Source organism: Gossypium arboreum, chromosome 10 (genome assembly GCF_025698485.1).
Source record: "Gossypium arboreum isolate Shixiya-1 chromosome 10, ASM2569848v2, whole genome shotgun sequence".
Lineage (NCBI taxonomy): Eukaryota > Viridiplantae > Streptophyta > Magnoliopsida > Malvales > Malvaceae > Gossypium > Gossypium arboreum.
Genome location: NC_069079.1, coordinates 114,135,646 through 114,204,306, shown reverse-complemented (window position 1 = coordinate 114,204,306; position 68,661 = coordinate 114,135,646). Strand labels below are relative to the sequence as shown.

Here is a 68,661-nt window from a genome sequence, read left to right as displayed (position 1 = left end):
CTGGTGCAAAGATGAGGGCACCAATCTTGCCGAATGTATCCAAGGCCTCCCTAACAAGCAATTATAAGAGGGCTTGATGTCCATTACTAGAAAATCTACCTCATACGTGTTTGGCCCGATCATCAAAGGGATATCAATTCTTCCCATGACCTTTCTCTCTGTACCATCGAATGCTCTCACTACATTATGGCATGTTTTAATGTGAGAACTATCTATGGGCAATTTGTTCAATGTGGACAATGGCAAGATATTTAAGGCTAACCCATTATCAATAAGCACACTCGGCAATGTATATCCTTTGCATCGAGTGGTGATGTGCAAAGCTTTAGCTGATCCCATGCCACCAGGTGGGATTTCATCATTATTGAAATAAATAAAGTTGTCAGCGCTTATGTTATTAACCAATCGATCCAACTTGTTGACGAATATATCATTAGTAACGTAAGTTTCATTGAGCACTTTCATTAATGCCTCACGATGTACCTCTGAACTGAGAAGCAAAGCCAACACTGATATGCGAGATGGTTGTTTGAGCAATTGTTTAACCACGCTGTACTCACTGTGTTTCAGAAATTTTAGAAACTCTTTAGCTTCTTCTTCCTTCACTGGCTCATTAACAAGTACCTCAGCCCCTTCTCTTTCTCAATGTTAAAGGTTTTCACTTTCATGGGCTCAACTCTAATGTCTCCTGTATCATAACGCTTCCCACTACGTCTGTAGGAACCTTCAACTTGAGCATCCTTAGAAGTACTAGCTATATCTTCTTTTTGTGGCATTGTCACATTGCAGTCATAATTCCAAGGTACCCTCTTGTTGCCCTTATAAGGAAAGGAAGCGGGTTTGTGAATAATGACTTTCGGCGCTGTTTGTGTCTCAACTTCATTATTCCTTGGTAGAGAAATAATGATCCTTGGCCGGTTGATTCTTTGATTCTTTAATTCATCTTCCAATGCACATACGTGTCCATCTGAACTAGCTTCATAAAATTCCAGCTCCTTATTATCCATAAGACTTTGTACCAAAGCCTTAAATTCGTCACATTCCTAGATCTCATGTCCCTTTTCTGCATGAAACTCGTAGTAATCCCTCACTCCTTTATTTCCCTCTTCAGAGATTATGATCTCTCTTTTCATCATTTCTTCCCAGATTACTTTCATCGACATTCTTATCTCAGTCACCTCCTCCTTAATCCTTCTCATACTAGTTTTCCCAATTATGTTTACCCCTTGATCCCTATGGTTTGGCAATGGGTTCTCTGTACTAGGGGTGTCGTCAAACTTTACAACCCCCATCTTGATAAGTCTTTCCACTGCTTTTTTAAAGCCAGTGCAATTTTCAATCGAATGCCCCGATATCCCTGCACGGTATTCACATTTGGTGTTTGCATCGTACCATTTGGGATATGAGGGTTGCAGTGGTTTAAAATGAAAAGGAGCTATTACATGCGCATCAAATAAACTTTGATAAAGCTCCCGGTACATCACCGGGATAGGCGTAAATGGGACTTTTTCAGAATTTTGTCTCGTACTAGATCCCTGCTTTTGGGAATCCTGTTGCCCAACTGTAGTTGCTCTAGGTTGACTAACCGTAATCGATTTTGAGTTATAACTACTCGTATTGTTCACCTCATTATCTTTCCTTCTTGGGGCCAATCTTCTAACAGTTTCCCCCTCTATCTTACCACCCCTTATGGCGTTCTCAATCATTTCTCCTGCCATAACTATATCAGCAAAGCTCTTGGTGGTACTTCCAATCATATGAGTAATGAATGGGGCCTTCAAGGTGTTAATGAACAGCATGGTAGTTTCTTTCTCCAAGAGCGGTGGTTGAACTTGCATGGCAACCTCCCTCCACCTCTGTGCATATTGCCTAAAGCTCTCATTAGGCTTCTTTTCCATGTTCTGTAGAGTGATTCTATAAGGAGTCATGTCAGTCACATGATTATATTGCTGCATGAAGGCTTGCGCTAAGTCTCTCTAAGAACCGATCCTATCGCTGCTTAATTGATTGTATCACCTAGCCGCTGCCCTAACCAAACTATCCTGGAAACAATGGATCAATAGTTGATCATTGTTTACATTGCCGGTCATTCGCCTACAGAACATGGTGATATGGGCTTCAGGGCAAGTAGTCCCATTGTACTTCTCAAATTCTGGCATCTTGAACTTATGAGGAAGCACCAAATCTGGGACCATACTCAAGTCCTTGGCATCAATTCCCTGACGATTATCAGTGTTTTCCAATGCCTTAAATTTCTCCTCTAACCATTTGCAACGTTCCTCTAATTGCCTTGATGATTCGAGTCTCATCTCTTCCTTCACCGCTATATCTAAATCAGGGATGACTAGATTGGTAGGGTTATCTCTCAGGTTGGATCCTGAGCCAGTTTGGAAATTCATGGGTGTTCCAGCATCAACTTGCCCATGTTGAGGCCTTATTGTGACGGACGGCCTTCGGGGATATGCCTCAGGTTGAGTTTGCACATGAGGTGGGGTAAAATCCAGAGGATGATCCTCATTATCCTCTTCAGTGATAGTCATAGGGGCCTTTCCTTTATCTGTTGCCCCATTCAGCAGTTGAGCCATCTCAGCCATCATATTCCTTTAGGCCTCCAACATTTGATCCTTCATCTCCTGTTGGATTTTTGCCAATTTTTCCTGCAATTGCTCTTGCATTTCTTTCTGGATCTTCTCAAGTCTTTAATCCATATTCTTTGTCTTAGCGCGTGTACCGTAAAGATGTGCTGCTTTCAGGTTTTATCTTTCTCTTACTCTTTTTTTCTCTCTCTCTCTCTCTCTGTTAATTTTAACTAATTAGGGTCCTTCTAAAAAAAATGGAATGCATATGATGCGATGAGATGTCAATGCATGAATGCAAAAAGATATCGATTCTGATTCAGTTTCTTTTAGAAAATGTTATTCAAGAAACAAAAATCTTTACACAAAATGGATTACAAATACGCCTTCGCCCTCAGGCCCAAAGTTTTAACCCTATCCAATAACAAAGCTAACTCTAGACCTCTATCTGACACTAACTCATACTTTGTACTCAATACATTAGCTTGCGCTGCCAGGTCTTGCAAATGATCAGTAACCTCTCGAATTTGGACTATGGCTTCTCCGATGAGGTAGTCTTATCTTTGACCTGATCCTGAAAATGGTGAAGCTCTCCCTTCCAATGTCCTTCTCTTGCCTCAAGCTGCTCAATCCGGAGTTCACAGTTCCGCAGTGCTACTTCCAACCCTCCAATGTTGTGCCTTATTTCCTCGATCTTGTTCAGACTTGCCTTTAAGTCGACCGTGGAGTTACAACTTTGGTGATGACAAAGAGATCGCCCAAGCTCAGTCACTTTAGCTTTTAATCCTTGATTCTCCTTCTCTAGGGCCTGATTCTGCACCTGCATCTCTTGGAACTTCTTCTCCTAATACTCGACTTTGGCATTTTCTTCTTGAACCTCTTGTTGCCACTGCTCTGAAGACTTCCCCAATCCAGCTCTCCTCATTGATAGCTGTATCCTCTTATATTGCGTCTTCAAGTCATCTCGGTCTTCCTCAATCTTCCTCTTTTTTTTTCTCACTTTTTTAACCTCAATTTTCTGAACATCCACATCTAAGCTTAGGTAAATCTTCTCTTCTTTCAGCTTCTCTATCTTTTTCCCGAGTTGCAAACTCTTTCTTTCGAACTCTTGCTTTATGACTTCTAACTCTGATGGGACCACTCGTAAATTCTCCTCTATTGATCGAGCAGCCCCCAAACTTGGCCTAGGAATGTTATCATTAATCCTCTTACTAAATCACCCTTTGTACTCAAGAGTTGTCGTCGGACCTTCAGTTAGAATCTTCACACAGCAAATCTTCTTCCAAGCCTCGGAAATCTCTCATATCTTCTTCTTATAATGATCCCGCTTATATGAGAAATCACTCTGAGCTAACCCTTGTGTTGCCGGTATAAACTGCCTTGCTTTGTACTGCCTTAGGACGAGTAATGGTACATAACCAACAACTCCCCAAATTCCAGGAAGAGGTACCAATCAAAGCTTTCGCAACGATAAATGACTTCATTAGGAGCCATCCAAGGGGCTTTCCACATAACATCTTCTTCTCAGAGATTCTGAAGTATTTCCATCCACCTTTCCTCTGTAATGTCGTCCCTCCTCGGAGTAGCTGCTGCTTCTTTTAAGGGAGAATAATCCTCAAAGAACACTCGGCAAGGAACCTTATCAACCTTCCAAAAGTGATTGTGGAACCATACTATCAACAACTATGCGCATCCAATGAATCTACCTTCACCAGCTCTCCGACATGCACTCAAGGATCTGAACGTCTCGGCTAGGATTGCAGGCACAGGTGTGTTCTGTTTACCAAGTCTATCAAATAAATCCTCAACTGCCTCATCTATGTGTCCCATAGCTTTGGGGAAAATCACCAAACCCTAAATACTTTAGGCCAAAACATCAACCCTCTTCTTCACATCTGGGTGCACCAATATCAGATCCCTCAAACTTTCCCACGGAATTCATTTACCACCACATTTTTATTGGATTCGAGCTGCGGCCCACTATTCACTCATCCCTGTGATCATCATTAATTTTTTCACGAAAGTTGGGAGATTAGCAACCCTAACATAAGCTTTATTACCTTGAATTTTTGGACAGCAAAGCAAGGTCGTGTACTCCTCCAAAGTGGGTACTAAGTCTACCTCTCCAAATGTAAAACAACTATAAGCAGGGTTCTAAAACTGTACCATAGCTCGAAACAGATGCTTATCCACCTTGATGTCTAGCAAATAGGGAAGATCTCCATAATTCTGGTAGAACAGCTGCTTAATCTCGTCCTCCCATTGGACCCAAATGTCCTTCAAGTCCTAAAACTCATTCTGTGTCGAACTGATACGAGTAAAGTCCCACAACTCTGACGTATACCCCTCGGTAACACTATTTCCTTTCTCTAACTGGGTTTTCTCTGATCATGCACAGACTGAGGCGTTGTCCTCCACTTTATCAGGATATTCATTCCTCATCACAAAACTTTCTAATCTAGAAATTGAACCGTGAATCGGCACCTCTAAATGTTAAGTGACATGCAATGATAGCAAAAAATAAAAATAAAATAGGTCAGTGTCATATATAAAAGGTATAATAAACAGACACTTATAAGGGTAACTTGCTAAAGGCTATCACTATACTCCCTATGGTAAGCCCTTAAAGTTCACTACATGTGTTTCAGTTTTAAAGCGAGGGTACCTGAACCAGCAGATTCCTCAATCCTCACCCATTATAGGCTCATATGGACCAAGTTCAGTTCAGGGGGACACATTTCCCTATGGCCATGCGGAGATGAAAATCTCACGAAGACATAGGTACAGATGTATCTCGAAAGCAATCCACTAGCCCGTGCAGAGGTGAAAACCTCACGAAAGCATAGCTTTTCACTCCCACTTAAGGGTGCGACCACAGCAGTCATGCAAATGCAATGTGTTCGAAAACAAAATAACAAACATATGCAGCAAACACATGTAAAAAGATCGATATTCTTTTAAAAAATTTTCAAAACTTTTGACACTATGACAGAAAATAATCAATTTTTGGCTTGACTCTCTTATTAGTCCCTAGTGGAGTCGTCAAGCTGTCGAAACCATTTTTTTAAGGGGGTATTTCGAAAACGGGAGTCGCCACCAACCTTTTTAGGTGTGATTGGATCACCCTATAAAATATTTTGGTCTACGAAATTATGAGAAAACAAGTTTGGGAGTCGGTTACGTACGAGGAAGGATTAGCACCCTCACAACACCTAAAATTGGTACCAAATTGAATAGTTTTCTGTCTTAATGTCAAAAGTTTGAAGGAATTTAGAAATAAGATCTCTTTTTAAAACCGTAATAATTTGAGTTGAAAATCAAGATTTTTTGCTCCAAAAGAGTACAAACATCACATCCAGCATGATTGGACATGATATTCTTAAACTTTCGTAACCGAAATCATATCGTGATTTACAAAATCTATTTAGAAGGATATGTTTTAGACATTTAGACAAACGGGAAATTGCAACTCAGCATGTTAGGGCACTACTTCCCGAATTCCTAAATACCAAAAACATTGCCTTATTTTTAAAATTCTTTTAGGTTAAAATATAAATTTTTATAACAATGATGCATTTAACATATTACAAGATATCAATACTAAACAATATAAACTATATGATACATACTTTAACATTTCGTGCAAATATAATATAGAAAATGATAAATAACGACATAAATTATATAATATACATTAACATTTCATGCAGATATAATCATAAATAACATAAACATACATGCATTAACATTTTATGCAAAATACAACATAGAAAACAATGGATATAACAATATAAATTACATAATATATATAATAATATTTCATGCAAATATAACAACATAAATTTCAAGCAAATATAAAAAAATAACATAAAAATAACAAGTAATTCATAAGATAAAATTAACATATTAAAACAATACTAAATAAATGTAAAATGATACAAAAATAAATAAACAAATTATGAACATATAACAAAAGTCAAAAGAAAAGAAAAAGATAAGACTAAATACAAATTTTAAAACAATATATAAATAATAAAGGAGAACCTTTTTTTAAAAAATATACTATATGATATAGTAATTTAATAGACATTTATAAAAATAATAATATGTTAAATATGAAAAAAATTTATAATAAATTTTAGAATATTACATATTAAATACTAAATATTTAATAATGATATATGTATTATTTAAAAAATTTTAAAAATTATACATAATAATAAAAATAAATAATAATATAATATAATATATAATGAATAATATATATAATAAAATGATATAATATATTATAAAGCATATAAATAAAATGTAAAATAATATATGAAAAAATAATATATATATATATATAATAATTTTTATATGTAAACAATGTTTATAGCAAAAATAAATAATATATAAAATATTTAAAATAAATAAATTGTATAAAAAATTTAAAAAGGACTAAAATGAAATAAAAATAAAACTCTAGGGTTAATTTTAAAATAATAAAATGAATTTTAGACCCAATTGAAACTCGTGCTAAAAGCCGAGGAACTCACTAGGCAATTTGACCCTAATCCCAAAACGGCGTCATTCCCAAAATAGGCCTTATTATAGCAGCTAGGACTAAATTAAAACAAGAATAAAAGGTCAGGGTCAAATTATAATAAAAATAAAATAAAATTATAAATATTAAAAATGCGGAAGGACCAATTGGGCTATTTGCCCATTCACCAAAAACGCGTGGATCCTTTCCGAGTCACGGGTCAACGCGCGGATCCTTAGCCTTGAAACGACACCGTTTTGAAGCTTATTATTTTAAGCCAAAACGACGCCGTTCCTATGAGGCTATATAAGCCAAATTTTGGCCACAAAAAATCATTTTAAACCTGTTAAAAAAAACTAAAAAACCCTCTAGAAAGAGGATTGAGAGCAGTCCCTCAGAGCTCCGTCGAGCCTCCGTCATCGGGCTCCCACGTGCCGCTCTCGACTCCGCCATGTACAGCGGTCGGGATTCTAAAATCCTCCCTTTTCACAGCGAATCGAGAGATAACCTTTTTTTACCCCTTTTCTAGTACTTTATATGTATGGAATGCAGGTATCCAAGAAGAAAATAAAAAGAAAATAAAATGAAAAGAATCACCTCTGTTTTCTGGCAAAGCTTAAAATCTATAATGTTTCTCTGTGTTTTTATATCTTATCCGTCCTCTGTTACAGATTAAAAAAAAGAGGCTTTTATAGCCTTCTGTAAATTGTTACATTTTGGAAAAGAAATTTTTGATTTCTTTCCATGTTTGCTTCTCTTTTCTGCTGTGGTTCTTTCCTTTTTGCAGGTACCAGCGAGAATATCATGGTGGTGAGTGCACTGGCATTTGATTCGTGTGCCGATTACGGCACGATACGGAGCTAGAGTCACGGCGCCAATGGAAGCATTGATGAAAGGTCACAGGAACGGCGCGAGACGAAGGGGCGTGACGATTGGAATGCTTGTGGCGCGAAGCTTCCGGAAACCCTAGGGTTTCCTAACCTGCTAACTGATTTGGGCCTTTTGGGCCCCGTATATTTGGGTTGAGGGTGTAATGGGCTACTGGGTAGTTTAGGTATTTGGGCTACGGTAGAGGCTTGGGTGTAATTGGGTTTAAGTGTTTGTAGGCCTTGTAAAATGGACTTGTTTAAAAAAACTTTATTTTTTATTTTATTTAGTTTATTTTGTTTTTTAAACTTTTAATAGCCCGGGCAAATTGGGCCTATTACAATATGCACATTCCACCCGTTATAAAATATCTTTATCTTATCCCAGTGTTGAAATCCATGCATCGAACATTTTTTAATTAAGTCTTTAAATCATTCCCAAGCTTCATATAATGTTTCATCCTCTAATTTTCAAAAAGATGTGATGTCATTTCTAAGCTTGACATTCATATTTGGGGGATTATACAGTAGCAAAAACCTCTGACAAAGATCATTCCATAATGCCACTATTCCTGACGATAAAGCATTCAGCCATGCTCTCTCATGATCTCTCAAAGAATATGGAAATAGTTTAAGTCGCAGGGCGTCTTCAGGAACACCTTCTTGTCTAAGTGAGTCACAAACCTCTAAAAAAGTCTTAAATACAGTCTTAGATCTTCAGTGGGTAATCTACAAAATTATTCTACTATTTGCAACATCTGGAATATTACCGGTTTTAACTCGAGTTGCTGAGCTTGTATTTGTGGCCTGACTATCCTTGGATTCAAATAATCAAAAATTGGAACAATATGCTCTCGAATTGGTCTGTCTCGATCATCTATCAACTAACGAATAGGAGGATTAACATCTTGACCATTTGGATTATTATTGAGACTGGGATCATTCCCATTTCTATCCATTTTTCTCAATTCTTTTTGCCTTCATCGCAAAGTTCTTTCAATCTCTAAGTTAGAAGGATACTCTTTGTTAGCAGGAATGCCTCTTCTCATACACTGCTGGCAAACCTATAGAAATTAAATAAAACTAATAGAATTAAGTAAAATAACCAAATTGAATTTCACCAAATTGTTGATCCCCAACGACGATACCAAAAACTTGTCGCCTGTGAAATGACCTGCGATTTGTGAAAGTATACACGTCGAACCAAGTAATAAAGTGATGAGTGAGTATCGTTCCCTCAATGATCGAATTGAGGCACAAAAGTGATCAATTTATTATAATAAAATGTGATTAATATTATGGCAAAGTCAATGATAAATATGCAGTGGCAATTAGTGGAGTAATAATGTAAGCAACACATGGAATTAATGAAAATCTGTAAATGTTATGGCAAAATAAGAGTAAAAATACAATGGCAATTACGAAAATAATTATATGAATAATATGTAATTAAACAAAGTAAACAACTAAGGATACGATGACAAAGATACTACAGCAAGGGATAAGGGATATACGATGTTGATATGGAAGGTTGGAATTACTAAAAATCTACCCTTACTGTCAGAAATGCCTCTGTAAAATCGTAATTAATCTACTGCTCAGAAGAGGTCTAAAGTGGTCTACTTCTTTCCAGAGCAAAAACCTCAAGTTACCTTGCTCGTGTCTATAGGCCTTAATACGGTACCTTGTATTGTTTTCCTTCTATATGAACGTTGCACTATGTCTAGAATCTATTGCAAGTATCGATTGATTACTTACACATATAATTCAATATCGATCCAACTAACCAACCTTTTCAAAATTAGATTTCAGTGATAGCCATGCTGAACAGTCATCTATGACTAGAGATTGTACACATACAATTTAGAAATAAAAACATTGAATGAAACAATAAATTGATTTGGATCTATGCTTCAACCATTAAAGAAAATAAAAGGTTCATCATGTAATCCCAACTCGATGAGATTTAGCTTATGGGTTGGCACATAAAATTCAAAACCAAAATAACAAAGTAAGAAATACGGAAGACTTTGGGAAGACAACTTTCGCGTGTCCAGTTCACATCCAGTAGCACAGTGTCCTGGGATGGTTGAGAGGGACTGCTTTTGTCTTCCTCTTTTCGTCTCTTCTCAGCAGCTACCCTCTATTTTCCTAAAGATCTCTTCCTTCTTTTTGTTCGTCATTTAGGATTTCCTCATTTGGCTTTTTATAGCTTTTTCCATAGGGTAATCCAACAACCCATGTTTATCTTTTCCTCCTTTTAAATTCTTTTTTCAACAACCTAAGATTATCTTCTTCTTAAATTCTTTTTTTCTAGGATAAAAACTAATAAACTGAGATTATCTTCTCCATTTTTTAGACAGATTTTTCTGGTACAAGTATAGTTGGGCTAAAACTGGTATGCGTTGAGTGTTGACTTGGTCTTCCTGTAATTGCCACAGCATTTGTATTGACAAAATGTCCAACCTTTTTTGCTGCCAACCTTTTACTCCCTTATTTCTTGTTCCTCAACCTGCACCTACCAAACCACCAAACACATCCCTACCATAAGCAATTAAAAGTACCTAATATTTAAACACAATCCAAGCTCCTCATGCAATGATAAAAATAATAGTAAAATCTCCTAAAATGCTACTACATGTACCTAAGTACAAGTAATTGACTAGGTCTAAAGGCATGAAATATAACTCTTTTCAAGATTTATCAGGTAGATGAAAAACTTATGTGCGATCTATGTGCTGGTAACTCTGAACGTGTAAAAACATGTATGACACCTCTATGTGGAATAATTGTTAATATAAATTCTATGATATGTTATGATATGTAAGACATGGTTAGATATGCATGCCGTACCATTCATGTGATATATATGTATGTTATTGTGTTTATACATGTGCATTGGGGTGGGTTTTAACATGAGGAGGAAGTGTATTCTAGCAGTATTACTGCAACTCTGGTGGTTAAACCAAAATATATGTCTTGCAGCTTAGCTGGACCATTATGAGTGGGATACCACCATAACCCGATGTGATTGGATGGATGGACTCTTGTAGTCCTATTTTGTGTGAGTGGTTGGAAGGAAATGGTGTATAGCAGAAGGGGCTAAGATTTTTTCTGATCTGATATGACATTCTGATATGATATATGTTTCTAAACATTGACATTATGGTTTGATATATGTTTCTGGTAATGTGTTATTATGAACTGATATTCGTAAATGTGAACATTATAAGTAAAATTCTGTGTTAGTATTTACATTTGTGAATGTTATAAGAAAATTATTTTTGTGGGTCGAGTCATACACCGGGCTTCTAGCTCACTCGTTTGTTTAATACGTTTCAAATGATCTCCGGACTTAGGACCGAACAGCATGTGAGAGCTCTGATTATTTTCTTAGCTAATTAAATATGGTGATTTACATTAGTAATTTATCTGGACTTTTGGGACTGTAATCCATTTTTGGGCTTTGATTTGGTTTTTGTTTTATTCGTCAGTATTTGATATTTTTAAACATAAAAACTAAAAAAAGTCACACGGGTTAACAAACTAAGATTCAAATTTCAAAATTGAAACTTTGGAATTTTTCCGCTACATAACAAAGTAATCACCTAAGTGTTTTTCTATAAATAAATAAATAGTTTTTAACAAAAGTTAGCGTTAATTGGAAATTATTTTCCCAAAATTGATACCTTGAAATTCTGGGTTTGAAATAAGGGTTTCTAGACTTAAGTTTTTCCTAAACATTTGTGAGGTTTTTGCTAAATTTTATGCTTTCGAAATAAATAATTAAGTTGATTAAGTCAAAAGTTTTTAAACAAGTTAATGTAATTCCTCAAGATCTGGTCATAACGTCTAGGTTGGGTTTGAGGTATTATAGTTTTTATTTTAATTTTGAGACTTATATGCACTATTATTTTTACTATTTTGTGGTTGTTGTTTCTAGTTTGTTATCTTTGTATCTTATTTATTTTTATCTATTTTCTTATTATTTTTCTCGGAAACATGTACTTCATTAGAATCTCCGACAATTTTGGTTTTCACTATTCTAGCAAATTCATCCATATTCAAGTACTTATTCTGTTCATATATGTTTGTACATTAAGGACAATGTACATCTTAAGTGTAGGGAGGTTGTTTATATTTTTTACACAATACAATCTCTGAATTGTTGTTTGTGCTTGGGTAATTTTTTCACACCTATCATTGAAGTTAATATTTTTTTAATTTAGAGTTTGTATTAATTCTATTTTGGGATCTATTTGTGGATTTTTTTTTTTGTGAATTGTGTGATTTTTACTTTAAGACACGAGAGATTCAAGCATGATAAGCTATTTTTCAAAAATATTATTTTAAGTTGTCTCCCTGAATTGAAGTATTATCTTGAAATTTTAAATTTGCAAGCTTGACATCAAATTCATAATTTTTTGTGAGTTTTTGAGCCTATAGAGCATTTATCTACTTCGTGCTTATTTTATTTTTGGTCGTAAGTATGTCGACTTGATTTGTTTTTCTAGAACTTGTTTTGGTTATACATGTCAAGACCATATTATTGATTTCATATACTGAGATGATAGAGGCACTTAGGATTTAACCCACCTAACCTATAATCAGTTTACCTGTTGTATTATCCCTTAGTAAACTCTATTGATCCTAACACATTTTTTTCTTCTAACCCGTTATTGTTGACCCTTAACCCATATATATGTTTTAAAATTGTCCTTTTAATTGACTCTCTTTTTGTCGAGATTTTATTTGGTTAGTTGCCTGACTATGTTTCATCATTTGCGCTACTGAATTCTACTTTGTTCTAAATAAAAAATAGAAGATGAAAAAAAAATTGATTGAGCTTGAATTGTTAGCTTCATACTGTGTTGAAAAGCTCATTTCTATTATTTATTTCTTATTGATGTGAATTATTTTAATTCAATAACTAGTTTTTTTTTCTAGTTTGATAACTTATCAACTCGACTCTCGATTATAACCAACTTTTCTGACATTTTTCATACTTGTAACCTAAACCCCATTACAACTTTATAAAGACCTCTTGATTGGCGTGTCATCTCATTTATAATAGTGGAGATTTGATTTTCAAGCAAGCTATGGTAATAACATTTCTTGTTTGACTATTGAGTGCACATTATTTGAACCTTAAACACTTTGAGTGCTTTGAGTGAGTCTTTAGTGAGGATTTATTTCTTATTGAGTTTGAATTTCAAGTAATTTTGAGATAGTGAAGATGCCTAATGTTTTTAAAGCTTTAAATTCTTTGCTTTTAGTATGAATTTCCAATGCATGATTATCTATAAATTATCCTAAGACATTATTAGTGGAAACAATAAATTTAGAGAAGTTAACTTGATTGTGAGTTGAGGATTTTGCTTGAGGACAAGCAAGCGCTTAAATGTGGGAATATTTGATAAGTGCTAAAAGCAACATGCTTTAATCACATTATTAATGCATTTCTGGGTGATTATTTAATTTTAATGGTTAATTTTATGCTCCTAATCCTTTGAATTCATTTTTTTATACTTAGGAGAGCATTTGGGAGAAAAAGGAGCAAAAAACGAGTGAAAATCGAAAAATTAGAGTGAGTTACAGGAGACACATGGGATGGACCATTCCACACGGCCTGGACACATGGTCATGTAAGCCAAATGGGCTTCCACACGGCCATGTGCCAGGCTGTGTTGATTTCACAAATTGCACTCCAAGCATAAAAACATGATTTTTAGGGTTTTTCAGGCATTCTAAGAGCTATATATGACAAAAATAAGAAGATAGGAGTAAGCCGTCATAAAATATTCAAGAAAACAACTTGAAAAATACCATTGAAACCAATTTTGAAGCAGATTTCTTTGAAGATTTCCATCAAGCCATCATAAACTGTATTTTGGATGTTTTTATTTGCTAGAATGAACTAATTTTCTAAATACCTAGGGAGATGAACCCTATGATGGATTATGTCTTTGATTTTTATTTTACGCAATAAAGACTTAGATCTTGTTCTCAATTATGTGTGTCGAGACCATTTTTTTAAATCGAGTTTGAAATAAAACGGGGTTCGACTTTGAAAAACGAAAACAGGAGTCGCCACCAATCTTTTTAGGTGTGATTGGATCACCTTTTAAAACATTTTGTTTAAAAATCATTAGTTTCGGTTTACAAAATCAGAAAACGGGTTCGGAAGTCGGTTACGTAGAGGAAGGATTAGCACCCTCGTAATGCCCAAAAATTGGTACCTAATTGATTATCAAAATGTCTTTAATGTCGGAAATTTAAAAAAAAATTAAGATGTAATCCTTTTTTAAATATTTTTGACTTTGAAAATTAAGGTTCACTTGTATCAAGTGAATCAAAATATTACATCTAATAAGTTAGGACACAATATTTTTAAGACATTTGACACTAAGTTAGTCCTTTTGGAAATCCCTATCTCGAAACAACGAAACGTCATATCCAGTAAGTTAGGACACAACACTTTGAAATTTCAAGACAGTTGCTTGCATTTTGAAAACCTTAAAAACATAGAAGGGTGCTTGATTATTTGAACTCAATGAGGAAAGTTGCAACCCAGTAAGTTAGGGCACTACTTTTCTCAAAACTTCCAAACACCAAGCATTGCCTTTATTTTTTGAAAACTTTAGAGTCTTGTTTTTAAAATCGATGCATGAAGGAGCATATACGAGATAACATGTTATAATAAGAGGTAAATAAAAGCACAATAGCATAAATATCATACATTAACTAACATATATATATAAGAAATAAAACATGGCAAATTTTAAATAAGTAAAATATAAAAAAAACAATATATATTTAAGAAGAATAGGTAAAACACATAAACATGTAATTCAACATATATTTAAACATATTAATAAAAATGATGCATGATATAGAATTTGACACATAATAATATGCCAAACACTCAACATTTAATTATGAGACCAACATTTAATATATTTATAAAAAAAGGTTGTGTATATATATTAAAATATGAATAAAGTGAGTAATTTTTTAAAAATGTGTGAATTAAAATCAATTTTTGGCAATGTAATGCTAATATAGTATACATAATAACTTTAGTTTTAAGATTATAATAAAATAATAAAATATAAATACTATGATATTGTACTATGTAAAATATAAAATAATAAACATATTTAATAATACATGAAAACATAGTAATTAATAATGAATTTTGAAATAGTATAATAATATATAAAATGCTAATTTTATAGTTTTGGATAAAAATATACATAGGTTTTTGAAAATATAAAGGAAATAATTAATAAAATATTTAATATCAATTTAATATGAAAATAATAATGTGAATAATAATATACCTGAAAATATATATAATAGATAATAATAATGTGAAATAATATATTGTTAAAATGTAAAATAATATATAAATATATAAATATTATGTGATAAAAATATAATATAATAAATAATAAGTAATGATATATGTTAAAATATATATTAATATGATAATAGAAAAATATGAAGTAATATAATATAATAAAATATAAGTAAATAATAATATAAAATATATAATACATATATATATATATATATTAAAATAAAATAATATATATACAATTTAAAATAAATAAGTTATAAATAATTTTAAAAGGGATAAAGGGACTAAAATTAAATGTAAATAAAAATCAGTGGTTAATTTGATAATAAAAGAAACGGATTGGGACTTAATTGAAATGCCCATTAAAATCTTACGAACTCATCAGGAAATTTTCCCTTGTCCCAGAACGGTACAGTTTTGAAAGGGCTATATAAGCCCGATATTAGGCCAAAAAAAATCATTTCGGTCCCCCTTTTTTAAAAAAAATCTGAGAATTCTCTCTGAGCCTTCTTGGCTCTCCTGAGCTCCGGCCCTTAGCCGGTGGTCCTCCGTTCATCGGACCACTGTGTTTCCCCTCACGCGCCGTCACCGACTCTGCCGTGTATGACGGTCGGGACCTAAAAGGTTCGTCTTTCTGAGGTGAAACAGAAGGTACTATTCTCCTTTTCTTTATTTCTTTCCTTTGTATTTTTTAAAAAAAAAAAAACTTAAATATGTTATGCATGCAAAAGAAGTAAACCAGTAAAACCGAAAACAAAATAAAAGAGACGATTTATTACCCTTTCAAAAAGATCTGCTTTATTTCTCTGCCTTTTGATCGAATACAAAAATTTTTATGACGTTTTCTGTGTATATTTGTCTATCTATGCTTCTTGTTTTCTCTCTGTATATCTATGTGTGCGTACAAGCCTCTCTCTCTTTTTTACAAGTGAAAGGGAAGGCTTCATAGCCTTAGTCCCTTATATATTCTGGGAAAGAAATCTACGATTTCTTTCCATTTCGTGTCTTCTGTATCTTTGACTGATATGCTGTGATTTTCTTGCCATTTCCTGCTCTGCTTTTTCGCGTATCTGCTGTTTGTTTCCTTTTCTTGCAGGTAACTCGCGAAGATCTTTGTGGCTGGGCTTGCTGTCATGGATTCGAATCTCGTCAGATGCCCATTTGTGCACTAATGACCAGAAGACAGTCTCTTTTGCGGAGATCTCGACGTCAAAGGAGGTACCAAGGTCGGAGGTGAAGCCTAGTATTACGGTGCACCGACGGTGGTGACGTTCGGAGTACCCCAGTGTTTCTGGACGGCTCATTGATTAGGCCCGGCTGGGGTGACGTGAGGGGACAGGGCCATTGATGGCTCTTGCTTCGGGAGTTGGAACGGCCCTGATGACGTGGCGCATCTTCTGGATCCTATTATAGCGCTGAGGGAAAAGGCAGAAACCCTAGGGTTCCCTGCCTTAAAAAAAATTTGGGCCCACTGGGCCACCTTGTAATTGGGTTAGGGTATTAGGGTCTGGTAGGTATTGGGTTTAGATTGTATTTGGGTGTAACCAGGTACACGGGTAGTGCTTCTGTATTGAACCAAAAACACTTGGGTTTTGTAATTGGACTTTTAAATAGACATTTTAAATAAATAAATACTTATTTATTTAATTCTTTTATTTTATTTTCAGCCCGGTCAAATTTGGGCTACTACAACTGCCCCTCTTTGCTTATTGCTGTGTGACGAGAATCGAGCAAAGATTTAGAAAGACCAAATTTGACCGGTCTTATCAAATCATGGTTTTCAATCTGCTTCTTGTAAACTTATGACTGTCATGTTGATATCTTCGATCTGCTCTCCGCCGAACACAGAGACTCCAAATCTGCTTCTTCAATTTGTTCTCTGACAATACAGAGATGCCAAATCATCTTAGATTTGCTTCAGCATAAGCACGCGAAAACCAAATCAGCTATGTCTTCGATTTACTCCTTGTAAGCACAAGGATACCAAACCATCTTGGATCTGCTTCAGTTTAATCATCTGAAGGTTAGATCTGCTATGTGTCTGCCTTCCGTCGAATATGGAGACGCCAAACTTCGATTTGTTCTTTGACAATACAGAGATGCCAAATTATCTTAGACTTGCTTCAGCGTAAGCACATGAAAGCTAAATCAGCTATGATTTCGATTTGTTCCTTGTAAACACAAGGATACCAAATCATCTTGGATCTGCTTTAGTATAAACGTCTGAAGGCCAGATCTGCTATGTATCTGCTCTCCGTCGAATATGGAGACGCCAAACTTTGATTTGTTCTCTGACAATACAGAGATGCCAAATCATCTTAGATTTGCTTCATCGTAAGCACGTGAAATCCAAATCAGCTATGTCTTCGATTTGTTCCTTGTAAGCACAAGGATGCCAAACCATCTTGGATCTTACTTCAGCCAGATCTGCTATGCTGGGGTTTATTACCCTACTGCTTAGGGGATTAAGACGCGTCGTCTTTGATAACCTGTAGAATGATTATGCCTGATGATTAGGACGCTATGATCGAAGTGAGTCGAATGTTCCTAATTAAACATGTTATGATCCAAAATGTTGTGAACATGACCCCTATCCTAGACGTCACCACTCATTCCTTCATTTGTCTCAAAGTATTATTCTTGCTCAGCCTGTAGGCCTATACCCTTCCTCAAATGCTACGATCCACTGAGGATGTCTGTAAGATAATCTTTCCTTAGAATTGAATCGTTAGTTTTGTCCATTTTCCTTTTAGACTGGAATAAATAAATCCCTCGAGTTCCTTCATCCCTTACTTATGTGAATTTCTCGAACAATTGTCCTGTTTTAGTTTCTTGTATTATCTAGAAATTCCAGAGTAATGCGCAAAACTTCATTTGTGAACATATTTAGTTCATCTATCATTATTTCAATGCAACATACTTAAAGAATAATGGAAGATAAATAAACCTCTAAGATAATTGGATTTGAATGAATTATCGAAAAAGATACAAAGGAAATTAATCTGAAAGCCTATCTTTGAGAAGAAAAAAAAATCTAAAGATAGCAAACAGGCCAAAAATTAGATGCCCTAGATATCGCCGCTTGAGCGCTTATACATCAACTTCATGAAGGCATGTGTTTAGAAGATTCAAAGTACCCTGTCGATGTCCCAGTATGCAATGTTCTTCATTCTTTGTTGAGCAAGATTACTGGATGCTTCAAAATTTGAGTCGCCCTTTCGGGTTTTCAACTCAAAACCCTTTTGGTCACAAGGCGCCCTTTGCGGGTTTTCACCTTGGCCTCTCCATTTTTCTCTTTTTTCCTCTTCTCTTTTTTTTCTTTTTTATTTTTTCTTTTTTTTTTCTTTTATTTTTTTTCTGATTTTTTGTTTGTTTTTTTTTTATTTTTTGATTTTCGAAACCTCAAAGCGCCCTTTGTGGGTTTTCACCTTGGATTCTCTTCTCCTTTAGACAAAGTATTTTTTAACTGAGTCTGAGTTCACTGGGTTGGGTAAACTTTTCCCATCCATTTTCGTTAAGATCAATGCACCGCCAGAGAAAGCTTTCTTCACGACATACGTCCCCTCCCAATTCGGCATCCATTTCGCCCTAAAGTCTTTTTGAATAGGAAGGATCTTTTTCAGTACAAGGTCTCCCTCGTGGAACTCTCTTGGTCGAACTTTCTTATCATAAGCTCACATCATTCACTTCTGATACATCTGACCATGTCGAATGGCTCTTAGCCTCTTTTCCTCAATCAAGTTCAACTGGTCATATCGGGATTGAACCCATTCAGCTTCATCTAACCTTATCTCCGTCAAAATTTGAAGAGAAGGTATTTCTACTTCAATAGGTAACACTGCTTCCATCCCATAAACTAACGAGAATGGGGTTGCCCCAGTAGAGGTTTCGACAGATGTTCGATAGGCCAGGAGTGCAAATGGTAATTTCTCATGCCAATCTCTATAGGTCTCAGTCATCTTCCCTACTATTTTCTTAATGTTCTTGTTGGCGGCCTCTACTTCCCCATTCATTTTTGGACGATATGGAGAAGAATTGTGATGCTTGATCTTGAACTGGTCGCAAACCTCTGCTATTGTTTTATTGTTTAAGTTCAATGCATTGTCAGATATGATCTTCTCAGGCATTCCATATCGACAAATGATCTCCTTCTTCAAGGATCGACTCACAGCTGACTTAGTAACATTCGCATAAGAAACGGTCTCTACCCATTTTGTAAAGTAGTCAATTACCATGAAGATAAACCAATGTCCATTCGAAGCTTTCGGTGATATTGGTCCAATAACATCGATGCCCCACATGGAGAAGGGCCATGGAGAAGTCATAACATGCAAAGGTGAAGGTGGTATATGAATTTTGTTCCCATAAATCTGACACTTATTGCATTTCTTGGTATAGTTAATACAGTCCCTTTCCATAGTGGCCCAATAATAGCCAAACCTCATGATTTGCCTTACCATCGTAAACCCATTTGCATGCGTCTCACATACACCTTCATGAACTTCTTCTAAAATTAGCTTAGCTTCCACAGCATCGACACATCTCAAAAGTACTTGGTCTTTCCTTCTCTTGTACAGGATATCCCCGTCTAGGACATAGTCGCAAGCTAACCTTCTCAAAGTTCGTTTGTCATTTCATTGGCCTGTTCAGGGTATTTACGATCTCTCACATATCGTAATATATCCTGATACTAAGGGTTATCGTCCTTTTCTTCCTTCTCAATGTTACAACAATAAGATGGAGCCTCGTAGACACTCATTTGAATTGGTCTCATCTCTTCCTCTTTATTCACCTTAATCATTGAGGCCAAGGTTGCTAAAGCATCTGCCATCTGATTTTCGTCTCGTGGGAGATAATTGAAAGTGATGTCATCGAACTCCTCAAGTAACCCTAAAACTACCTTTTGATAATTGATCAATTTAGGGTCCTTTGTCTTTCATTCACCTCTAAGCTGATAAATTACCAACGCAGAATCTCCATATACTTCTAGAGTTTTTATACCTTGCTCTATAGCTGCTCGAAGTCCCATGATGCATGCTTCATACTCAGCCATATTATTCGTGCAATCAAAGTCCAACTTGTATGCGAATGGGTAATAATCACCATTCGGGGATACCAAGACTGCCCCAATTCCATTTCCGACTACATTAGAAGCCCCATCAAAATTTAACTTTCGAGGAGAATCTTCGGTCATTGCTATACACATTAACTCCTCATTTGGAAAATCAAAGTTCAATGGCTCATAATCCTCTAGAGCCCTACTGGCCAAGAAGTCTGCTACCGCACTTCCTTTTATAGCCTTCTAACTTATGTAGACTATATCAAACTCTGAAAGTAAAATTTTCCATCTCGCCATTCTCCCATTTAGAGCCGTTGACTCCATCATGTATTTCAATGGATCAAGCTTTGAGATGAGCCAAGTGGTATGGTGTAGCATGTACTGTCTTAACCTCCGAGTTGTCCAAATCAGCTCACAGCATAACTTTTCAATTGGTGGATATCTCATTTCACAGTTAGTGAATTTTTTACTGAGATAATAAATTGCCTTCTCCTTTTTCCCTGACTCGTCATGCTGACCAAGCACACATCCCATAGAATTACTGAACACTGACAAGTATAGTATTAACGGTTTATCTGGGCTAGGTGGAGATAATAATGGAGCATTCAAAAAATACTACTTGACCTTTTCAAAGGCATTCTGGCACTCCTCATCCCAAGTACCTTGATTGTGCTTTCTGAGGAGGCGGAAGATAGGATCACATTTCTCAGTTAGTTGTGAAATGAATCGATCGATGTAATTCAACCTTCCTAGGAATTCTCGAACTTCTTTTTGAGCTTGTGGTGGAGGCAATTCTCGTATTTCTCTAACTTTGTCTAAATCAACTTCTATTCCCTTTTCACTAAGTACGAAACCCAATAGCTTTCCTGATCTAGCTCCGAAGGTGCACTTTGCCGGATTGAGCCTCAACTGAAACTTCCTCAACCTCAAGAATAGTCTTCTCAAAACTTCAATATGCTCTTTCTCTGTTCGAGACTTAGTAATCATGTCATCAATATATACTTCAATGTCCCTATGCATCATGTCGTGAAACAAGTTCACCATGGCCCGCTGGTAGGTTGCCCCTGCGTACTTCAGTCCAAACGGCATTACTTTGTAGCAAAAAGTACCCCACAAGGTTATGAAGGTGGTTTTATCCATGTCCTCTGGATGCATCTTTATCTAATTTTACCCCGAGAAACCATCCATAAAGGAAAACAACGAATGTCCCGCCGTGTTATCTACCAAAGTGTCGATGTGCGGCAAAGGAAAGTTGTCTTTTGGGCTAGCTTTATTCAGATCTCTGTAATCAACACACATTCATACCTTCCCGTCCTTCTTAGGGACCGGTACAATATTAGCTATCCATTTGGAGTACTTGACCTCTCGTAAGAATCCTACATCGAACTGCTTCTTAACCTCATCTTTTATTTTTAGAACAATGTCTGGCCCCATTCTCTGCAACTTCTGTTGGACTGGTTTCCAATCCTGTCTTATCAAAAGACGATGTACTACAATGTCGGTACTCAATCCGGGCATATCTTGATATGACCATGCGAAGATATCCTTGAACTCTCGAAACAACTCAACCAGACCATGCATTGTGTCCTCGGTAATCAGTGTTCCAATTTTCAACTCCCCTTCCTCTAAGGCTACATTTTCTATTGCCTCTTTCTCATGAGGCATAATTCATTTTTCCTACTGTTTTACCATTCTTAATAGATTAGGAGACACATCACAATCTTAGACATCTTCAAAATCCTGAGATTCCTCTAAACACATGTCTTGCTCGCAAGAGAAATCAGGAGTTGCACTATTAGTGCTCATATCATTGATATCTAGGGACCTATGGGAGTATGAAAGAATATACAAAGAATGAATGAATCTAAGAATGATTGCTTATGTGCTATGAAAAAGTTTAACGAAATATTGATCGATAAAAAGAAACCATATTCGTCCAAATTGATAATAAAGTTATGTTTTATTAAAATAATAATAGATGATCATAAGCCTTTTTCACAAATGTAATCTTACTACTCCTAGGCCCTAGAGTAACAGACATGTTTCGAGAATTACTCTGAAAAATTCCTAAAGACTACAGGAAGGTCCTCCGCAGTCCAATTGTCCAGAGAGCTCCCCGGTTCGTAAGGGCGAATGCCCTTGAGGCTTCCTTGCTCCAATCCCTCATTGTGTACAGCATTAATCTGATGACTTTCTTCTACTAGTAACCCTCCTGACTTAAAAGATTTGGATATAGGTGGGAATGTCATCGGTTCCCACTCCACTTCTCCTCCGTTCAAACGCGCCTTTCTTTTCACTTGGCGCTTCTCAATCTCTTGCCTCCGGTGCTTATGGTCTGGCTTGAAGCCCAAACCAAAGTTATCTTTCTTCTCAATCAGTTTTCAGATTTGAACCCCTCCTTGCAACTGTCTTCCTAGTCCTTTTCCTGGCAATGCTCCCTTCCCCATCATCATTTGTAAGGCTATCCTTGTGGCTCTAGACATTTTGGGTACCGGCACCTCACTTCCTTCCAAAATGAAGGTTGCATTGATGATTTCTAAAGAGCGGAAAGAACACTCAATAGCCACTTCATTTGCCTCGACATAAGGGGCCTTGCTAGTGACTGCTGCTATAATGTCCTCCTTCGCATTGATGGTTATTAACCGTCCATTTGTCACTAACTTCAATTTTTGGTGCAATGAGGAGCGCACCGCTCCTGCCGAGTGTATCCATGGTCTCCCCAATAAACAATTATAGGAGGGCTTGATATCCATCACCAAGAAATCAACTTCATATGTATTTGGCCCAATTTCTAAATGGATGTCAATTCGTCCCATCACTTTCCTTTCGGTTCCATCGAAGGCTCTTACCACATTGTGACATGTTTTCATATGCGAACTGTCAATGGGTAATCTGTTCAATATGGATAATGGAAGGACGTTCAAAGCTGACCTATTATCAACGAGTACACTTGGAAGCGTGTATCCCTTGCACCGAGTAGTGATGTGCAAGGCCCTGGTTGACCCTATGCCCCCAAGTGGAATTTCATCATCATTGAAGTAGATGAAATTGTCAGCACTGATGTTATTCACCAACCGGTCCAACTTGTTAACGGATATGTCGTGGTGACATATGTTTCGTTAAGTACCTTCAACAATGCATCCCGATGCACCTCAGAACTCAGAAGTATGGCTAATACTGATATACGTGCTGGCTGCCTTCGCAACTGCTTGACCACACTATACTCGCTATGCTTAAGGAAATTTAGAAACTCCTTAGCCTCCTCCTCCTTTACTGGCCCCTTGACAGGCACTTCAACCTCTTTCTTCTTCTCAATGTCAACATCCTTTGTTTTCGTGGGCTCTACTCTGATGCCCCCCTCATCATAACGCTTCCCACTTCGTGTATGGAAACCTTCATTTTGCACGCCCCTAGATGCACTGGCTATACTCTCCCCCTCAGGTACTGTTACACTGCAGTCATAGCTCCATGGCACCCTCTTGTCATCGTTGTAAGGGAAAAGAGTGGGTTTATGGATGACGCCCCCACTTCATTATTCCCCGGCAAGAAAATAATAATTCTTGGTCGGCTGGTTCCTTGTCGTTCATTTTCCAGCACATATATTTTTCTTTTGCAAGAACTACCCTAAAAAATTTGTAGCTATTTGTTAACCATAAAGCCTTGCACCATGACCTTGAACTCTTCACAATTTTGGATCATATGACCTACCTCTCCATGGAATTCACAATAGTTCCCCATTTTTTCTCTACCTTTTCCAGAGGTCAACATACATCTCTTCACCATCTCCTCCCATATTACTTTCATGGGTGTCTTTACCTTAGCAACATCTTCCTTGATTGTTCCTTCCCTAGTTTCATCAATGGCATTCACTCCCTGATTGCCATGATCTGGTAATGGATTTTCAGCATTAGGGGTACTGTCGAATTTCACAACCCCAATCTTGATAAGCCTCTCCACTGCCTTCTTGAATCCGGTGCAGTTTTCAATCGAATGCCCCAGTATTCCCGCATGATATTCACATTTAGCATTTGCATCATACCATTTGGGGTACGGTGGCTATAGCGGTTTCAAGTTAAATGGAGCAATAGCATGTGCATCGTATAAGCTTTGATAAAGCTCACAATACGTCACAGAGATAGGCGTAAATTGCATTCTTTCTGAATTCTGTCTTGTACCCGATTCCTTTCTTTGAGTACTTTGTTGCTCGATCGCGGCTGCTTTAGGTTGACCAACTGTGATTGCCCTCGAGTTAAAACTATTCATATTATTAACCTTATTATCCTTTCTCATTGGGGCCGATCTTTTAGCCGTTTCCCCCTCAATTTTACCACCCCTTATGGCGTTCTCAATCATCTCTCCTGCCATAACTATATTCGCGAAACTTTTCATGGTGCTTCCAATCATGTGAGTGATAAACGGCGTCTTCAAAGTGTTGATAAACAACATGGTGGTCTCCTTTTCTAACAGTGGTGGTTGTACCTGCATTGCCACTTCCCTCCATCGTTGTGCGTATTGCCTAAAACTTTCATTAGGCTTTTTCTCCATATTTTGAAGCATGATCCTGTCCGGCGTCATATCAGTCACATGGTTGTACTGTTGTATGAAGGCTTGTGCAAGATCTCTCCATGAACCTATTCTTGCACAGCTCAACTGATTGTACCACCTAGCCGCTGCTCCTACTAAGCTGTCTTGAAAACAATGTATCAATAGTTGATCATTGTTCACATACCTAGTCATTCTCCTACAAAACATTGTTATGTATGCCTTTGGGCAAATAGTCCCGTTGTACTTTTCAAACTCCGGCATCTTAAATTTGTGAGGAAGCACCAAGTCTGGGACCAAACTTAAGTCTTTGGCATCAATATGATGATTGACAGCGCCTTCCAAAATCCTAAACTTCTCCTCCAACTACTTGCACGATCCTCCAACTATTTTGAGGATTCGGTTGCCATTCTTTCCCTCTACATCATATCCAGATCAGGAGTGATAGGGTTGATCAGGCTATTGTCCAAATTATTTCCCGACCCAGATGGGAAATTCACGGGGATTCCAGCATCAACTGACCCATGTTGAGGCCTTACAGTAACAGATGGCCTTCCAGGAGGTGCCTGGATTTGCGGTGCCACATAAGGCAGAGTAAAACTCGGAGGATGATCCTCACCTTCCTCACCATTGATAGCCACGGGGGCTTTCCCTTTATCAGTAGCCCTTAGCAGCTGAGCCATTTCAGCCATCATATTCCTCTGAGCCTCTAGCATTTTGGCCAACTGCTCTTGCAATTGGTCTTACATATCCTTTTGCAATTGTTCGAACCTTTGATCCATACTCTTAGTTTTAGTGCGAGTGCCATAAGGATGTGTGATTTCCTGATTTTCTTTTCTACCCTTGGAAGTAAACTTTAACTAATTAGGGTCTTTCTATAACTTTGAATGCATATGATATGATGTAATGCAAATGCATGAATGCAAAAAGGCATCGATCTCGATTCAATCTCATTTAGAAAACTTTATTTAGAAAAAGAATATCTTTACATATAAATGGATTACATATACGCCTTTGCCCTAATGCCTAAAGTTCTAACTTTATCTAATAAAAGGGCTAACTCACGACCTTTATCAGACGCTGACTCATACATCACACTCAACGCATCAGCTCATACTGCTAAGTCTCGAACATATTCAGCAATCTCTCGGATCTGGGCTATAGCCTCCCCAATAATGTAATCCTTATCTCTGACTTGACCTTTAACTTGATGGAGCTGTCCTTTTATACAATCTTCTTGTACCTTGAGCTGCTCAATCCGAAGTTCACCATCATGCAATGCCACTTCCAAATCTTCAACCTTACTTTTTAGCTCCTTTAAGTCGACCGTAGGATCATGGTTTCGGTGCCAACGAAGGGATCTTCCAAGCTCAGTTACCTTAGTCTTTAACCCTTTATTCTCTTTCTCTAATGCCAAATTCTACGACCGCATCTCTTGGAACTTTCTTTCCCAATACTCGGCTCTAGCTCTTTCCTCTTGAACTTCTTTCTGCCACCCTACTCACTTTAAAGATACTTGTGCCTTCTTATACTCCTCTTTTAAATCATCTAGGTCTTCCTCAATCTTTCTTTTTTCCTTCCTAACTTTTTCAACCTCCTTCTTTTACATGTCAACATTTAGACTCAGGTACATTTTCTCCTCCTCAAGCTTTTCTATCTTCTTTCCGAGTTCCAAATTCTTTCTCTTAAATTCTTGCTTCATGATATCAAGCTCCAAGGGTATCACTTGTAGATATTCCTCCATTGGTTGAACTTCCTCCATTTTTGTCATAGGGACATTATCGTTAATCATTCTACTCTTCCACTCGACATATTCCGGTTTCGTAGCAGGATTAATGGCCACTCCCTTCAACCGAAAAGTCTTGTTCCAAGCACTAGAAACCTCGCTAACCTTCCTCTTGTAATCGGCTCCTATGTATACAAACTCACTTTAAGCCAACCCATGAGTCGTTGGTATGAACTGTCTCAATCCATGCTGCCTCAGTACGAGCAAAGGGGCATAACCAATGGCACCCCAAATTCCCAATAGAGGAACCCAATCAAAGCTGCCGCATCGATAAAGTATCTTACTAGGAACCATCCATGAAGCTCTCCACTCAACATTCTCCGACTGAAGATTCCAAAGTAATGCTATCCAATTCTCTTCCGGCACATCCACTTTTCTGGATGAGGCTACTATATCTTTCACTGGGGAGTAGTTCTCAAAGAAAACTCGACAAACAATCCCATCAATCAATCGGAAGTGACTGTAGAACCAAGTCAAAAGTAACTGAGCACACCCTATAAACCTGCCTGCACCGGCTCTCCTACATGCACCTAACGACCTGAATGTCTCCGCCAAAATCGCAGGGACGGAAGTGACCCTTTTACTGAGTCGATGAAAAAGATCTGTGGTTGCCTCGTCCACATATCCCAAAGCCCTAGGGAAAACAATCAGTCCATACAAACTTAAGGCAAAAATGTCTACCTTCTTCGTCTCATCGGGGTGTGTCAAAATTAGATCTTTCAAAGTGTCCCACGAAATGCACTTGCAAACACCCTTCTCTTTAATTCTGGCCGTGATCCATTGCTCGCTCATCCCCGTAATGGTCATTAATTTCTTCCAAAAGGTAGGGATACAAGTAGCTCGAGAATAGATCCTATCACTCTGAAACCTGGGACAACGAAGTAAGGCAATGTACTCCTCCACGGTAGGTACCAAGTCTACTTCCTCAAAAGTGAAGCAACTATACACCGGGTTCCAAAATTGAGCAAGGTCTCTGAACAAGTGCCCATCTACCTGAATATCGAGCAAGTAAGGTAAATTTTCGTAATTATCGTAGAATAACTGCTTGGTCTCATTGCTCCACTGATCCCAAATTTCCTTAAGCTCTTGGAGATTATTCTGTGTGACACTAATACGAGTATAATCTGACAGCACCTACACATATCCTATAGTTATACTGTCTCCCTTTTCTAGCTGAGTTTGCTCTAACCATCTATGAACATCGGCGTTACCCTCCACTCTATCAAGAAGTCCGTTCTTCATAATAAAACTTCCTAACTTAGAAACTGATCGTGAATCAATACCTTTGTAAATGCAAAATGACATGGAAACAAAAGAAAAGAAATAGTCAGTATCACATGATATCAATAAATCTTAACGATAATTTATAAGGGTAATATCTAAAGTATAACTCTAACTAAGTTGGGCTCTTACGGTTTTTCTATATGAGGTTGGTTCTAAAGTTTGAGGTACCCAAACCAGTAGAGGAATTCTCACCTATTATAGGCTCATTTGAAACGAGTTCAGTTCAAAGGAATACATTTCCCTATGGCTACACGGAGATGGAAATCTCACGAAACCATAGGTACAGATGTATCCCGAAAGTGATCCACTATCCTACACGGAGGCGAAAACCTCACGAAGGCGTAGTTTCTCACTTCCAATTAAGGGTGCGACCACAACGGTCATGCAAATGCAATGCACATCATAATTTAGCGACACATGCAATAATACAAACACATGTAATGCAAAAGGATTGAATTTCAAAATTTTCTAAATTTCCGACATTAGGACAAAAGGGTAATCAACTATACGGCTTGGCTCTCTTGATCTCCCCAGTGGAGTCGCCAAGCTGTCGAGACCAATTTTTTTAAATCGAGTTTGAAATAAAACGGGGTTCGACTTTGAAAAACGAAAACAGGAGTCGCCACCAATCTTTTTAGGTGTGATTGGATCACCTTTTAAAACATTTTGTTTAAAAATCATTAGTTTCGGTCTACGAAATCAGAAAACGGGTTCAGAAGCCTGTTACGTACGAGGAAAGATTAGCACCCTCGTAACGCCCAAAAATTGGTACCTAATTGATTATCAAAATGTCTTTAATGTCGGAAATTTAAAAAAAAATTTAAGATGCAATGCTTTTTTAAATATTTTTGACTTTGGAAATTAAGGTTCACTTGTATCAAGTGAATCAAAATATTACATCCAATAAGTTAGGACACAATATTTTTAAGACATTTGACACTAAGTTAGTCCTTTTGGAAATCCCTATCTCGAAACAACGAAACGTCATATCCAGTAAGTTAAGACACAACGCTTTGAAATTCCAAAACAGTTGCTTGCATTTTGAAAACCTTAAAAACTTAGAAAGGTGCTTGATTATTTGAACTCAACGAGGAAAGTTACAACCCAGTAAGTTAGGGCACTACTTTTCTCGAAACTTCCAAACACCAAGCATTGCCTTTATTTTTTGAAAACTTTAGAGTCTTGTTTTTAAAATTGATGCATGAAGGAGCATATACGAGATAACATGTTATAATAATAGGTAAATAAAAGCACAATAGCATAAATATCATACATTAACTAACATATATATATAAGAAATAAAACATGGCAAATTTTAAATAAGTAAAATATAAAAAAACAATATATATATTTAAGAGGAATAGGTAAAAACACGTAAACATGTAATTTAACATATATTTAAACATATTAATAAAAATGATGCATGATATACAATTTGACACATAATAATATGCCAAACACTCAACATTTAATTATGAGACCAACATTTAGTATATTGACATAATATATATAAAAAGGTTGTGTATATATATTAAAATATGAATAAAGTGAGTAATTTTTTCAAAAATGTGTGAATTAAAATCAATTTTGGCAATGTAATGCTAATATAGTATACATAATAACTTTAGTTTTAAGATTATAATAAAATAATAAAATATAAATACTATGATATTGTACTATGTAAAATATAAAATAATAAACATATTTAATAATACATGAAAACATAGTAATTAATAATGAATTTTGAAATAGTATAATAATATATAAAATACTAATTTTATAGTTTTGGATAAAAATATACATAGGTTTTTAAAAATATAAAGGAAATAATTAATAAAATATTTAATATCAATTTAATATGAAAATAATAATGTGAATAATAATATACCTGAAAATATATATAATAGATAATAATAATATGAAATAATATATTGTTAAAATGTAAAATAATATAATAATATTATATTTATATTATGTGATAAAAATATAATATAATAAATAATAAGTAATGATATATGTTAAAATATATATTAATATGATAATAGAAAATATGAAGTAATATAATATAATAAAATATAAGTAAATAATAATATAAAATATATAATACATATATATATATATATTAAAATAAAATAATATATATACAATTTAAAATAAATAAGTTATAAATAATTTTAAAAGGGATAAAGGGATAAAATTAAATGTAAATAAAAATTAGTGGTTAATTTGACAATAAAAGAAACGGATTGGGACTTAATTGAAATGCCCATTAAAATCTTACGGACTCATCAGGAAATTTTCCCTTGTCCCAGAACGGTACCGTTTTGAAAGGGCTATATAAGCCCGATATTAGGCCAAAAAAAATCATTTTGGTCCCCCTTTTTTAAAAAAAATCTGAGAATTCTATCTGAGCCTTCTTGGCTCTCCTGAGCTCCGGCCCTTAGCCGGTGGTCCTCTGTTCATCGGACCACAGTGTTTCCCCTCACGCGCCGTCACCGACTCCGCCGTGTATGACAGTCGGGACCTAAAAGGTTCGTCTTTCTAAGGTGAAACAGAAGGCACTGTTCTCATTTTCTTTATTTCTTTCCTTTGTATTTTTTTTAAAAAAAAACTTAAATATGTTATGCATGCAAAAGAAGTAAACCAGTAAAACTGAAAACAAAATAAAAGAGACGATCTATTACCCTTTCAAAAAGATCTGCTTTATTTCTCTACCTTTTGATCGAATACAATTTTTTTTTTGATTTTTTCTGTGTATATTTGTCTATCTATGCTTCTTGTTTTCTCTCTGTATATCTATGTGTGCGTACAAGCCTCTCTCTCCTTTTTACAAGTGAAAGGGAAGGCTTTATAGCCTTAGTCCCTTACATATTCTGGGAAAAAAATCTACGATTTCTTTCCATTTCGTGTCTTCTGTATCTTTGACTAATATCTTGTGATTTTCTTGCCATTTCCTGCTCTACTTTTTCGTGTATCTGCTGTTTGTTTCCTTTTCTTGCAGGTAACTCGCGAAGATCTCGGTGGCTGGGCTTGCTGTCATGGATTCGAATCTCGGCAGATGCCCATTTGTGCACTGATGACCACAAGATAGTCTCTTTTGAGAAGATCTCGGCGTCAAAGGAGGTACTGAGGTCGGAGGTGAGGCCTAGTATTACGGTGCACCGACGGTGGTGACGTTCAGAGTACCCCAGTGTTTCTGGACAGCTTATTGGTTAGGGCCAGCTGGGGTGACGTGAAGGGACAGGGCCATTGATGGCTCTTGCTTCGGGAGTTGGAATGGCCCTGATGACGTGGCGCAACTTCGGATCTGTTTGGCATTGAGGAAAAGGCGAAACCCTAGGGTTCCTGCCTTAAAAAAATTTAGACCAATGGGCCACCTTATAATTGGGTTAGGGTATTAGGGTCCGGTAGGTATTGGGTTTAGATTGTATTTGGGTGTAACTGGTACACAGGTAGTGCTTCAGATTGAACCAAAAACACTTGGGCTTTGTAATTGGACTTTTAAATGGACATTTTAAATAAATAAATACTTATTTATTTAATTCTTTTATTCTGTTTTCAGCCCGGTCAAATTTGGACTACTACAATGTATGCTTAATTCTTAGTTTGATATTTCTATACTATTGATCCATATTTGATGGGCTTAAATCAGAGGAGGTATAGACCTTGTTTAAGAGTAGATCTAGCGTAATTGAGTGGAGTTTCATGCAATCCTACGAATAGGAGGACATAAATCTACCGGATTAGACTCAAACCTAATAGGGGAATTCATAGATTGGGTTAATGCAATAATATGGGTTTTAATTAGAAAGAAATTTCAATTAATCAACCTAAAGTTAGTTACTCTTATTCTTGAAGAGAGATATTAGCATAATTTAGGGATTTCTACGGATCAAGATACTAAGTGAAGAAATTGCATAATTTAGATTGATAATGACAGATGAAATCTAGGTGAATTCTTTCCAGGGTATTATTTTGCTGCTTGGTTGTTAATCGATTAGTTTCCTGATTTTTTTTCTTGGTTGCGTTCGTAGTTAATTAATATAGTTAATTTTAGTTTTAATCAATCACTCGAATTTATCAGTTAAATAATAGAAAGATGGGGATTACTAGTACTTTTAGTCTTCATGGGAACGATATCTTTGCTCACCATAGCTATACTATTAATTGATAGGTGCATTTACCTTAGTCAGATTTTTAGTTTGTTTACGTCTGCATCAAGTTACCTTACACAATTTATATAATAATAGAATTTATAACATATGGATGTAAAAAGGAACTCACTGAAAACTCTAGTACAAAACTGCGCAGCAGGTCCTTTTCCCTTGTCATTGGGACCCTCATTAGTTTCTTGAGCTAAAATAAAGATAATTTTTCATATCAGATCATTAATCTATCGAAACTTATCATGCATGTAAGAAGCAACATCACATAATCCATAATCAGTAAGTTTTCTTACTCACGAACAATTCTAATATCTTTGCATACAATAAACATATGAATTACTTCAATAATAACCTAAAGGCTTGCCAGAATTTACCAGTAAGCTGGTACTAACATTGGTGCTATATAAATACTACAAACTCTTTTCGAAGAAGCTCTTTGCAATAGAGTTTTTCAAAGACCGACAGAGAAATTCGAGGAAGAAGATGTAAAGGTGACTCATGCTGGCCAACTATAACTTTATATACTCATGCAATAAAGACAAGGTTTAGTGGAGAAATCAGATAATCCCAATAACATCATTGATTCTCGTGATTAAACGCACCTAACAAGTTTTAGATCAAATCATCTACAATATTCTAGTTCGGTTCTAATTAAGTCTCAACTAAATCCCAACATAGCTAATTAAGTCATCAAGCACTAAATAAAACAAGCTTAAAACAACTACAAACTTAATGAGTTTGCTGGGGTGGGCGAATACTTAACAGATTTGTCCATCAAACCCTAATGTTCACCAAAACTAGGAGTTCGCTAAATGGCAAATCACACAAAGTACTCTACTTAGCCAAATAAATAATTTACTTACTTAATTCTACCTTAACTTTACCAGTTATACGCCAAACAGTAACAGAATACTAAGTCTCCATCGAGTGAGCTGTTACATGGTTACTTGGTGGCCTTGCAGCTACACTTTTAGGTTTTCGTTTAACAAGTTATTGGTTTTTTTTCTAGGATTTGCAAACAACTACATCTAAAAATTGACTCATTTTCACAATAACTATTACTGTTGAAAAAGTTGATCCCATTTTAAGTTTTCATACCTATAGGAGAGCCATTTTCACCAAAACTATGATTGAATTGAGCTGCCACTTTTACCAACTACTACTCTTAATGAATTCTTGTGAAATATCAAAGAACAAAATGTTTTTTTTCCTTCTAAAAACTACACAAAGTGGAATATATAGCACCCCTTTAAGCCTAATAGAACTCAGTTTCTTCATATACTTGGAAATTTCAGTGTTTGGTATGTAATAGGAGAGGGAAAAAATGATACGTAGTTTCATACACAATAGAGGTTAATAGCTCAAACTCTTTAATAATTTTAGGCTTAATGGTATTATAAGCCTTCGAATTTTTTCATAAAAAAATCAATTAAGTCCTTCAAACTTTTTACACTCAATTAAAGGTGTGCAAAATTCGGGTAAAACTGAAAAAATTTGGTTAATCGATCGATTAACCGAATTAATTCAGTCGGGGGTCGATTAATAATTTTTTGAGTTTTCGGTTAACGGTTAATTCGGTTCGAAACCGGTCGGTTAACCGAAATTTTTTGGTTTAACCGAAAAAATTAATAAATAAAATTATAATATATAAATAGTCCACTATTCACTCAAACCTAATCCAACATAAACCCAAATACCCAATCTAATATATATTAACCCAAGTACCCAACCCAACCCAATTACCCAACCCAATCATAAAAATTACAAATAATTTAATAAATAAAAATAAAAATCTAAAACTAAAAATAAAAATAAAAAACATATAATTATATACAAATAATTCGGTTAATTTGGATAATTCGGGTAATTAGGGTAATTTTGTTAATTCGATTAATTCGGTTAATTCGGTTAATTTTATACTTATTTTCACTAAAAATTAAAAAACATATAGTTTTTGATTAATTCGGTTAACCAACCGAATTAACCGAAAAATTTTTGGTTCGGTTAATTCTTTTGAAAAAATTTCGATTCGGTTAACGGTTAAAAATTTTTAAAGGTCGGTTAATTCGATTAATGTTATTTCGGGTCAGTTAACCGATTGAATACCCCTACACTCAATTGAGCCTATTGAACTAATAAAACTAGCCAAATAAGCCCTTTGATTGACATTGACCGATAGAATTTAACGAAAACGCTGATGTGGCCACTAACAAACGCCACATCAACCAAAAAATAAATAAATTTCAAAACAGTAAAAATAGAATAAGTTACACATTGTATCTAGACAAACGGTTGTCAACGTTCATTTTGAATTTGGACACCATATGCCCGATGCATTCTAAAATTATAAAACATAAAAATTCATTAAAATTATAAAAAAATTAAAATTTATAAAATTATTAGAAATTAATTAAAATCATAAAAATAAAAAATATTTTTATATTTTAAATAAAAATGGTGCCTCTCATTTTTCAATTTGCATAGGATACATTAGTCAAATGATTAATTCAAAATAAGGAAAATATTTTTATGAAATTTTATAAAATTAATTTATTTTTGTTAGGATTGACATGATTAAGCAACGGATAAGAAAAAAGCGGAATAAATTGAGAAATTGAACACACAAATTTAACGTGGAAAAACCACTCCAAAGAGGATAAAAAACCACGGGCAAAAATAATTTTACTATAATGGCAAAAGAACGAATAGTACAAAAGATGGAGATAAAGATTAAACCACGAAAACCCGAAAACAAAGAACCCTCAAAACATAAACACAAAATTCTCTAAATGTGTTATGAGTTCTAATCTCTAATGGGTTTATTTTTCTAAGGTTGTAAAAGAGCCTATTTATAGGCTAAATTCATAAGTCAAATAATAATAAAATAATCTAAACTAATCAATGCTTGATTGAAATAAGTAAACAGAGTTTAACTAAAAGATTATTTTCAAATTTGAATTAAAATAGGAGTCATATTTAACAAATCTCCACCTTGACTCATATTTCCACAACGCCATCTTTGCCAAAGCCCGTCACGAGCCTATCTTGAACTATGTAGGGAATTAACTGAGTCGAATTTGTGCTTAAAAAATGGAAGGCTTCTAGCCTTCAATTTGTACACTGTCAAATCAAAACTAACCCGGGTCTGATTTTCACGAATACAGTGCCCTAACTTTTCAAAACTTGCATCCAAAAGAGAACCTCTCTTCAACGAAACAGTCATACCTTTTTCTCTCCTATGACCAAGTTGCCTCTGCTCCAAATGAGTTGACTTCAACTCCGTAACAGACGAGGGACGTCCGATTTCACCGGTTACTGTAGAACCTTCCAGAATATAAAGACTGTCGGTTCTTTTGCCTCTTAACAAAATGAGAGCTCCACGAGATACTTTATTGCCACTTGACTCGATAAATACTCAAGGAGATGAGATTCTTTTGTAAATTAGGTACATACCTGACATCTCAGAGTGTCCTAATCGTCCTATCATGCATCTTAATTTTAATTTTACGAATATCAATTACCTTACTAGATGAATCGTTTCCCATGCGCACAACTCCACCTTCAACCGAACTGTATGTGGAGAACCATTCTCTATTGGGACACATGTGGAAAGAACATCCTGAATCTAGGATCCACTCGGATGTGATCTTGGAGTTATCATTTGTTGACACTAACAAGAAATCATCACCATTTTCATAGGCCAAATTAGCACCAGCTACATCTTCCTCCTTACTCTCAACAGCTCTTTTATTTCATAGTTTATAACAATCTACTTTGACGTGACCTAACTTTTTACAATAGCGACACCTTTTGTCTAGTTTCTTTGATGCTACCAAAATGGAAGCTTGCCTATCTGTCTTGCTATCCAAATGAAACTCATTGTCAAGTTTGTCTCTACTCAACAAATAAACCTTCACATCTTCAAATGAGAGTTTGTCTCTGCCATAAATCAAGGTCTCCTTGAAAGACTTGTAAAAAGGAGGTAAAGAGCACAATAATAGCATAGCTTGATCTTCATCATCTATATGAACGTCAACGTTCTTTAAATCATTTAAAAGAGTAATGAATTGACTAATGTGATCTCTAAGAAGCTCACATTCATTCATGCAAAATGTAAATAAACGTTGTTTCAACACTAAACGGTTAGCCAGAGACTTAGTCGCATAAAGAGTTTCTAGCCTTTTCCACAAGGCAGATAAGTTTTTCTCCATCAATACCTCCTGCAATACCGTATTCGAGAGGCACAACTGGATTGTAGACAAGGCATTTTCATCAAGCTCTTCCCATTCTGTTTTATTTAGATTCTAAGGCTTTTTCCCAGTAACAACCTTTTTCAAATCGGATTGTATAAGAATTGCCATCATCCGAACTTGCCACAGATTAAAATTTGTCTCACCATCGAACTTCTCAATTTCAAACCTTATTGCTGCCATATCTGAATGGGCTGATCTACTCTGATACCACTTGTTAGGATTGACCCGATTAAGCAACGAACAAGAAAAATAGCGGAATAAATTGAGAAATTGAACACACAAATTTAACGTGGAAAAACCCCTCCAAAGAGGATAAAAAATCACGGGAAAAGATAATTTTACTATAATGACAAAAGAACGAATAGTACAAAAGATGGAGATAAAGACTAAACCCCGAAAACCTGAAAATAAAGAACCCTCAAAACGTAAACACAAAATTCTCTAAATGTGTTATGAGTTCTAATCTCTAATGGGTGTATTTTTCTAAGGTTGTAAAAGAGTCTATTTATAGGCTAAATTCAAAGGTCAAGTAATAATAAAATAATCTAAACTAATCAATGTTTGATTGAAATAAGTAAACAGAGTTTAATTGAAAGATTATTTTTCAAATTTGACTGAAAGTAGGAGTCATATTTAACAATTTTTATAAAATTTTATTGTTTTAAATTAATTTCTAATAATTTTATAAATTATTTTTATGTTTTAATAATTTTCATTTAAAATTTTATGGTTTTTAATTTATGTCCACAACTTTTATAATTTTTATTTTTATTTTTATAATTTTAGAATGAATCTAGATAAATGAGTGCTTAGATTCATTGTGTACTTATATTTTTATTTATTTTTTCCTGACCCGACATTGCCATGACAACAATCATCAGTAATATGGCACTACTAATGGCCATGTCAATGTTGCCATTAAATATTAATGGTCAACGTCAGTCAGAAAATCTATTTGGCCAATTTTATTAATAGAGGCTTAATTAAGTGTAAAAAATTTAAAATGAGTTAATTAATTTTTTTAGAAGAATTTGAGAGCTTATTTTACAAGCTTCATTTAAATAACCTTAAATAATGAGAATTTATTATATAAAATATATGTTTATAGCTTGTTTCAAGTGACCTAAAAGGTTTAACAAGCATTTTCTTTTTGCAGTGTGCAAAAACATCGTTTCAGTCCTGTAAAATCCACCAATATTTAATAATTATAGATACATCTTGGGGGTACACAACGTGCATTTGCTGCCTCTAAACGATGGCACAAAGATACATATACGTAATCAAATACCTTATAACTTTATTTTTGATGGACTTAATAGAGATATTATATTGCTTTAATTATTTAGTAGTCAACATGTCATCAACCGTCTCTTGCACCACTTTCCAAGCCTTGATAACATGTTTATCCTCTGTTAGAGTGGCACCAACAGCAAATCGTATCACATAAATACCCTCAACTATAGTGTGAGTCATAAAAACTTTGCTTGACGCGTTCATCATCTCTAACAAATTCCGGTTGAAGTCATTTGCATATTCCGGGTCGACAAGTTTTGCTTCAATATTTCCACTTTCAATGTTGCACCCATTCGGCTCCTTTTTAAGTGTTGTTGGCAAAACCCTGAAACATACCATAGCAAAGTTCCTTGGCACCACCACTTCAAACCTATTGTCACTTTCAACCAGTTTTTGGAAACGTTTTGCCATTTTTACATGGCTCCTTAGGAAGTTCCTAGGATTCTTCACACCATAGCTTCTCAAAACAAGCCATAACTTCATGGAGCGAAACCTTCTGCTAAGGGTTATTTGCCAGTCTTTGTAATCCACAACTTGTTTGGAATCACTTGCATTTTTTTTTGAGGCACTCAGCACTTGAAGAGAGTGACTTTGTTAGTGCACCAGGATCTTTAACACAAAGACAACAACAATCCAAAGTAGTGAAGAACCATTTATGGGCATTGAAACCAAATGAGTTTACATTCTCTACCCCATCAATGAAAGGACGATACTCAGGGCATATAGGCACTTCCTGCATAAGCTGCATCAACGTGGATCCACATTCCATACTCTTTGGTTACTTCACTTAACGACCGTATTGGATCAACGGCAGTCGTTGATGTTGTCCCGATGGTGGCACAAAGAAAAGCTGGGATAATCCAGCTTCAACGTCCAATCTTATTGTTGTTCGCAATGATTCTGCGGATAGTTGAAATGCTGTGGATCTCATTGTCTTAATCGCCCTAAAGTTCTTACACTCTAAACCAGCGACTTTAGCTGCCTTTAAAAGTGCACAGTGGGTTTGGTCTGACCCATAAAAAACTAACTTCCCTATGTTCTCTCTCCCCACTTTGGCTAACATTTGATCTCTGGCGGCTACTAGTGTGCATAAAATGGCCTCACATGTAGTCCCTTGTATAACACCACCGCCAGTTCCAGAGAAAAGGAAACTTTGAGGAAGCCCAAGCATCTGGCCAAGCCAATCCATGGTTACGAATTCAAGCTCAGTCGCGGCTGGTGATGATATCCAATTGAACCCCACCACATTGAAGCCGGTGCTAAGCACCTCTCCAAGAAAGCCAGCAATGCTGCCACTTGAAAGGAAGTACGCAAAGTAGTTGGGGCTTTGCCAGTGAGTTGTGCCGGGAATGATGTATTGTTGGATATCGTGGAGGATTGTTTCAATAGGCTCTGGAATATTAGGGGCGGACTTTGGTAGAAGTTTGGCAAGGTAACCAGGTTGGACTTGGCTTAGAACAGGGTATTTTTCCATGTTTTGGTAATAATCAGCTATGAAATCTATGATCATATGACCTTGCCTCCTAAATTCTTCCGGATTTAGAAGGTGAGCAGTGTTGGAAGAACTGTTTTCTTCTTCATAGTGGGAATACAAGCTGCTCATTCCCTCTATATTCGGAGTTTGAATGATAGAAATCAAAATGAAACTATATTGGCCAATGTAAGGATGCGTGCCTTATGTTTTAAGCCATTTGGGCGTGGTTTATATAGGCCACAAAGTTGAGCAAATTATCGAAGGAGAATAGAATTAATGGGAAACAGGTATATTATTGCATTAATAATAATAAAGGGAAACGGGGATTAGTTACATTGGAAATTAGGAATTTGAAATGGATTTTTTACCCAATTAATCCCAAAAAATAAATATTTATGAAAATGATCTAACTTGAAAAACTATGATGGGAATTATCTAAAATCTACAGTACCAACCGGTGCCGGCATCCGGATGTTTGGCATCCACCCCATTATTATTACATTAATAATAGTAAAGGGTTATATCAAATAATAATAAAGAGAAACGAGGATTAGTTACATTGAAAATTAGGTATTTAAAATGGCTTTTTTACCCAACTAGTCCCCAAAAAATAAATATTTATGAAAATGACTCAACTTGAAAAATTATGACGGGAATGATCTATAATCTAAAGTGTCAACCAGTGCCGACACCCTGATGGCTGGCACCCACCTCCATTATCATGTAATCATTGCCTGTTGATTGGCCTTAGATTTAAAAAATTATTCTTTTTAGTGTCGGTACTGTCATGACCGACACCGGTATGTATTTTTTCATTCTTCTTTTGCGAAGTACATGTATTTCTTGAGGTAGAAAAAAATATTTTTTAATAGGTGTCGATGTCCAGGGGCGAAGGCAGAACAATTTTTTAGGGGGGTCGGATGAATTTTTTTTTTATAGTCTATATCTTTATAATTTTTAAAGGATTAAGTCAAATTTTTATAATTTTAAGGGGTCAAAGTGCAATTTTATCTTTATTAATTTAAAATTTTTAAAAAAATCTCAAGGCCCTATATAATAAATTTAAATTTTAGGAGGGGCCGAGGCCCTGCCAGTCCACCTAGATTCGCCACTGTTGACGTCCCTGTTGTTGGCATAGGTATCATATCTGAAATTTTTTTGTCAAGTTTTATTTTAGAGTTGATCTTCTCTTTGTCGGCACCAAGTTTAGAAAAATACTTTTTTGTTGTTTTAAAAAAGGGATTTAAATGGGTGCATGGAGAAAGCAGAAGAAAAGAAGAAAATTAAAAAAGAGAAAACTTATCATGGTTTGCCTACTTAAGAAAATGAAAAGCCAAAGACACTTGAGAAAATGAAAAAGCTTGAGAAGAAAATAGGAAGGGAAGAGAAATAAATTGGCATATGGATATAGTTGTATATAGAGGTGATCATGGGTCGGGCCGGGCCGAGTTCGGGCCGGGCCCAAATAAAATTTTAGGCCGGTCTACTAGGCCCGGGCCCGGCCCGGCCCGGACCGAAATATGGGCCTAAAATTTTACCCAAGTCCGACCGAAATAAAATTACTAAGCCGAGCCCGGCCGGCCCGGCCCATATTAATTTTTTCTTATTTCATTAAATAAAAAATTTAAAAATATAATAAATCAAATATATTTAAAAATATTAAAATAAATATTAAAATAAATAAAAATAATGCTAAAACAATTCTTAAAACAATACACAAATTAACAATATAATAAAAAATAGTTATATTAAAAATTTAAAATAATTAAAAATAAAATAAAAATTATATATTAATATATAATTCGGGCCGGGCCGGGCCGGGCCAAGGCCAAAAAACTCTTACCCGAGGCCCGGCCCGTTTTTAAACGAGCCTCGTTTTTTTGCCCAAGCCCATTTTTCGGGCCTATATTTTTACCCAAACCCTCCCATTTTTCGGCGGGCCTTGGTAGGCAGAACCGCCCACCCATGATCACTCTAGTTGTATATAAGATTTGTTAATTATTATTATTTTAAGTTAATTTTGTATTAATTTATTATTAACATTAAAGTAAAATGTGATTTTTTTTTTCAACAAAAAATGTGATTTTTTTAAAATGGTGAGTTTATTAATGTGTTTTCTCGATTTTGTACATTTATTCTACATGCATGTTGCTTGAAAAGCTATAAAACTAAAAGCCTGAAGCGATGATAAATACACGATTTAATGAATTAAATAGAACTCTAAACTTAAAATCTAAACCTTAAATATATCGCTCTTAATTATAAATTAAAGAGATTTTAATTTTCCAATTGGCTTTACCCAATTTAATGAATGAGATTTATTATGAGAATTATGACAAGAGTTATATTTTCAAAATCTAAAAGAAAACACATAACAATGCGTGGGCTTAGTAATTAACTCCCCATTAAAGAACCAGGTCCACGTCTCTGCAACTTTCTTCTCTTCCTTCTCCCCTCCTCTGTTACCTTAAATCCTATTTCATTCATTTTCTCACCACTCAAACAATTCCAAAGAAAAAAAAAATCACCCATAGCTAGAAAACAAGCCAAAACGAATGTCAGACAATGAAACAAAGTATAATTAAGGCTTGACCAATATCTCTTTTCTAATTTCAAGCAGGAAAACCATGATAAGTCATTCTTTTTCTCTTTTTTAGTTTTCTTCTTTCTTTTTGCTTTCTTCATGCCCACCATTTAAATCAATTTTTTTCTGAAAAAAAAAAACAGTTTTTAGACCCGGGTGTCGGCAGAGAAAAACCCGAAACCAACAAAAAAAACTTGAGAAAAATCTTCAAATACAATATCGATGTCGGCAACAGGGACGCTAACACCTATTAAAAAAATAATTTTTTTTACCCCGAGAAATATACGTATTTTGCAAAAGGAGAATGGAAAAATACATATTGGTGCCGACACCAAAAAATTAATTTTTTTAATCCCATGCCAGTCAACAGGTAATGATTACACGATGATGGGGTTGGGTGCCGACGATCAAGGTGCTAACACTGGTTGGCACTGTAGATTCTAGGTCATTCCCGTCATATTTTTTTCAAGTTGGGTAATTTTCGTAAATATTTATTTTTTGGGGTTAATTGGGTAAAAAAGTCATTTAAAAAACATGTGTAGATTTAAAAGTAACAATTAATAAATAATAAAATTTCTTATTTGAAATCAGTAAAAATAACAGATGTAATATGTATAAAACAAAATGAAAAACTTAGCTGAAATTGTGAAAAAAATTAAATAGATAAATATAATTTAGCTGGTTGCAACAACTTAATCAATGATATATTTATACTTATTCAATTATGTAAAAGAAATCCATTTATAGCTTGCTGCTCTAGCACGTCTCTGTCTGCTACTCTAGCACGACTTTGTCAACTGCTCTAGCATGCTTAGGGTTTTCTTTTCTTTTTTTTTTATTTTGTCTCTTATTGTTTTCATTTGTCGATGATTTACAGTAAATACCGTGTGAGATCTGGCTAAAAGTAGGCTTTTTTATTATGGAAAATGATCTGGTGAATCTATCGTTGAAATATGAAGAAAAAGAGGTTTTGCTTGTACAAGGGGAATCTAAATCTTAGAAAGTAGTGGTGGATTTCTGTTTGGTTGGATGTTTTCTTATGGCAAGTATAATCCATTTTCCAGCGATGAAGAGTACTATGGCGAATATTTGGCATCCAGTAAGAGGAGTTTAGATCTCGGATCTAGGAGATAAAAGATTTCTATTCAAATTTTTTCATAAAATGGACATAGATCGGGTAATAAATGGAGCACATTGGACTTTCAACAATCATCTTTTTGTGTTTCATCGTTTGGAGAATAGGGAAGATCCGGTAAAGGTTTTGTTAGTTTTGTCAACCTTTTGGGTGTAGGTTCATGAGTTACCTCAGGCTTTGTTCTCATAGTTTATCACAAAGGAGTTGGGTGATCTCATTGGAAAGTTTATGGAATATGACTCTAAAATTTTAAATAGGGATGTGAGGACTTTCCTTCGAATTAGGGTCCAATTGGATGTGAGGAGACCTCTAAAACAAAAAAAAGAAGATAATGTTAGCATCCAAGAATTGTACTTATGTCAGTTTTAAGTATAAAAGATTAACAATTTTTTTTTTTTGGTTGTTTAGGGCACAATGACTCTTTTTGCCAAATTAGAATGATAAAATGGGAGGAGCCTGTGGAAATGAGTTGGGATTTGTCCTTACAATCACAATTTAAGAGAGTTGCTGCAATGAACAGTGTCTGGCTGATAGAAGAAGAGGATAGGGGGATGAGTAAGAGTTACTTAAGGTATTCGGGTCTAGGAAGGGAATCTGGGGACGGTGGATGAAAGGGATCAGGGATGAGATTGGATCCTATGTCGGGTGTAAACCTGGAAGGGGAAGTGAGAAACTTTTCAGGGAAGATCGGAAATGAGTCATATATTTTGGGTTAGATGGATATGGAATAAGATGCAGAGGAGAAGCCAATCGAATGTGGAGATGTAAAGAAGGGACTTCAAAAGGAGATTGGGAGCCACAATGTTTCTGAGGTGAAAGATTCATTAGTGGTTAGGGAGGAGTGATCGTTAAGGAGAACTCATTTTATATCAGCAGCTGCTAAAGGGCAAGCCGATCGATCGTAATAAAAATATTTTGTTGGAATGTCTGTGGTTTGAGGAGTCCATGGGTTATAAAGAGGCTTTAGCATTTGCTGAAGTTGTATAATCCCCATATAGTCTTCTTTATGGAGACTAAATTGAATAATAGGAAAATGAAAATTGTTCATAGGAGATGCAGTTACTTGAATGGTTTTGAAGTTTCAACTGAAGATTCACAAGGGGGTTTAAGAATGGTGTGGAAGGGAAATATTTCGATCTTTCTTAAAAGTTATTCAGTGCATCATATTGACATTGAAGTCTAGGAGGTAGAGGACAACAAATAATGGAGATTTACGGGTTTCTACGGGGCTTCAATTGCGTGATGTAGAGATGACATGTGGAGTTTACTGAAGAATTTGGGTTGTTTGCATGATCTACTTTGGTTAGTGTGTGGGGATTTCAATAAGATCATGTATTCTTTTGAGAAGGTAGGAAAGATACCAAGGATGAGAGGAGAATGGAAATCTTTTGAAGAGTATTATAAGAATGTAAAATAATGGATAAGGTATTCTGGGACATGGTTTTCTTAGGAAAGAAGATATCTTTTAGAAACAAATATAAGAGAACGATTGGATAGAGGAGTGGCAAATGCAGAATTGATGAATATGTTTCTGAACGTAGTGATTTGTCCTCTTCCCAATCGTATTCTAATCATTGTCCCCTTCTTATTTAGATGGAGCAGGACTGTTATAGTTTAAGGTCGAAGAGATTTCAGTTTGAGGCATGGTGGGTAATGGAAGAGTCATTTGAAGAGGAGGTGAAAAGGTTGTGAGGTTTTACCGAAGGAGATATTTCTGCCAAACCGGATCGTGTAAAGGGGGATTTGAGAAGAGGGGTGGAATTTGTTAGAAGGAATAGGGAGGGAATCAAGAAAGATTTGACTAAAAAACTAGGAGAGTTATTGGATAAGGAAAAAGATGATGATAATATTGTGGAGTTAATTGATGAAAAAATCTAATTAAATTTGGAGATCGATAAGGATTAAATGCATTAGGAGTAGAGAGCAAGAGCAAACTGGTTAAGGTTGAGGGATTAAGAACATGACTTTCTTCCACAGTTATGCATCAAAATGCAGAAGAACGAATAAAATTTAGGGGTTACAGTATGAGGATGGTAGAGTGATAATGGAGGAGGTAAAAATGGAAAGGATTGCTCGAAGCTTTTTCCAAAACCTATTTTCGACGAAAGGGATAGGAGTTACAGATCACATACTAACAGGGGTGGAAAATTGTATTTCAAATGAAGCCAATCTAATGTTGATGGAAAAGTTTACAGAGGGAGAGGTTATCACGACATTGAAAGGGATGGGGCCAACAAAGGTGTCAGGCGAAGACGGTTGTCTAGCTTTATTTTTTCAAAAGTGTTGGCACATTATGGGGAAATATATTACTTCTCATTGTTTGGAAGTTTTGAATGAAGGTAAGGTGTTAGACTCTTTAAACATCACTCATATTATGTTAATTTTGAAAATCCCACATCCGATGAATCTAACAAATTTTAGGCTAATTAGCTTGTGCAATGTTATTTATAAATTGATAGCTAAGATGATAGCTAATCGTTTTCAAGGAGTTCTGGAGGATTATATTAGTAGTGCCCAAAGTGCTCTCGTGCCAGGGAGATTGATATCTAATAACGTGTTGTTGGCCTATGAGATTTGCATTCTTTCCGACAAAAGAGAGTGGAGAAAAAAGGATTTATGGTACTGAAACTTGACATGAGCAAAGCATATGATCGAGTTGAATGGAGTTTTTTAAGGGTAACGATGGAGTGGATGGGTTTTGGCAGGACATGGGTGGAGTTCATTATACAGTGCGTTACTTCTGTCTCGTATTCAATGATTGTAAATGGCAAGGCTAGGGAAGTTTGCAAGCCTAGTATAGGCCTTTGGCAAGGGGATCCATTGAGTCCGTTCCTTTTTCTGATCTGTAGTGAGGGATTGTCAGCTCTAATGAAGCTAGCATTGAATGAAGGTTTGGTGAAAGGGGATAAGGTTAGTAGAAGGGGGCTACAGATAATGCACATTTTATTTGCTGACGATTGTGTGTTGTTTGGGGAAGCAAATGAAAATGGAGCTCATACATTGAAACGATTTTTAAAGGAATATGAGGTATGCTTAGGATAATGCATTAATAATGAAAAGTCCATCGTCTTCTATAGTTCGAATACTACTGATAAAGATATGCTACTGGTTTCGAAAACATTGGGTGTTAGGTATTCGAATGATCTAGAAAGATATTTGAGACTTCCAAATATGGTGGAAAGGCGGAAGAAATTGGCGTTCCAGATTTTAAAAGATCAGTTCAAAAAGAAAATTGATAGTTGAAATACGAAATTTTTATCTTAAGGTGGGAAGGAAGCTTTCATTAAAGCTATCCTACAAGCCATTCCAACGTATTCCATGATGTTTTTTTTTGTTGCCTAAAGTTCTTTATGGGGAATTAAAGAGTGTAATCGCAAGGTTTTAGTGCTAAAAAGGACATGGAAGGAGGGGCATTTATTGGTGCGAATGAAATAGGTTGTGCGAGTTGAAAGAAAAAGGGAGGTTTAGGTTTTGAAGTCTAACTAAGTTCAATTTGGCTTTGTTAGCGAAACAAGGTTGACGTCTCATTAATAATCCAAATTTTTTGTTAACCCATGTTTTAAAGGCAAAGTATTATTCGCATTGTGATTTTTTAGAAGCCAGATTAAGGAATCTACCTTCTTATACTAGTATATGGGCAGCGAAGGGGCTCTTACAGAATGGTCTATGCTGGAAGGTTGGAACATGTGAAAATATTTCCATTGTAGATGATGCCCGGCTACCAGGAGCTCAGTGGCAATATCAATAATAATGAAATAACAAGGGTCTCAAATCTAATAGATAATTCAACTAGAACATGGAAAATTGAAGTTATCAAATATACCTTTTCTGAAGATGATGCAGGTAGAATTCTACAGATCCCATTAGCCACGGTGGAGCATGAAGATATGTTGGTTCGGAGGGGAGAGCCTTTTGGTAAATTCTAGGTGAGAAGTGGATATAAAATGCTACTAAAAGGTAATATTGATCCTACTGCTACAGATTTACAAGATGATCTTAAAAGCTTTTGCAAGAAATTGTGGAATCTTAATCTAACTACTAAGCAAAAAATTACAGTTTGGAAAATCTCATGGAATTTCCTGCCTACATTAGCTAATTTGCATTACAAAAGACTTGGGTTGAATACAATGTGTCTAAGATGCGGAGGAGATGTGGAGAGGATTGAGCATGTGTTCTACAAATGCCCTGTGTCATTGGAAGTATGGAATTTTTTAAACTTCATGTGGATTGTATCTGTGCCAAATCTATATAACAGAAAGTGGCTCACCTAGGTGTCTAGGAGAAGTACGATTAACCAATGTCATATATTCTGTTGTGCACTTTGGGTAATTCGGACAGAAAGGAACAAAAAGTTGCATAAAAGGAAACATAGTTCTGGCAGAGAGATATCTAAGATGATTTCTAGATTTATTCAGGAAATTGATTATTTGGAGGAAAGAGTTCTTACCAAGAAGTGCTTAGTTTCTAAATGGAGCCCTCCAAATAATCAAACCATTAAAATTAATTTTGACTCCACTTATGACCCCCACCATTTTAGGTCGGCCATGGGATTGGTCGCTAGAAATGACAGAGGAGAGGTTCTGGTTTCAAAATCGACACTGAATAAGGAGGTAGCTTTTCTGTTTGCAGCAGAGGCCCGTGCATATTCTAAAGCAGTGAGGTTGGGGATAAGCATGGGAGTGGAAATGGTGGAAATCAAAGGCAATGCATTAACAATAATAAAGAAATGTCATTCGAATGCTATAGATAAATCGAAAATAGGAGCATACATCAGAGATATCTAGCAGTACAAAAGTAGTTTTCAAAACATTCAGTTCAAACATATCTCAAGATTAGCGAATTAGGCAGCTCACGAAATTGCAACAGAGAGTTTAAAAAGGGAATAGGAGGTTTACCTAGAAGGATCTGTGCCTGTATACACCGTGGAATCGTTGGGATCTGGAAGACAGATGGAAAGAGAGCCTGATTGAGTTGGTTTTGAGGGCCATTGAAATGACAAGGAGGACGATAGAAGGGGAAAATCTGGGAAGCAAAAAGATGGAGTGGTAAATTTTTTTCCAACTATTTTATTTATTTTCCATGTAATAAAAAGAATCTAAATTGAAAATAAATTCATGGTAACTCCTTTGGTGATCTTTTAATGGGTTAAAACCATGGCCGTCGGAAAATCCATGCACATGTGGAAAATATATCCTCAGCGTTCAGTCCGCTCACATGCACATGCTGCTGCTACTGCTGTTGATATCATCCCAATCTCATTTCTTAACATTGCTTCCACTTTACTCATCTGCGGAGTTGTGATGATGGTAGTGATTTTCTTACTGTTGAAGCTAGGGATGGTTATGAAGATTGAAATCTAGTACACGAAATGGAGGTGGAAGAGAAAGGCCATGTGATGATGAAACTGGATCCATGCTATATAATACGTTGTTTTTACAATCTTGAAGCGATACTTGCATACAAAAATAGGAATCCAAGACCAAAAACAATTATTAAAAACACCAAAGAGAATAATAAAAAGCTAGCCTGTAAAAGAATTAAAGGAAGATAGTGGAAGCAAAAGAGACTGTTCAGTGATGTTTTCTAATGGAAACACACGAGGTATTTATAAATATTTCTACTGCTATTATTATTGCTCACAATAGCGCTTACTATTTTATTTCGGCATTTGGGCTGATGGTATTAGGATTTTCCTGTCCCTAGTGTTGATATCCTTCCAAATTTTCCATATGGACTTCCAAACAAAGGAGTAATTCTTTCAAGCAATGGAGATAAGGAAATATTCTTTAATTTTGTATTAGGCTCTTAAGACTTGCTCCCAATGTGAGCCCAGATCATTTAATAATTGAAAACCCAACTTGAATATAAAGGCCATGTTCTGATTTTTCAGCTTTAGAAAACCAAGTCCACCATACGCCAAAGGTTGGTAGCATTGCTCCTAATTAACAAGAGCAGGCTTTTTGTTCTTTCCCGTCGATCCCCAGACAAAATTTCTAGCGATTTTTTTGAATCTCCTTACAAATTGCAAGGCAAAGTTGATTGCAAAAAATAACTCAGAACTGACAATAGTACCTATTTTGCTAAAGTGATTCTACTAGCTAGTGGAGGAAGCTTCACATCCCATCCATTAAGACAGTAACGAACTTTCTCAATGACAAAACTATGTCTTCTTTTTAACACCTTCATGAAAAAGCGACACTCCTCTAGATACTTCTCCAAGTTCAAAACCCTCCAAAACCCAAATTTTCTGCTAAATTGGGCTGCTGACTCCTTCTAAATATTACGTGGAAAAAATTTTGGGTTTTAAGAGCATTTATCTTGTGATTAGAAAGTGGCTAAACCCTACAAACTCCACTTGATCCAAATCAAATTTACATAGAAGAATCAAGTCATTTGAACAAACAAAAATGATAAAATAAGCCCATTTCTAGATGGTTGGATCAGTTTCCAACACTCTTTGTCAACGTCCTTAAAAATAGCATGGCTTAATCTTTCCATAGTCAAGACAAATAGGTAAAGGGGAAAGTGGGTCTCCTTACCTAACTCCTCGTGACAACATAAACTTCATAGCGAGAGACCCATTCCATAATACCTACAACGAGCACGAGGTCACACAATGCATAATAATATTAATCAATCCCCTATAGAGAATCTTGAAGAAAATCTCATCTGGTTCTATCGTATGTTTCTTTTGAATCAACTTTAATTGTCATCCACCTAACTCTCCCTCTCTTGATGCACATAGAATGGATCACTTCCTAAGCTATTATAATGTTATAATTGATAATTCTCCCTGCCACAAAACTCACGTAATTAGGAGTTAAAATATTGGGAAGAATGTTAAGGTTGTATGTAACACCTCAAACCCGACCTAGACGTTATGGTCGAATTTGGGAGTGTTACGATGAAGGGTTTTAAAACACATCATTTACGTTAAACTTTACGTATTATTTGTTACCAAAAAGAGTCCACATTTTCAGAAAAGCTCGTTTTTATATTCCTTATTACAACCGTTATTGTTGTTCTTTAAAGTTAACAAAAACTTTGCAGCAGAAGTTTGAAAATTTTTTTAGTCAAAACCACGCCTGTGTTTTCAAAAAAATTTGTTTACGTAAATCGAAATTTTGTCAAACCATCGCAGTTTAGAAATCATAAATGCATCCAAACCAAAAATTGAAAACAAACAATCCAAAAGTCCGGAGAGTCCAAAAATTACAAAATTCTCTCGAAAACCAGAATTTAAGTAAAACCACTAGAGAATAAATAATAAAAAAATAGTTTTTCTACTAGTGGTCACTGTTGAGCCTCCATTGCACCGACCCACCTATGACTGAGGATTACCTGACAGATAGACAAACAAATGTGAGTTTTCGTAAACTCAATATGTAACCCAGTAGAGATAGTCATGCAAATAAACATAGAATTCTCGTATGTAGAACAGATACAGATTCGGACCTTAAAGAAATAGCTGTCAGAATAAAATAATCAGAACAGATATATAGAATCCTACCCTCATTCTCTACACACCATCTCCGATCATCCCATCACACCATTTGGGGTATAAAATGCCCACCCATCCCTACACACCATATAATGTCTATACGACACATAACGGAATAGTATGCAACCAAGCTGCCAAAGAATAGGTGAAAGGTCGCCGTACTAAACACTTCCTCTGCATATACGAATCCCACCCCATATGCAGATACAGAAATCAAATAACAGATAAACATAAATAACATGCCTCGCATGCTCGTCTACAGATATCCTACATGCTTATACAGTACAATCAAACATACATATCAGTTTTTCTACTCAGATAAGTCTATCAGAATTACAGATCTCATACAATAGGGTTTGGTTAGCCCTTACCAACCTTACGGAAGGCCCACAGTCGATTGGAACGACTCATATGACCCTAGGGAAAAATTCTATTATTTTGGGCCCACACGCCCAAATTGGCCTTGCCCGTGTGACCTACACAGCTACGCCCAAGACCCACACACCCGTGTGGCCCATATGCTCAATTTGGCCTAGCCCGTGTAGCCCACATGGCCACACACTCGCCTGTCACATGGCTGTGTGTCGCGCACGGCCGAACACATGCCCTTGTGGCATCGATAGGCCCAATTTTTGGATTTCACTGAAGCTTATTTTCTCTTGTTTTTGTTACACACCTGGTTCGATTTTGATGCTACTTTAATCCCGAGAACGTCGAAACCTATAAACAGTAGCCCAGACACTGTTTTAGCATCCAATTTACGACTTCACAACAAAAATTCAACAACGCTCACAAACTTACCGTCAACAATAACCACCGATATCATGGATTAAGCCGTCAGAGTGCAATTCTTTACTTCACAACCTACTCCTAAACGTAGAACCCACAATTAAAGGCTACAAAACAATATTGCTAGCATCCCAAAACTACTAAACATTTAAAGGCAAGCGAAGATATACTTACCAAGTCGATTAAAGAACCCGAAAACCAAGTTGTAACAATTGAACGAATGATCCGCCAACAAAATCAACAGAAGAACGAAAGAGGATTTTTGTAGAGAATGGAAAACATCAAAAAAAGGAAAGAAAGAATGAATAGAGAGAAAAAAAAGGAAAAAAAAGGAAGGAATATATTATTTTTATTTTTAGGAAAAGAAGATAAAATTGAAATAAAATAAAATAAAAATCCACAATATCTCAACTTCCCCCTATTATCCCACTAACTAATCGACCCAAAAACTCACAACTACTTTAGAATTCTAACTCCACCCAAATTCTCTCAAACAATTGGAGAAAAATTATCACCTATACTCACGTAGGAATTCAAACATGAGACCTCTAGCAAGCTAACTACTTACCACTCAAACCAACAGGTTCGTTCTGATATGAGATTACCAAAAGTGTAACATAAACCCACCTAAGAAGGAAAATGCTAAGACCAAAAATACTAGAATTTTCCAAAAGTGGGGCTTGAATCCAAAACCTCAAACACACAATCAGAGCACTTAACCACTGAAGCAAATACATATTTGTGCCACATTTCACAAAAACAAAACTAAATAATTAGGGTGTTACATTGTATGTGAGTTTGATTGAGTTAAAATATGTCGTTTGCAAACCTTGATTTTAGGAGTTGAGTTGTTAGTGATTTGGTTAATATTTTTATTGATTTGTTCCACTATTTTCGAATATCTGTTAGTAGTGGCTCATGTTTTCTAGTTCATAGTTGTTTTCTTTTGTTTATATAAAGTTTTGATATATGAATAATAAATCACTGCAATTTTCATAAGAACTTTGAGTTCATTTTTCCTCTATATTTATTTTTAATTCCTATACATTCCAATAGTGGTATCTGAGCTAGGTTAAAAGTTTTTTGTTTTGCAGCAGCAACAAACATAGTGATGGCCATTGACAACTTTGTTCAACCATCTATTCCTCATTTTGATGGGCATTACAATCATTGAAGTATGTTGATGGAGAACTTCTTAAGGTCCAAAGAGTACTGGCAGGTTGTTTCTGAGGGAATTGAGGAACTAGCAACTAGCATAGCAATGACAGAGGCTTAGAAAAAAGAAATAGAAGGACTGCGAGGATTTAAAGGCAAAAAATTATCTTTTCCAACCTATTGATCGTTCAATATTGAAAACCATTCTTTGTAAAAACATGTCCAAGCATATTTGGGATTCCATGAAGAAAAAAATTCATGGTTCTGATAGGGCAAAGTGGCAGCAGCTTCAAGCACTTCGTTTGGAATTTGAAACACTACGAATGAAATCGGGTGAGTTGGTAATTGATTAATTTTCACGTACAATGGCTATTGTCAACAAGATGCAGATCCATAGTGACAAAATAGATGATGCTATTGTCGTTGAGAAGATACTTCACTCCATGCCCCAAAAATTTAATTCTGTTGTGTGTTTCATTGAGGAACTTTCAATTGATGAGCTGCATAGGTAATATTAGTCAAATGAGTTATTCAAAATAAGGAAAATAATTTTTATAAAATTTTATAAAAAAATAAAATTTTTATAAAATTTGATGGTTTTAATTAATGTCTAACAAATTTTATAAATTTTATGTTTTTTTTATAATTTTAGAATGAATATAGAAAAATGGGTGTCTAGAATTATTGTGTACTTATATTTTTATTTGTATTTATTTTTTGCTAACTTGACATTGCCACAACAGCAATCAGCAGTAATGTGGCATTATTAATGGCCATGTCAATGTCATTAAATACTAATGGTCAAGGTCAGTCAAAATGTCTATTTGACCAGTTTTGTTAGTACAAGCTCAATTGGATGCAAAAAGTTTAGAAAGATTTTATTGATTTTTTTTTTAAATTTGAGAGCTTATTTTAATAATAAAGCTTGATTTAATTAACATTAAATAATGGGAACTTTTTATTTACAATATATGTTTATAGCTTGTATAAAGTGACCTAAAAGGTTCAACAAGCTCATCAAAATGATACATTTTCATTTTGCAGTGTGCAAAAACATCGTTTCAGTCCTATAAAATCCACCAAGATTTAATAATTATAGATACATCTTGGGGGTGCACAACGTGCATTTGCTTCCTCTAAATGATGGCAGAAAGATACATATATGTAACCAAATACCTTATATATATAGGCACACACTTATCTAACTTCATTTTTGAAGGACTGAATAGAGATATCATATTACTTTAATTATATAGTAGCCAACATGTCATCAACCGTACCTTGATAACATGTTTATCCTCTGTTAGAGTGGCACCAACAGCAAACTGTATCACATAAATACCTTCAACTATAGTGTGAGTCATTAAAACTTTGCCTGACGCATTCACTGTCTCTAACAAATTTCGGTTAAAGTCATTTGCATATTCCTGGTTGATAAGTTTTGCTTCTATATTACCACTTTCAATGTTGCACCCATTCGGCTCCTTTTTAAGTGTTGTTGGCAAAACCCTAAAATATACCATTGCAAAGTTCCTTGGCACCACCACTTCAAACATATTGTTGTTGGAAAATATGAACATCATATATATAATAAGGGTAATTACATGTTATTATTTACTATCATGATAGGTTAGCCCAAATTAAAAGTGATCTAATTTGGTTAAAATTTTATTGGGCTTTAATTATTAACTAAAGTATGGGTTAAATATGTGTAGATACTCTAGTAATTAAGTGCTAATTAGAATTTAATTAGCACTAATATGCTAAGGTTATAAATATTAGGGTTATGGTCCCTAAATTACACACAAGATATCTTTTCTAATATCCTATCATTAGGAAAAAGAGAGCAGATATTCTCTGAATTTCTTGTGTGCTAATTTGGAAGATCAAATCTCCAAGATCGGGTAAAACTTCAAGAAATTCATGGATTCAGGTACGCTTCTGCATCTAGTTTTGTTCTTGATTTATTCTTGATGATTATACATTATAGATCATGGTTTACAGTTCTAATTTTATATTAGATATTATTTAAAATTCTAACAAGTGGTATCAGAGCTTTGTCATGTTGAATTATTGAGAATGAATTGATTCTTTATTAATTTTAGATTGATTCGTTTTTCTTTTTTAATTTTATGGATTTAATATTTTAATTATATATTATGTTGAATCTTTGAGATTCTTGATAAATTTTTGGTTTTGATTCTTTAAATAAAGTTTTAAGGTTTTATAAATATAATCTAGTTTAATATTTGCATATGCTATTGAAAGATGAAGGTTTATTTATTTATTTATAATTAATTGATAAAAATTGATTTGTAAGATTTCTTTCTCTTCTTTTCACACAATTATTTTATAAATTTTGGTTAAAGTAATTATTAAATTAAAATTATAGACTTACAACTTTTGCAATTGAAGAATTCCAATTGGGTTGTATAATTGGTTTTGAAAGTCAATTCACTTGATAATCGAATAAATGAATGTTGGTAAAATATATATTTTTTCGCACTATTTGTTTTAAATTTTCTGTTTGTAGTTGAATATATATGGAATCATCATCATTTGTCTTTATTTATGATGAATTATATTCACCATTGAATTCAATTCATATATACGAATGATTACTCTTGGTTTCTTTTATAATTATTTTATGCAAGTTTTAGTCTTTATGGAATCGACTAAAATTAAAATATTTGAGATTATTTTTTAAATATAGTAGCTATGAATTTTCATAGGTAGTTGCGCATATAAAGACTTTTATATAATTTGGATTCTTCTTATATTTTGTGGTTATGGATTTTTTAAGTATTTGTGCGTATAAAGAAGTTTTATGATAATGTCTTTAGTCATGAATATAAATTTGAGTTTACATGAAATATGTAAGGCAAGCCAATATTATTTTTATATTTGTGTGTGTATATATATTATATGCATATCAATGATTTTGAGGATTAATGCATGATTATAGTTTGTGTGAACATGTGTTTATAACCATTATTCAATAAGATATATTTTATAGTTTAATTGGTCAATTAAGTTTTGAAGGATATCATTGAAGTTAATTTTTTTGTTATGATTATATATTCAATTTTACAGGTGCTTTAGTGCAAATTCATGTCAACTATATACATATTTAAATAATTTGGTTTTAAGTTTGGTTCTATAATCTTAGGTTTTGGCATCTTATGGTTCCAAATATTTGGTTAAATTATGATGATATGGTTTATTGTATGAATTGTGGGATATGCCAACTATTATGATTTTGTTTTTTGAGATTTATTTGCTTGAAAATATTTTTCAAGTATTTATGTGAATATTTGTTTAATCATAAATACAACTTTGGATATACATGGTAAATTCATGGTAAGTTTTTCTATTTGATTATGAATACATGTCTATACGTGAATTGCTTTGGTGTTTTTATCCATGCCAAAATTATGAATACATGTGCTTGTTAATTATTTGGCTTTGAACCACTACATAATTTCTGTTTGGTTTTGATATATATGATTTTGGAACAAAAAAAAATAGTCAAAAAAGTTAAGGTTTTCGATTTTTATTGCATTTTTAAGACAACCTTATTTTGGGTTATTTCAGAGTCTATAAAGCAATAAAAAATAGTTTTGACATTTGACTATTGGGAAATTTTAAATTTGAATATTGGTATGTTTATATATATTTTAAAATAACTTAATTGAAGTAAAAAGTCACCAAAGTGATTTCTCTATATAAATTATTTTGTTTTAAAATATAATAGTTTGTGGGCATGTAACTTAAGTTATGTTGATATTGATCGGCCCAAATGAAAGTTAATAATATTACATGTGCAACTATGGTAATAAACATGTGACGGTTATTCGGTTTTACATGTAAGTAATAAATTGGCCCAAAGGAAGATTTATTGTTTGACATATTCTTATTGTCAATGTTTGATTACTACACAAAGATATCACTTACAAGTTAATATTTTTTTCAAAGATGAAATATTAATGGAGTGTGCGATATCTTAAGATGAGGTTCACCTTTATTCAAATTATTTTGGTTTAAATTTGAAGTCTTATGTGAGGTTGTTTATGGTTTAAGATTTATTCAACTATTATTATATTTACCAACATCATTGTATGCTATTTTGGGATAAATATATATACATATATATACTATTATCTTTTAATTTGATTGAAAGATGAAATTAAAAGAAATATTTTGAAACAAACAAATTTAGAATTTGGCTTTAGGTTTTAATTGAGGATGTCTAATATTTTTAAATATATTAGTTGAAACAAAACGCCGCCAAAGTGACCTCTTTTGTATAGATTAATTTATTTAAAATATCAAGATGATTATATGTTTTTGTGATTCATGCGTTTATTAATTGACTCAAAGGTAAGTTAATATTTGGCAAAATTACAACGACATCTGTGGTGAAAAATGTGTGACAATTATATGGTATTTTATGTGAGCAATAAGTTAGTCCAAAGATTAATTCATTGTTTGACATAGTTTATTGTCAATGTTTGATTGCTACAACAAGAGTACCCCTTACTGTTAATATTATTGTCCAAAGAGTTGATATTAATGTAGCGTTTGGTATATTGAGATGGGATTAGCCATTATCTTGAATTTATTGTTTACTTATGAATATTGATGTGAGCTTATTTTTTGTTCTATATTCAACTAATTCATCTTCTACTGCCACAATATCTGCTAATATAAATTCTATACCCATGCTTAATGAGACTAATTTCAATGAATGGAAAAGGCACTTACTTATAGTGTTTGGTTGTATGAACATAGACATTGTACTAAGGGAAGAACAACCCGCACCTCTCACTGCGGAAAACACCCCTTGTGTTAAAAGGGATTTTGAGAGGTGGGATCGTTCAAATTGCATGAGTCTAATAATCATGAAGTACAACATTTCAGAAGCCTTTAGGGGCAAAGAATCAAAAAGATTACTCAGGCCAAAGTTTCCTTGACGAAATTGAGAAACGTTTTGCTAAAAACGATAATGTTGAAATGACATCACTTCTGACTTCTTTGATGTCTATAAAGTATAAGGTCAATGAAATTCTGAGCTATCTAAGGGCTATGAGTTTTATGATCCCACAATTAGGAATATTTTTGAGACGAGATGTAACACCCCAAACCCGGCCTAGACGTTATGACCGAATCCGACGTGCCACATCAAAACGTTAAAACTTTTTTTTCATTCTAAGTCCAGAAAATCGTACTTGATGTTCAAAGGATTAATTCATTAAGGGTTAAAGTGAATGGAAGCTGTGCACCAGGTAGGAAACCGGAAAAGAGGAGGTGAGCCCATCGGACAGCTTAAGTACCAAGCTCTTTCGGATCCAATCCTAGACATGCACACCGCCATTGGCACACTCTAACATCGCGTATATTTTTAGGTTACCATTGTAATTATGTCTATTTTAGAATAAAACATATTTAAATTTGGAAAATGTTATCATAGTAGAAGCCTTGTTTGTAATCGTGTTACTTTGAAATCAGTTTATGTTTTTGGAAAACGAACCCTAGATCTAGCCTATTTTGATAGTTAATATAATTTAAGATCATCATGATAAGTTATAAATCAAAACCCAAAAAAAATAATCATAAGCGGCCTTATTACATAACAAAACCCAAATCATCAAAGTAAAGAAAATTGAAGTCCAAATCACTAGAAGAAATCCATATTGCAGAACGAGTGGCCACTCCGAATCCCTCGCGGCTCCAAGCCCATTATGGTTGGGGATTACCTGCATGGATGAAAATAGAGGATGAGTTTGGGGAAACTCAGTGTGTAAAATTAACCCAACCATAGCCCATATCAGTTCAAACCACAGAAACAGAATAAATTGGCCTTAGCCGAGCGAATCTGAAATTAAGCCCATAGGCCCATAACAGATCAGATCAGATATTTCATGTATATGCAAAACCCAACCCATAACCAACCACATACACCCCCTTACCAACCTTTCACCATGTGGGGAGACTACTCGACCCACCCAAGCGCTACACACCTCAGAAATATGCAGCATGGCTGCTAGAACAGATAATGTGACAGAGTCACCAGATACAGATAATCGTGGCAGAGCCACCAGAATAGATATATGGGGCAGAGCCACCAGATCAGATAATTTGTGGCATAGCCACCAGGACGCTTCCTTCATAATATAACCCATGTCCCCATGCAACAAATATTCATTCATGGCATACATCATACAGATTTAAGTCAACATGCTTTTTAGACAAAATTAACCCTAGGGGCATATTGGTCATTTACACCTAGGGGTATCATGGTAATTTTCCATACATAATGGTATTGTAGTAATTTAGCTACTTTTAGGGTTTTCATGCATATCCTATCCATTTACGTACTATCAGAATACTTACCGTGCATACTTACCAAATTGAGCCAGTTGGCCCATGAACCTGATTTTTGGCCCATTAAGCCCAAGTTATCAAAATGCACGAAATCGCACATACTGCAGTTTATTACCTTCAAAATACCAAACATACAAACCCAAATATCTTACGAGCATTCGCACACTCGTAAATTCCCAAAATACCAACTTTCCGGCATTTCGGCTTTTCGGCTTTTGCCGATCTAGTCTATGAGAGGGTGTCAGTTACACACCTGTTTTATGATGATTCGCTGACGAGATCCATGCACGAACTGTCTACAATTATAATACTACCACGTTAATATTACTACCGAAACGAACTACATATTAACTTCTTACCATATTCGGCCAACAACACCTTAGGCCTTAGCGTTCCTACCTTTGCCGAAAATAGCGTCTCAATCCAGATCCGTTTGCTCCACTTGTCCAAGCCCTTGATCAACAGCCTCTTAATCACACTATTACCAAAATAATACTATTATCACAACCCCTTAGGGCTACAAGTCCAAAAATGACAACCTCTCTAACCTTTTAAGGATTCCGACTTTTTTTAAAATATGAAAGATAGACTAAGTTGGAAAGACTTACCACCGATTCTTTCAGTCAACATTCCCCCTTAGTTCCTACTTGATTTTGATGCAATTCTAAGCCCTCAAACGATAACAAAAGTCGAGCCTTCAGTGATCTCAGTATTCGGCTATGTCCCTAGGATAGTGTGGGAGTTTCGGCTTTTTGCAAAAGTGTAGAGAAAGATAAAATATGAGGGTTTTTACTTGTGGTATTGTCGATAGAAACTTGGGGTTTAGAGGTTGAGAGAATCGGCCAAAGATGATGAGAAAAATAAGAGATTTGGCTAGGGAAAAATCGGTACAAAAGGAGTCAAGTTTTCAGGATTTCGGGATTTGAGGCAATCGGCTATAGTCTTAAAAATAATGGAAGAAAGGTGGTATAGAGTAGGGTGGCTGAAGGATTCAGCTCTGGGGAAAAGAAGAAGAAAAGAATAAGTGGATGGAGAGAAGAGAAAAAGAAAAGAAGAGGAGAATAGTCAGGAAACGACACCACTTACCACTAATGCCGAATTTATACTAGTACTAACCCTAGCCAAAATTTGCCCCCCTTAAGCATCCCTTGGCCGGCCAACTCTTGCTCTTCAAGAGTCCACCATTCGGCCAACACAGTTCACCCTAATCAGCTCCTAAATCCTCTCCCTGATCAGCTCCTAAATCCTCTCCCTTATCAGCTCCTAAATCTTCTCCAGACAGACTTTCACTTCAGTTCCACTGCTTACCTTTTCTGTACATAAAAATTAATATCATTAATTTGCTTACCTTGTGACTCGAACCTTATCCCTCCTTGGTCATCCATACGCCACCTCTAAAGCCCCTAAGTGGCGTCACATGCCAACTTACCACAGGCTTCCTTATGTCCTCTTTTACCCAGTTCATACTTAAAAGCCCAGTTAACCAGAACCCCTTTTTCCCTATGGATTAAAATCACCTAAAATTACTGGATTTTAACCTAAGCTTGGGCCTTCTAGAGGCCCCCTATCATAATTAAATCTTCATCAAGCAGACAGAACACAAAATTTTAAATTTTACCAATCATTCATAGAATTCCTGAAAATTGGGGCGTTACACGAGAATTGCAACATTCTTTGAGGATGTTGACTTTGAGGGGAGAAATAAGGTTAGAGACATTGCTTTTGAGGAGGAATTGGATTCTAACTCAGTTCCTACTATCACTTTTGATGATGTTTAGGTTCTCATACCTATTATTGATTAAGAAGTGAATCTAGAATCTCAATAAGACAATGTTGAACAACTCCTTATTTAAGATGAGGTAATTGTTCCAGAAGAACAAACTCAACAACCTCAAGAATGAATGTCATTAAAAAGGTTCACTAGAGAAATGGTTATAATGGCTTTAGTGGAATATTTTGACATTAAGCTACATCAGATGAATATTAAGTTAATGGTTTCTCAATGGCAACATTGATCATACATTTATATGGTGCAATTAGAAAGCGTTGTGTCTAATGATGCAAAGTTAATGATTTGCAAAGAACTTCATCTATGGGCTTAAGCAAACTTCTCGTCAATAATATTACAAATTTTACCAAATGATTATCTCATTCAGTTTAGAGATAAATTTTATTGATAATCGTATATACCATAAATTTAGTGGGAGTAAGGTTCTATATTTGGTTTTATATGTTAATGACATACTACTTGTCAATAATAAGTATAGTCTCAATCAATGCCCTAAGAATGATTTTGAGATTACAAAAATGCATTATATATATATTTTTTTACATTTTAGTAGTAGAAAGTCTAATGTATGTTCAAGTTTGTATACATTGGAATATTGTGTACACTATTGGGATGTTAGGCAGATATTTTAAGCAACTCTAGTTTGAACCATTGGATAGCATCCAAAAAGGTTATAAGGTATTTTCAGAGAACAAAATATTACATGCTCACATATCAGAGTCTAATCAGTTAGAGATCATTAGGTATACAGACTCTGATTTTGATGGAATATGGATACAAGATTTTGTCACTAAGGTGCAAATTGTGAAAACAAATTGTAGTATTTTATTCCAATAGCAACAGAAGCACATCAAAGTCAAAACACATAGACTTTAAGTTCCTGATTGTTCAAGTAAAAGTTTAGAGTGGTTAGGTGCCTATAAAGCATATTAGGACAAACTCCATGATTGCGGATCCACTTACAAAGAAACTACACCTAAGGTTTTATAAGAGCACATTGATCATATGGGTGTAATGTCATTTAAAGGATATTTGGTTTTAGTGAGAGTTTGTATTTTTAAATGCTTTTATGTTATAGACACATTTTCAGTTTAAAGATATTAATTTTATTTTCTGCAAAAATAAAGTTTATTTGGTTTATTCACACTCTAGTTTTGGTAAGGTTTGATCTCCCTAGGGAGGACCAGTTGGAAATAGACATATTTAGATCATATTGCATGTAATTTCCATGCTACACATCCATACTTGATCTATGTCATTTGGTTGTGTTAATATACGTGATCATGGATGGATTTAGTTATGATATATGTAACGAAAGTCGCATTGGTCTTATTGATGTGCGTGATAAGTTTTATATTTATGATTGATCGTTCTTGAAAACTAACTATTATCACGATAAAAGTAAGTGCACCTATCGAATAGTAGTATAGCTTATAACAAGACCAGAATGTCGAACCCACAGGAACTAAAAGTACTCGTATTAGCCTTCTTTTTATTATCTAGCCTAAAAATAAGGGGATTTGCTTTATCTAAACTAATTAACTAAACTAAGAATGCACAAGAAGTAAATTGGGGAAATAATTTTGGGAAAACTGATTTATTTGGACAATACCCAAGGAAAAATCCACCTAGACTTCACTATTATTTGACTCTAAATTAGATGATTTATTCACTTGACTCGATCCGTAGAAATCCCTAATTTATATTATTATCTCTCTCGAGACTAACAACATCTAACCCTAGGTTGATTAATTGAAATCTCTTTCTAATTTAAACCCCTAGTGTTGCATTAACTCGATCTATGGATTCCCTTACTAGGTTTGACCCTAATCTGGAAGATTTATGTCACCCTATGTCTAGGGATGCAATCAACTCCGCTTAATTATGCTAGATCTATTCTTAGACGGGGACTTTTGCTCCTCTAAATAAGCACATCAATACTTGAATCAATATCCTGGAATATTAAAACAAGAATTAAGAACACATAATTAAGAACAAATCAAGTATTTACAATATAATTCAGAAAATAATAACAAGATCCGTCTTAGGTTTCATCCCCCTTAGGTATTTAGGGGATTTAGTTCGTATGTGTAAAAGAAAATATCTCACAAGAATAATAATAACAAAACATAAAGAAAATTCAAAAACCCCTGAAGGAAATTGAAGGGAGATCTTCAGTCTTGAAGGAGAATCCAGCTTCTGAGATGGATCAATCAGCTTTCTTTGAGTAATTCCTTTCCTCCTACTCCCTGTCTCCCCCTTAATCCTCATCTAGGGTGTTTATATAGGCTTTAGAATGTCTCAAAACCCTCAAAAGTGCTCTTTTCCAAATAGAATTAGACTTGGGCTCGACAGGGACACGGTCGTGTACCACGCCCGTGTGCAAGTGCTTCAAACCGTGTTAGAGTCTATTAAATAGACACGGTCATGTGGTCTACCCGTGTGAGGAAGTGCAGGCCGTGTTGATTTCTCACGTTGACCCATTTTCTCCGTTTTTGGCCTGTTTCTCGCTCTTTTTGCTCTCCTATGCTCACCGAATTATAAGACATGAAATTAAAGGATTAGGAGCATCAAATTCCACAAATCTAATGATAATTCATCCAAAAATATGCTAAGCATGGGATAAAAATATGTATAAATTGCGACTTATCAAATACCCCCACACTTAAGCGTTTGCTTGTCCTCAAGCAAAATCCTCAACTCACAACCAAAATAAATTCTTCTCAACTTATAATTCTCATTAATAATGGCTTAAAATAATCCACAAGTAGTCATGCATTGAAAATTTAAGTAAGAGAACATTAAAGTTTCAAATAGTCAAAGTTGAGCATTTTAATCATAAAATTATAAGCATCCCCCTTTATCTAAGTAATTATCTTTGATTCCAAATTGACGATGGTTGAAATCCTCACTAAAGGTTCACTCAAGTCACTCAATGTGTTTAAGGTTCAAATTATGTACTCATTAGTCAAACATGAAGAGTTATTACCATAGGCTTGCATGAAAATCAAATCTCCACCACTATAAATGAGATGATACACAAATCAAAAGGTCTTTGAAGGGTTGTAACAGGGCTTTGGGTTAAAGGTGTGGATAAAGGCTGAAAAAGAAACGGTTAGAATCGAGATTAACTTGATAAATCACCTAATTGGAAAAAAAAACTAACATCAATTGAATAAACATGAGCTTCATCTCAGAATATGAAATTAAATACTTAAGCTCAAAAACAAAGAATTACTACTAATATGTATGTATATATGTTTTTTTTTAAGAACAAGCATAAATGTGGAAAGTACATAATAAGAAATAATTCAGGGACTAAAAAGAACGAACCTAGCTAGGTAATAATTCAAATTAAATCTCGATAAAAAGGGAGTTAATAATCATGGGAAAAATTCTTAATGAATTAAAAAGGGTTAAGTTATGGGTTAAAATTTAGGTAAATTAAAAAAAATAGTTTGTTAAGCTTAAAGGGGTTCACTAAGGGTCAATCGTAAGGTAAGCTTTTTATGAGGAGAAAAAAAGGGTTAAAACCTAAGTGCCTTTATCATTTTAGTATATCAAATCAATGGTGTGGTCTCGACATGTATAATCGATGCAAGTTCTAGAATAACAAATCAATGTTGACACACTCCTGAACAATAAAATTAGTGAGCAAGAAGAATATATGCTCTAAAAAGCTCAAAATCTCACAGAAATTGTAGATATTTGATGTCAATCCTGTAAATTCAGAACTTCAAGATAATACCTCAATTTAGGGAAACAACCTAGTAATTTTAATTCTCAAAAGTTTCAACTAATCATACTCAATTCTCTAATGTCTTAACATTTAAACAATCAATACACAGTTACCTATGATTTAATTTAGAACATATCAATAAGAATCATAAATCAATCAAAATTTACTCCAATAATGATATGAGAAAATTATTTGAGAGCAAGATAAAAAATTCAGGGATTTTCTGATAATCATATAAATGACCTCCCCACACTTAAGATGTACATTGTCCTCAATGTAAAAATATATATAATATCAATATAAAGATAATATCAAAAGAGGGAGAGAAGCGAAACTGCCCTGAAATTGTGGATGAAATCCTTGGATTAGCGAGAGTGAGAATTGTAGGTAAAGCTTATGAAAGGCATAATTCTAAGAAAGTAAACACCACTGTGAAAGAGAATTAAGGGATAATTCGATAATAACCGTAAGGATAAACATATTTTGAAATATAACACAGAAGTCTTCAAAAATAAATAAGAGACAATGGAATTTTAAATAAAAATAAAAATAAAAATAAAAATAAAAATAAAAATAAAAATAAAAATAAAAATAAAAATAAAAATAATAGTAAAATAAGCAAGCCCGTGTGCCCTTATTTTAGCCCATTTGGCCTACGTCCGTGTTCTTTGGGCCTGTTGGTGCACACGGTCATGTCACACGGTCGTGTCTTGCTTTGTTCGCTTCTCCGACGCCTATGTATATATGCGGATATCGGTGTTATTTTGACAGTTTCAACCACGAATGGTGGACACGTGCGTGTTACATGCCCGTGTTAACTTGGCAGGATTGCCCACGGCCATGTCGCACGGCCGTGGCAACTTATTGAATCCCATGTTTGGGGAAAATTTTGCTCTATTTTCACACGGCCATATCGCACGGCCGTGTCGCTGCCCGTGGTATGAGCACGGCCTAAGGCACGCCCGTGTGCTTGGCCGTGTAGATTTGGATAACCTGTGTTCAAGGGCTCAGTTTATGATTTAGATATTAAAAACTAAAATTTAAAGAAATCACACTATTAGTGCTCAGGTTGCCTCCCGATAAACCCTTATTTATAGTCTAAGCTTGACTTACCTCAATTTCGTGTGATTACGGTGGATTGTGGAGTTGAAACTCCTCACTTCTGCTATCAATTTTATCAAAATAACGTTTGACTCGAGTATTATTTACCTTAAAGTTTTCGAATGTAGTATGTGTTACCTTGACTGTACCATGTGAGAAGATGTTCATTACTGTGAAAGGAGTCGCTCTGTCCATATTGTGCTCTAAAGTAGCAATTTGGGGGTCATTTTCATCTAACAATACTTTGTCCCCAACTTCAATTTGATTTGTTTCATCCCTATGCTCATCGTGGTGTCGCTTCGATTTTTCATGTGCTTTTGGTTTCTCCTTAACAGGTGTTCGCCATTCATATAGTCCATCGATCTGAAGTCTTCATTCTTCGTGAGTCGGCCTATTTTCGTGGCATGGGTTAGGCTCTATCACGTTCTTCCTAAGGGGCTCCTGCAAAGAAGTTTGAGTTGTAACGTTATTTAAATTAACCGAACTTAAAAAATCAACTCGGATGCTAGATATTTTAGCAGAATCACGAGCTTAAAGAGTGATTGTGTCATCACCTACACGAAGTGTCAATTCTCCTGTGCCAACGTTAATAATAGTTCTAACAGTTACTAAAAAGGATCTTCCTAAAATTAAAGGCACGTTACTATCCTCTTCTATGTCTAGAACAATAAAATCAATTAGGAATATAAATTTGTCAATTTTAACAAGTACATCTTCAATGATACCCCTAGGAAATCTGATTGTTTTATCTACCAATTGAATACTCATCCTAGTTTGTTTGGGTTTCCCAAGACCTAGTTGTTTAAATGTTTTATAGGGCATGACATTAATACTAGCCCCTAAATCAGCCAAAGCATTTTTAACGTTCAAACTACCAATTAAACAAGGAATCGTAAAACTCCCTGGATCTTTTAACTTGTTGGGTAAATTATTTTGTAGAATGGCTGAGCAAACTGCATTCAACTCTACATGCAACGCCTCATCCAACTTCTGCTTATTTGCTAAAAGCTTCTTTAAAAATTTAACGGCGTTTGGCATCTGTGAAAGAAATTCTATAAACGGTAAGTTAATGTGTAATTTCTTTAATAATTTAAGGAATTTACCAAATTGTTCGTCCGTGTGGACTTTTCTTGTCACATTGGGGTATGACACTCGAGGTTTGTATTCTGTACTTACCAATTGTTTCTCATTGTGGTCCACCTCATCCTTATCTTTACTTACCACAATTCCTTGCCTCGGTTCTGGTTCAAGTTTAACTAACCCTTCTTTATCTCGAACGGTGATCGTATTAAGATGTTCCTTTGGGTTGGATTCAGTGTTTCTCAGTAAGCTACCTTGTGGTTATTCAGAAATCAGTTTAGCAAGCTGGCCTATCTGAGTTTCAAGCTCTTGGATCGATGCTTGTTGATTCTTAAGTGCTGTTTCGGTATTCTGAAAACGAGTTTCTGACACCAAGATGAATTTCATTAGCATCTCTTGAAGGTTCGGCTTCTTTTCCTATTGGTAAGGTGGTTGTTGAAAACCTGGGGGATGTTGTGGCCTTTGATTTTCTTGGCCACCCCACGAGAAGTTGAGATGGTTCCTCCAACCTGCATTAAAAGTGTTACTGTATGGGTTATTTTGAGGTCTGGAATTATTGTTACCCATATATTGAACTTGCTCCTCCTTGGTGCTAGGGTTGAAGGATTGATATTCTACGTGTACTCCTCCTCCATTTGAATTACACCTCATCACTGGATGTACCTGAGTAGAACCATACAAACCATCAATCATTTTATTTAAAAGTTCTACCTGGTTAGATAGCATAGTAACCGCGTCGAGGTTGAAAACACCGGTTGCTTTTGTTGGCTATATTCTCATGACTTGCCATTGATAGTTATTCAATGACATCTCTTCAATAAATTTGTAAGCCTTTTCAGGTGTTTTGTTGTTCAAAGTTCCACCGGCGGCTGCTTCGATAAGTTACCTTGTTGAGGGGTTCACACCGTTGTAAAAAGTCTGAACATGCAGCCATAGAGGTAACCCATGGTGAGGGCACCTTCTCAATAGGTCCTTTGTATCTTTCCCATGAATTATAAAGAGTTTCTAGATCCATCTACACAAAAGAAGAAATATCATTCCTTAATTTAGTCGTTTTAGTCGGCGGAAAGTATTTAAGCAAAAATTTTTCGGTCATTTGTTCCCAAGTGATGATCGATCCTCGTGGTAACGAGTTCAACCACTGTTTAGCCTTATTCCTCAATGAAAAGGGAAATAACCGAAGGCAAATGACATCGTCAGAAACGCCATTGATCTTAAAGGCGTCGCAGAATTCCAGAAAATTTGCCAAATGAGTGTTTGGATCCTCGTCCTGCAAACCATCAAACTAAACAAACTGTTGTATCATTTGAATCGTGTTAAGTTTCAGTTCAAAATTATTTGCAACAATAGCAGGTCTAACTATACTCGATTTCGCTCCTGTTAAACTAGGTTTAGCATAATCATACATAGTGCGAGGAACAGGATTCTGATTTATTGGATCTGCGGCAACAATAAGAGTTAGCTAATTATTCTGATTTTCAACCATCCCCTTGGTTGTAGTTTGACTATCGTCCTCTTGCCCTTCTTCTATGTATCGTAGGCTTCGCCTTATTTCTCTTCAGTTTCTGCGAGCTGTGCTTTCGATCTTACTACCAAAAAATAAAGGTCTTGACGGGTTTCTTCTAGTCATAACTTATAAAAACCTGTCAGAAGGAAATAAAAGAAAATTTTAAAAATAAAATTTAAATTGCAATAAAATAAATGGCTAAAGTAATAAAAATTAAGCATTCCTAATATCTTAGTTCCCCAACAACAATGCCAAAAACTTGATGTGTGTGATAAGTTTTATATTTATGATTGATCGTACTTGTAAACTAACTATTATCACGATAAAGGCAAGCGCACCTATCGAATAGTAGTATAGTTATAGCAAGACCGGAATGTCGAACCCACAGGAACTAAAAGTACTAGTATTAACCTTCTTTTTATTATCTAGCCTAAAAAAAAGGGGATTTGCTTTATCTAAACTAATTAACTAAACTAAGAATGCACAGGAAGTAAATTGGGGAAATACTTTTGGGAAAACTGATTGATTGGGACAATACCCAAGGGAAAATCCACCTAGACCTCACTTGTTATTTGACTCTGAATTAGACAATTTATTCACTTGACTCGATTTGCAGAAATCCCTAATTTATATTATTATCTCTCTCGGGACTAACAATGTCTAACCCTAGGTTGATTAATTGAAATCTCTTTCTAATTAAAACCCTTAGT

General features: G+C 35.1%; 1 long non-coding RNA gene, 2 other non-coding genes and 1 pseudogene across 4 annotated transcripts; 2 read left to right on the top strand and 2 right to left on the bottom strand.

Moving 5' to 3' along the window:
* The first annotated feature begins 8,361 nt into the window (after positions 1–8,361).
* LOC128283122 (small nucleolar RNA R71) lies at positions 8,362–8,468 on the top strand. The gene has a single exon (XR_008273463.1). It is a non-coding gene; the product is annotated as a small nucleolar RNA R71 (small nucleolar RNA).
* A 29,290-nt stretch (positions 8,469–37,758) lies between these two features.
* LOC108466027 (tyrosine decarboxylase-like) lies at positions 37,759–39,384 on the bottom strand (annotated as a pseudogene).
* A 2,078-nt stretch (positions 39,385–41,462) lies between these two features.
* On the bottom strand, positions 41,463–48,498 carry LOC128282394 (uncharacterized). Of its 2 annotated transcripts, none has more exons than XR_008272660.1 (2): positions 47,802–48,498; positions 41,463–41,684 (listed from the first exon to the last, which is right to left on the bottom strand). It is a non-coding gene; the product is annotated as an uncharacterized LOC128282394 (long non-coding RNA). The 2 variants fall into 2 exon arrangements; XR_008272659.1 differs by having other exon boundaries at positions 41,463–41,661.
* Positions 48,499–67,384: 18,886 nt separating this feature from the next.
* On the top strand, positions 67,385–67,492 carry LOC128282777 (small nucleolar RNA R71). The gene has a single exon (XR_008273131.1). It is a non-coding gene; the product is annotated as a small nucleolar RNA R71 (small nucleolar RNA).
* The last annotated feature ends 1,169 nt before the right edge of the window (positions 67,493–68,661 follow it).